A 70,638-nucleotide genomic window follows, 5' to 3' on the forward strand; every position below is an offset into this window, starting at 1 on the left:
ACATTAAAGGAGTGCTATTAGCCTATCCTCAAAACCAACCATTAAAATCACATTAATAATGTCACACCTATGGGGTATATCCATTATCAATGCTATAAGATCCTACGCATCATCAATAATTTACAAAGTCACAAATTTTATGACTTTAGGACAAAACAAAATTATTTTAAAAGTCCTTAGGGTCTTTTGGGAATTAAGGAAAAGAATCTAAGACTAAAGTGAAATTTTGAAAGGTAATCAGGGGCAAATAAGTAATTCTGGAAGAGCTTTGGGTCAAAATTGAAATTCTAAAAGTTAAGGGACTAAAATGTAATTTCCAAAAATATAAAGGGACTAATTCATAAATTCAATAAAATTTTGGGTCCAAGAAGGTAATTTAAAACTGGTTTCGAAACGTAATTAACAGAAGTTTTTTTTTGTTTGAACCAAGCCCAGATTTCATCTGGGCCCAACGCAAGGAAACCGTATCCCTAGGATCCGATTTCGTTGCGCCGCTAGCTTCTCCCCAAATTTTTTTTATGGATCTAGGCCCAAACGAAATTTGGGCCTCAGAACCATGAAACCGGATCCTAAGATCCGGTTCATGTTCCTTGCTGCAGCGTCCTTGGCTGCCGCAACCCAGAGGAGAAAGGAGGAGCTCGCCGGTGACGGTGCAGCAACCAGGACGCCGGCGAACCCCAACAGCCAGTCGGCCACCACAACGTAGGCGAGAAGCAGACGCTACTGAACGGCATCTTTCCCTGACCACGAGCTGGATCCAGAAGGAGCTGAGAAATGGGGACGTCGCCGGCAAGGGTCGCTGAACGGAAGACGACCGGTGACTGTGCAGCGTTGTGAAACTGGAGCAGATGCCACTGCCGTCACGACGCCGACGACTGCCTTCGGCGACTCCTTTCACCACACTGAAGAATCCAAAATTTTTTTTTTGAACCATGCTAATGGTTTCATCATAAATATAACAGATTTAAACTAAAAATCACATATCCAAAATCATCATTATCATATTCAATTTATCATCATCTCTTTAAGAATATTGAATTGAGATATATAGATTAATATTCATAACCAGGCTCTGATGCCACGTGTTTGAATCTGAGTATCTCAATTCATATAGACAAGTAAAGTAATGTATGCGTATCTGAAGAATCCATGAGTGCTAGAAAGATCTCGATTACCTCGAGTATAGGCAGGTATACAACTCACAGGTCCCTAGAGCTTTCAGAGAGTTCAGAGATAATGGACGTAGAAGAAAAATGAGTCGTGTGTTTGCAGTTACCGACTAATCGTCTTATATAGATCAGATTGGTAACCGCCTTATTAAATAATTAAATAATTATATTATCTATTATCTCTGACTCAGTCAGTTAAAAGATAAGAAATAACTGACGGCTACTGGGTTGTGGGTTGGGCCTCTGCCCATTGGGCTCACTTGTGTGGTCCACCTATCACGGTCCAAACAATATCATAAGGACCAATTTATTGAGCTTATTAATTAATGCTAATTCATAAATAATATTCCAACAGAAACGGTCCTCACAACCGAGTCGGGGAGACATTTAAATTCTCTAGTCACTGGGTTATACAAAAAAACGTCTATCTCACCCTGCCAAGATCCTGCTGACAAACATAGCATACCATTGCAGTGACCTGAAATGTGAAATGTAGTCGCAGTCGTAGACTTGTTTGTTCTGGGAAATAAGGTATCAATAGCAGAAGAATCTTTGCTAGAGAGGGAAAAGAGCTTGTAGTTCTTGCGGGGGAAAGCGAGACTGAGTATCACACTATTGTAGGTATGGTGTTCGATGAAATGCGAGAGGTGAGACGGTAGGAAAGCGGGACTTGTGAGGACAGATTGCCACAACTTGCAGACGCACTTGAATCGAGACAATAATTTGTAAGGAAGTCTTGAAAGTATGTCCTCCAATAATTCTCGGGGCAGACTTGAACCCTTCGCCATGGTATATCTCTCTATCTCTCTCCTCTCTCCTCTCTCGGGCCTCTGTTCTTCTTCTGTATTTTCTGGACTTGCAGGGCAGGAGAAGAATAGACTTGGTTAAAGTTTGTTTAGTAGGGTCTTGTTTTTTAAAACTTGAAAGATTAGACGCTTTTTTTATATAGTTTAGGGATTTTTTTAAAAAATATTTATGGTTTATAAATTTTATAAAAAGTAATAATTATCTTGCTTACATTAATAAAAATGATTTATTATATAGTTATTCACGATTTTAATGTGGATATATTGATTGTAAATCCTAATTATTATTGCATCTATAATATGTTGAAAGATTCTTATCTCAACAAATTATGATAAATTAGTTATCATCATATCCTCTCATAGGATACACTGTAGATCCTTGTATAATTATTTAATATGATGTTTGAATTGACATAATTGAATTTGAATTTTAAATTTCATATTTAAAATCTTATAGTTAAAATCCATGCATTTAATTGGTATAATTTTTTTTTAAATAAGAGAAATGGGTTGAAATTTGACATTAAAACAGAGCATTAAGAGTAACAAATTTACATTTTTTTTTTCAATTGGTTAGAAACTAAAACGAGCAATATGAGAAAAGAGGCTGGAGTGACAAAAACAACGACAATGAAAACACAAAGATAATGAAAGGATTGGAGTAGTTGAAACTTTAAATACAAAAGAATTTGAATTAAAAAAATTATTAATACGAATTTCATGCAACTAATTAAATAAGAGATTTTGTCCATCCAAATCCAACCGTAACATAAAAGTTTTTTAAAGTTGTATTTGCATTTTTAATATCCTCATTGGTTTTCTCTTCACTTTTCATTATTGTTGTTGTTGTAGTAGGTAAATCTGAATATCAATAATTAACTTCTAAAAATGCATTAAATTGATCAAACAAACGATGACTCCCATCTTATGTGTATATTTAATGAAGGACAAAACTGCACCTGGATTTCATTTCCTCTGGCCTGAAGACCTTTATAGTTTTCTCTATTTCGAGCCTGTATTTTGTCTGTTTTTTAGGCTCGGTTTTTATTCTCTTTTGTTATCAAAAAAGAATGAAGGACAAAACTTATTTATATATATATATATATATATATGTATGTATGTATAAGGGCTGTGCATTTTTGTTCCTTGAAAGAGTTACCTGCATTCAATAAAAAAATCTGATCTCAAACAAAATTATCTTCAATATTATAAGAAAATATGTGTACAATGTGTCCGCAATGAAAAATATTGGATATCTTAAATTATTTCAAATCATTGTAATATGCTGTCTTTTATATTGACGTTGAATATTACCTTCATATTGACTTTGAATTTAAGAATATTTTTTAAAAAAATTGCATCCACGTACTCTCATATAAAAGAATTTATTATTAAAAAAATTTATAAAATACTTTTAAATTCTGTATATTTATAATTTGATTAAAAATATTGGCAACTGGATCAACTTAGTGATTTCATCCAAGACAGCGTACGACGCAGAGCAGACGACTCAAACGGGAAAAGTAAAAGAGAAAAAAGTTACATCAGGTCAAAGGAAGGAAACTACCCCCTTTGATTGAAACGAGAGTGGCCACATAATTTACAGCTTGAGTGTTGCCAGGAACTATGGGACCCTCTACCTTGATACTCGTAATCTCTCCAGTGTCAACGTTATAAGTCTTAATCTCTCCGAAAAAAGTTTCCAAAAGAAGCTCATTACCCTTCCAGAAAACCAAGGGTTGAACGCCGACTAGAAAGGGAAAATTTGTAGTTATTTTGTGCATCTTGGTCCATGAAACCTGATCACCACCAAATCCATCCATCACCCACATGTCAATCATCGGCAAGCTCGGACTACGTTCAGGACCATAACTGTAAATCAAACATATCGATTCATTCTTCCACAATGCTAGCAGTTTATTACGATCACCAGATTTGCTGCATGCAACTTCTCGTGGCACTGACACTGTGCGGAAAACCTCGTCTCCCATGTTCAATCCTAAGATCATTGTCGTCGACGAATACTCCCAACGCCTCGAAGCCCACCAATAATAAGTCCCTCTAAAGAACAAAGCGAAACGACCGAAACGAAAATCACTAGCATTGCTCTTGCACAGTGGTGTCCATGAATCAGTGCTTAGAGAATACTCCTCCACACCATATGCAATACCCATCGAGTTTATCCTTACAACCTTGTAATCATCGATCCGAGAATCATAACCCATTCCCACAGATATAGTAAATGAAGAATGGTCCTGGATGACCGAGTTGGGAAGACATTTGAATTGTCTGGTTGCTGGGTTATACAAAACAATCTTTGTCTTTGTCCTGTAACCTACTGACAAACACAGTATCCCATTACAGTGACCTGAGATTTGGAATCTTCGGGAGCCAAACATGTCGAAACTGGGGGATGAGCTGTCGACAGCAGAGGAATCCTTGCTAGAGAGGAAGCAGAGTTTGAGGTTGTCCATGACGGAAAGCTCGGGACCAATGAATCTAGCAGTCTGGGGAAAGTGAACCTGAGGACGACGCTGTTGTTGTAGGAATGATGCTTGATGAAATCTGAGAGGTGAGGGGGTATGAAAGGAGGACGAGTGAAGAGAGAGTACCAGAACTTGGAAACGCACTTGAATCGCGACAATGATCTGTAAGGGAGCTTTAAAAGTACTTGCTCCCACATTTCCTGGGGCAAATAATATGAATCATTTTTCTCTAGGCTGCGTTCCTTCTTTTCCTTCTCCATCTTTCTGGGTAGCAAAGGGATTCCATAAACCAAAGGCCCGAACCCCTCAGTCTCAGCAAATTTTTCTGCTTCGGTTTTACGGGGAAGGGGGGCATGCACGAAAGGAATGATGGGCTTTTTATTTAAAATAAAAATAAGGAAAGATTATATTTGAAGATTCTTTTATATATATATATATATATATATTATTGACCAATTATCTTAAACTAGATAGATAGATTTGTTTCTGATCTTAATTCAACTAGATAGATAGATTTGTTTCTGATCTTAATTCAAGCGAGAGATTTTATTTTATATATATATATATATATATATAATTTTTTTATTGCTAGCTGCTGGTGAATATTTAACTTTTATACGTAACAAACTAACAATATCATTTATATATATCACCCAATTGTAATAGCGTTAATTAAAAGTGATACATTTATGATATTTTATATGTGACAAAGTAGGTTTATTTACCAATGGCTTGTTGCTCTAGTGGCAATGCCCTAGTCTGAATCATGCTTTGACATGTGTGGGTGCTTGAATTATGTTTATCTTATCACTTTCAAGAACCAAAAAAAAAAAAACTAAATTTTCATAAGATATTTACATGCTACATATCTTTCTATGGACAATTATAACTCTCGACCACAGTTTAAAAATAGTATGATACGATTATAAAAAATAAATATTTTTATCAAAAACAAGAAAATGAAATATTTAGTTATAATATTTAATATTTTATATCCTAGGTTGAAATTTTCAAAAAATAAAGAAAATTTACCCATTTAAAAATTATAGTATCAATTTTTTTATTAAAATATTTAATTGAGTTTGGGAAAGAATCATATATTTAGTTTTATATATTTAATATACTTTTATTCATTTAAATTAAAATAATATGATTTTAAAGTCTTCATAATATTAATAAAAAATATTATATAAAAAATCTACATGTTTAAAATTAACTGAAAGCAATAATTTAACTACCTTATTTTTTTCATCGAGTTTCTCCCATTAAACTACTATTGTTAAAATTTTAATTTTAAGTTGATATATAATTTAAAACTTAAACTATAAATTCATAAATAATATGGACCTTTTAAAGTAAAAGTATATTTTAAATTTTAAATAATTAAAATCAATGTATCTTTGCAGCTATCATTAATATAGCGGGCCCACATTCTAACCTTTTCCATCCGCATCTTTAGTGTCCCCTCCCTCTCTCTTTCTTTGAACCCAATTTGGGTGCTTATGGTAAAATCTGAACCGTTCAGATAATAAAAATATATAATAATTTTTTAAATCTAGATCTAGGTTTCACATTTAAAAGTTATTATATATTTTTATATTTATTAAAATAAAAATTTATAAAAATTATAAAATAATTTTAATAAATTTTTTATTTTAATATAATCTAGATTTAATTTAAAAGGTGAAATTTAATATTAAAATTTTTATAATTATTATATATCAACTATCTAAATATACTTCGCACAGTCTAAATTTAATCTCATATTAATCTGGCTTATACATAATACATTTAAATAGTCAATATATGTCAATTATAAAAATTTTAATATTAAATTAAAACTTATAAATTAAATCTAAATCATATTAAAAATAAAAAAATTATTAAAATTATTTTATAATTTTTGTATATTTTTATTTTAATAAATATAATATATAATAATGTTTTAAATTTAAATGGTTCAAATTTTATTACTGTGATGGGCACCCAAATTCATTCCCTCTGTCTTCGTCTCTCCCTCTCTTTCCTCTCTTGCTCTGGGAAGACCATGCAGAAGAAGACGTTGAAGAAATGCTATCATCTATTTCATCATGAGACTATCATCCTCCAGTCATCTCATGATGACAGTTGTGAGACTATCATTTCTATTATCAACCTCTTGAAATCACTGTACGAATCCTCCGACTTCTTCACCATCGCCACGCTCTGTCTCACCTTCCCTCCCACCCTCTACCCCATCGAACCCTCCAACGCCGACACCCTCGCTGCTACCCACCAAAACGCCTCCTCCTCCTTCTGCTTCTACCCCATCATGAGGTGCCGTCGCTTCTTGAAGACGAAACTAGAGCTTCGGTTCGTTATTGTAGCCATCGCTGTTGAACAAATAATGTACGATCAGCCGACGAAGTGCTGATACAACTCAGACCACTACTACCACTTGTCTTCCTTTTTCCAGAGGAAGTGATCATCTACGTCAGAGAGAGAGGTGAAGGAGTTTGGAGCGGTATGGCCGGAAACAAGGGGTGATCAGTCGAGATATTATTCCAAATTTGAAGCATTTCACCATGTTAAAGCATTTCTCCGTACAGTTGAAGTAATAACTTAAAAAGTTGACACTATTTTGCAGATGGGAAGGCTAGTTGATCTCTCTTTATATTTATAGGCAATTCACACTACTACTCAACGTTCATCAAGTTGAGTACAGATGCCAATTGCCCTCGAGGAAGAGAGTTTACAAGGGGATTGGAGGGAGCAATTGGAGGTCACAAGAGTAGTACTCTATTGTTTGGCATGGTGGAGCAGCTGGGAGATATGGACGCGATCCTTTCATTCAGAGGAGGCATGCACAAGTTGTTATATTGTGGTGGTGGTGGTGGATATATGCTGGATAGGGATCTCAGAAATAAAATACTCACGCAGAGTGAAATGTTAAACTTTAGTATCTTAATTCATACAAGTCAAATAAGATTGAGTAAACTGATGTTGATGTGCGTACTTAAAAAATCTATGATTATAAGTGATATCTTGATTATTTTGAATATAGACAAATGCGTAATCTACAGAATCTCCATAGTTTTGTAGAGAGTTCAGAGATAATGAAAAAAATGGAAAACTGTTGTGTGTCTAGGTTATCAATTTACCGGTCGGTTTATATGGACTAGATTAGTAACCGCTATAATAAATAAATAAATTATATTTCATTATCTTTGACTCAATAAATTAAAAGATAGTAAATGATTGATGGTTAAAGGATTATAGGTTGGACTTCTATCCATTAGGTTTACTTGTGTGGTTCACCTATCATAGCCTATACAAAATCATAAAGGCCAATATGTTTAAATTTATTAATTAATGTAAATTTATAAATAAATATTTCAACATGTAATTCATTGAAAATGGGGGGCGTCAATTCCTGTTTTGAGAAGGATTGTGTGGATTCATTTATGGTGACCAGGCCATTTCATCATCACAAATATCTTACTTCTCACTGCTTCTTTCAACGTTTTCTTCTGCCTCAGTGAGCAAGGGACGAGAGAGAGAAGGACAGAGGGACGGAGGAGAGAACCAGAGACGCAGGTAAAGGTTAAAATATAGGCCCCACTGTATTTAAAAAGTAACAATAGTTAGTTTAAGATTGACGGTGGGGTGAGAATCTATCCTCTTTAATTATGGAGGATTCAAAGTATACCAATCACAAGAAAATTATTCTTGAACTTATTCAGAGTTCCAATTGCACATTAAATTTTTAATTTTTGATGTCCCTTTTTAAAATATTTTTATTTTTTTCAACTAATTTAATAGTATTAAAAATTATAAATTCTTGGCCCCTAAAAAAAGTTAAAATTATAATAAAATTTAAAATAAAACTAAAGCACTAAAAAAAACTACTCCTGAAATTATATAAAAAAGTAAAAAAATCTTTTTGACAGATCAAATTCATCTTACCCATATTTTTTTACAAAATTAGATTTTTCCATTATTTATATAGATCACATATTTTTTGTACATAATTGGGCGAGACGTAAAATATTTGAACAATGTTATCTGTTTAGTTTTTTAAGCAAAGAAGTTACCCTTTTTTTTTTTTGAGTCAAACTCGTTTCCAGGCGAAAAAAAAGAAAATGTCAAATGGATGACCGTCTTCCTTGCGGAGCCACGTGTAACTCCGTAACGCCTCTGTTAAATTGCCATCTATTGTTCAATCTCAACCGTTGATCTTCTTCCTCATCCCTTCTTTCAACGGTCCAGATGGTAGACGCTTTTCCAATTTCAGGCGCCAGGTGCGATCGTTAACGCGCTCCACAACAGCCTAACCTTAAGCGAACAAAAATTCTTGCCGCCCAATCAGAGTCCTCCATGTGAACTTCAAACCTTTACCGTCTCCGAAGGCGTGAAATCGAAACGTCGGTGCTTCTTCTCCCTCCACAGCTCATGATATCCTGATTTCAAAATTCCACCCTCCTATCTTTCTTGCGGTTTCGAATTTTTTCTTCACATTCTGGTTATCTCGTTCGTCATTTCATATTCCTTGTCGATTCTTATTTCTTTCCCTACAAGTGCTGCTTGGAGGGGTTTAAAGTCTAAATAACCGAAGGTTTGGAGTATATGATAGGATGCAACGATTGGTTGACAATATCCTTGCTGTCACTAAAGAGTAAGGCCATATTGTTTTCAATACAATTGTAAATATTTATAATGGTAATTGAATATCTATGCGGTTGATTGATTTGATTGCAATAGGTATTGTTGACGAGACAATTCAATGCTAATTTGTTTTTTTTTGTAATATAGGGTTCTTCGCTGCGTGATTTTTCCTTTTGATGGTTTCTGTGTGGCTGCACGTGATCAATATATATTGCTGTAATTTTCTATTTGATTTGAATTTATGTGATTACGTAAGTTCTGGGTAATCGGTTGCTTAGTATCCTTTTTGACTATTCAATGGGGATCGGTTGTTTGTTGAACGGGGCTGTGCCGCTTTCTTTAACCGATTGTAGTTTTTTTTTTTTTTTTTTTGGTGGGGGGACAATACCAATATCATTTTAACTCAATGCCAATTGTTAAAAACATGAAACGATGCAATTAGTAAGCCTGGCCATGAGTAAGCGTATTTTTGTTGTTTTAGAGTTATCTTGATTTGCTGCAGTAGAGATATCGATGAAGTATTTTCATTCAGATATTGAATTAGAATTGAGAGATAGGTACTGACTTGCTATAGTTTAGTAGTAAGAACGTTGAAAGATCGCCGGATGAGTAAAGATGGCAATGGTTGCCCTTCTAGCGACACATCGGTCAACGGGTGTTGCCTCTGTAGTTTTAAATGCAAATAATTCTTAGGGGCTTGCAAAGATGAATCAAGATTTGGTTTTCCAACTAGAGTTTTTTTTGACTTTGGACTATTGAGTTTCACTTGGGGAAAGAAATCTGAACCACATCTTTACGATCAAGCGTTCCTGCAATGTCAATCCTGATTGTGAAATGACAAAAGCATGGATGTGTATCAGCTGAGTCATTTTTGCTATGGATAATAGCAATGAAATATTAAATTATGATGATTACAAGTGAAATTATCCCATGATAGCTAAAGAGAGATCCGTCTTGGCTTTTTTTTTTTTTTTGGCCGACAGATCCATCTTGGCTGAGTCATCAATTATAGATAGTTTATTTCCTCATTAGATGTGTGCAGCTAGGCATCTTCCTTTATTTAATTAATTTTGAACACTGTAAAAACAGATTTTGTTAGTTGGTGATTGTTGTTGCAAGGATTGGTTTTATATCTGAGGTAGTGATCAATCTAAAAATTTGCTTAGGCTGGAAGAAATTTGGAGTTCCATGTAATTGAGTTCGTTGGAAGTTGCACCATTCTTGCATTAATGTTTTAAAGCCACATGTTCTTTGAGTGTTTTTGTAAACTGTGTATATGCCCATGAACATCTGAACTTGTTTTCATTTTTAATGCAGGTCAGTGAAAACATTTACCTATGAGTCCTTGAACAATATTGTGAGACTGATCAATGGAGTATCAGCACTTTTATTGGCATTTTTACCTGGAAAGGCTACTATCCTTGAAGGTATTCATGGTTGGGAGCTCAGGCCAACTTTCCGAGGACCCCGATTTCCACGTTGGATGGAAAAGTGAGTTATGTTTATATTACTGTGTGAGATTTTTCTATATGAAAGATTTGCATAGTGTCATCATGCTAAGCCTAATAGAGTTGTTACTGTTAGCTTAAGCCTCAAGACAATGGGTAATAAGCTATGGTTGGGGGGAGTATTGTTAAAAGTCTCTAGTTTAGTCGTGAGGAATTTTCTTATCTTTTCTTAATGATAATTCCAATGATACATTTTCCTAGCACAGTTGATGTTCGAAGTTTCATGGGCCACATGCAGGTTGTAGGTTTAAAGGTCCAACTCTGCATGCACCTTACCATGTGAAGCTTCAGAAATAGAGAGAATGGAATTTTTTGTTGGGTTAGATTTACTGATACGAGATATGTTATTTATAAGCAATGAAAAGTACAAAAAGAGGTAGGATGAACCTAGGCATAAAATGAATCTAGACACCATACAATGCCATACACAATGCAAAATGCACCTGGGCTTCTGTACTCTTGCGCCTCTCTATGGGCTTCTTTACTTTGGCAAGGTGTATACTTCTGCTTATGGCACAAAGTTAAAGAAGAAAAAGGAAAGAAGAGAAGAGAAAAGGAAGGACAGTTAGCCCTTTTAGTTTTTGAAATAATTATAGTAGATCTATTGATGATGTTTTAAAAACATCATAGAATGAGAAAGAAATATACAATGACTAGGGAATTGGTAAACCATATGGAAAGGAGATCAGATGATTTGCATAGAATGAAGTCAAAGAAAACTAGAACATTAATCAAAGCTGAAGAATTTGTAAATTAGGAAATGAATTAATGTTAGTTGCTTTGAGTTATCTGTTTCTCACACTAATGAAGTGATTTTCAACATTCCATAAATGTGAAAATCCTCCTGGCCTTCTTTCTAGGGAAAAATTTGAAATACTCTTAAAAATTTAATTTTATATGTGATGCATATGACATATTTCTTGTAGACCTCAATGCGTAATTGCATCCAGTGACTAGTGCCTTTAACAACTATAGTTGGACCGACATGGGGCACAGTTGAAATTTGTCTTGCTTGACTAACTTGAACTTTGTATGTGTTCTTTTCATTGCACTTTCAATATAGATCTCAAACCTCCCATTTAATTTAGGAGCTTACAAGAATTATAGTCCCCTTTCATAATCTGAAGTTATACTATGATTGATGATATGAGAATTTTAACAAGAGCCTGTATTTTTCTATTCTGTTCCGTCCTTTTATTTTAGTAACTATTATCAATTATAATTATTTTCTTGCCTAATTTTTCTCATAAGTACTACATTTTCGCAATTGTTCTTATTCTTTTTTAGTTATTTGAGAATGGCAGATTAAGCAATTTGTTAATATTTTTAATGCATGCCTACTGTTACAACTTAATGTGATCCCTGTAATCTTGTAATCTATTATTGATATCATTTTCCTCTTCTTGTTTTCTATTTTTCTAGTGGTGTGTCCTCTTTTAACCAGTTCATTCATGAACTTTCTATGGATTCCGATACTTCAAACTTGGAACACTCATCTGGAGAAGGTGATGGTGCTCAATATGAACATACTGCAACTCCATTATCCCAAAGCTCGAGAGCCACTGGTGCCAATTTTACCAAGCACAATAAGCAGCGTATGACTTGGATACAGTATATCCTATTTTGGGTTTTCTTCCCTCTCAAGGTTTTGTGGAGGATTCTTCTCTTTTGGATCCGCTGTGTCATATTTTGGGTTTGCTTTCCTGTCAAGATTTTGCTGCAGATTCCATTTCATCTTTTCTGGTTCTTTCTTTCTACGGTGTCAAAAGCCCTGTCTATATCTGGAAGCCGGCGCCCTTCACGTTCATATTCAAATAAGAGCATGCAAAGCCTCAAGGACTACATTATTCATCGCACTACTGATCGGAGACGTGGAGTCATCGAGGTTGTCTTGCCATATATTAACTTCAATTATGTTTTGTTGATTTTTTTTTTTTGAACTTTGATTTCAAAAGCATGTAATTGTGTTGCTTATATAATATTTTGGTCATCCAGGATCTTCATTTAGCCATAGAAATATTTATAGAAGGTGTATTCGATGTTGTTCACAAAGCAGTGCATCTTCTTCTTTCCCCATCAGAAACTTTTAGGACATTATTCAGGTTGTTTTCATCTCATGAAAGTGATGCGAACGATGATCAAGATAGCCTTGTGGATGCCTCTGTTTCTACATCTACACAAGTGGAGAACGACCCAGAACCCACAGTGAGGAATACTAGCTTCCATCATTCTCTGAATACAGATGCTCGGACATGTCAGGATGTCATAACGGAGCTTGGGTAAAGCCACTACTACACAACTTCATTCACTTTTATTTATTTTATTTTGAAAAAGTTATCATGTTTGCTTCATCTGTTCTTTTTTTTTTTACTCATGACAGGTACCCATATGAAGCCATTCATGTAATCACTTCCGATGGATATGTTCTCCTTTTGGAAAGGATACCCAGGTAAAATAAAAAATAACATCCACAAATTTTAGGTTGTTAATCATGGTAAATTAAGGATAAAAAATTGTATGTGTAAAATATAAATATGAGGTAAAAAAATTTTGATTTTAAATTATTATATGAGTGAAACGTTGATATTTAAAATATTATGTAAGTTAATATTTATTTCATTTTACTTATAGAAGTTGTTGAGCGAGACTTTTTAGTTAACAATATTCCTAAAAACTTGGTTGATGATAAAGCACAATAGCATTGTGCGATCTATGTAGCTAACCTTACCTGGTTGGATAAGGTTAGTTGTTGTTGTTGTTGTAATATTTATTTCATTTTACATTTATGAATATTTTTGTACTTATACATATTTTTTATTGTTGGACCTCACTTCATTTGGGCAAGGATCTTTTTAGCATCTCTTGTCCCTTGGGTGTTCGAAAGTTTGGCACTTTGAGTGTGCCTATTGTCTTTGACTAACTTGAAATTAATTACCAGTCCTCTTCATTATAGAACTCACTTAACTTACAAAGTTAAATTTAATGAATGACATTTGATTACCTATGGTTAACCACAATGGAATAGGGGATATCTTGCGTGCCACTGGTTGACTCCGTTTAAATTCTGCACTATTTTTCATGTTATGAATAAAGATCAATGTTGAGTTTAGATTGAGGAGGCTTTGCCATAACTTATTGCAGTGTTTAATATCTAATGATTCCAATCTGGTGTTACAGACGAGATGCAAGGAAAGCTGTTTATCTTCAGCATGGGATTTTGGATTCATCAATGGGGTGAGTCATCCTGTTGTGTCTTTCTTCCTTAATTTTGATTTGACTACATGATTAAGCTCAGAGGCATGAGTTGTGAAAAGAGTTATATGACAAAAGGGTAAACATAACTTTTGGTCCCTGTGCTTTATTCGTTTTTTGCTTTTAGTCCCTATACTTCTTTTTCTGTGTTTTAGGTTCCTATACTTTTGTTTTTCATTATTTTTAATCCCTCTGGGAGCAAAGTATAGAGACCTTGAAAAGATCCAAAACAATGAAAAATAACAATATAGGGGCCTAAAACACTGAAAAAAATATAAGGACCAAAAGTAAAATGTGAGTAAAGTACGGGGACCAAAAGTTATGTTTACCCTATGGCAAAATTTAAATTCTTTCTTTTGGAGGACTGGTATATTTTGCTTGAATGTAGTCATTTCCTAGTAGGATAAGGTTTTTTGTTGTTGTTGTAGCTGTTTACATTAGAATGGTAAAGGTGATAGTGGTGCTACTATATGCTCATGCCATGTGGTTACTGATGCCTAGACATATGCGGACTGTCACATTCAACATGTTCCATTAAGTAGTATGAGGAAGTTACTTGTAGCATTATAAGCTTTGTCTTAGTCAATTGCTGCATGAACTTTAGTAATAATGCTGGAATGCTTGATATTCATTACCACATTGTTGATGCATCATGCATGAATAGAATTGGCATCAAACAGAATAACATGCATTCTAATTCGAGATTGTGAGATCACTAATTGATACTATGGGGGTTCTTTCTTCCATTTGATTTATGCAGTTGTTAAGTTGAAGCTCACATAATATTGTGGAAAGTGGAAACTGAATGATAAGGATAGTTTCTCTACTTCGAATCACTTGGATTTAAGTTCAAGTAGGGGGTGGCTATTTGAGACTGATCGAGGGGGATCATGCCATGTTAGAAGTGTCTTTCTGTTGTATTGCTGTTTTAGAATGCATTGGCCAGTTAAAGAGTTGCAAGGTCTTGTTTTTTAATTGCCAAGAAGTTTGTGATTTATGGAGTCACTGGCAGATCTAGAGATGGATGAGTGGGGGGCTAGTGCTTAAATGTGAAGGAAGATGAGAATCATGGGGGGAAAGCACCCCCACTCCAGATCCCCCTGGATCCACCAGTGTCTGAAGTAGGTGAGAATCCGGTGTGTCCCATTTGGAGTAAATTTTGTTGGTGTATTTTATAGGCTATGGTCAGAGTGAAGACTGAAGAGGCAAGGTCCTTTGGTGGTATGACATTTATGTGGTGGTTTGATGTGTTTGTGATGTAACACACTTGCATAGAGCTGAATAGAGGGAGAGAGTAGGGAAACCAGAAACAGAGAGGGAGAAATGAAGAAGATGAAGAACAGAATAGGGAGAGCAAGAGAGGGAGAGGCAGAAGTGCAGAGAGAGAGAGAGAAGCTATAAGAATACTCAATCACAATATTTCATTCATCAAATCTGCTATTACAAGTGCAAGCTAGCCCATTTAAACTAAGCATTCCTACCTTTTAAGGAAACTTTAACAAGGTATCAATATAAAGTTAATGAAACAGATTTCCTCTTACAAAAGTAATTGGCTATTAGCCTAGGTAGGTTTCTTACAAGCTAAAGCAAAATACAAGGATAATAAGCTGCTAGCCTAGGTTTCTTCCTATAAGAGGTTTCTTCAAAATATACTAATTCTTATATTTCATCAATTTGATTGCAGCATAATCATCATGTCTTTGAAGGGAAATTATTTTACTTACTATAGACCAGAGTTGTTTACTCAAGTGTTTTTGATGTCAGGCTCTTTCTATTAGTGCGTTTTGTTAGACATGCTGAGGGATTGATAAGCTCAATTGTATTGACGTGCTTTCGCTGTTTTACTTTTCTGGCCCTCCCCACCCCCCCACTTTTTTTTTTTTTTAGGGGGGGTAGAGGGGGTGATGTCTTTCAGCAATGTGCTGTTTACTTATCTTACCGTGGTGAATTTCTTCTTTCATTGAGAATTGAAAATCAACTTTGTTGGTGAACTCCTGGCAGTCCTCAGTTTTAAATTCATTTTTTTAAATTTACTTTATCCCCAATGATAGAGCACAATGGGGTTGTATAATCGATATAGCCAACCCCACCTAGTAAGATAAAGCTTGTTGTTATATCCCCAGTGGGTGTGATAATTGTGGCATTCTGATCAGTTAAATTTTTTTGGTCCAGTTGGATATCTAATGGGGTCGTTGGCTCTCCAGCTTTTGCAGCATATGATCAAGGTCTGTTATATTTTTTAGCATAATGTCTTTCCTCAGGGATTAAGAATACTTATTGATATTTGTTTTATTCTCAGGGTATGATGTATTTCTGGGGAACTTTCGCGGTTTGGTGTCTCGGGAACATGTTAACAAGAACATCTCCTCATATCAGTAAGTTGAAGTTCAAAAAAATTTCTTTTAATTATTTGTTCTTTTGGTGTCTAATGTAATCATATGGTTTTATATCTCCTGTATAATTTTAAATCTATTTTTGGTCTGTGCTGTGACATGATAATATTCTAACTTAATTGATGGAATGCAGATACTGGCGATACTCCATCAATGAACATGGGACTAAGGATATTCCTGCGATGGTAGAGAAAATTCATCAAGTAAAAACTGCTGAATTGAGTCTAAGTCAACCTGATATTGAGGAAGAATCTAATGGTAATCAGCCTTACAAGCTTTGTGCAATCTGCCATAGTTTAGGAGGAGCTGCTACTATAATGTATATTATTACACGTAGGATTGAAGAGAAGCCTCATAGACTTTCAAGACTGGTTTTGTTGTCACCTGCCGGATTTCATGATGATTCCAACCTAGTTTTCTCTGTGTTGGAGCATCTATTTTTTCTGGCGGCTCCAATTTTGTCTCATGTTCTGCCTGCTTTCTATATACCAACCAGATTTTTCCGCATGCTTTTAAACAAGTTAGCTCGAGATCTGCATAACCTACCTGCAGTTGGAGGATTGGTTCAAACTTTGATGAGTTATTTTGTTGGAGGAGACAGCTCAAACTGGGTTGGGGTTTTAGGATTACCTCACTACAATATGAATGATATGCCAGGAGTATCTTTCCGTGTTGCTCTCCATCTTGCACAGATGAAGCACACTGGAAGATTTAGAATGTTTGATCATGGGAGCGCGTCTGCTAATATGGAGGCATATGGTTCGCCGGAACCTTTGGATTTGGGTGAATGCTATAAGCTTGTTGATATTCCTGTTGATCTGGTTGCTGGACAGAAAGACAGAGTGATAAGACCTTCAATGGTTAAAAGGCACCATCTATTAATGAATGATGCTGGTGTGGATGTTTCATATAATGAGTTTGAATATGCCCATTTGGACTTTACCTTCTCTCACCATGAAGAACTCTTGTCATATGTTATGTCACGCTTGCTGCGTGTGAAGTCTAATCCAAAGAAAGAGAAGAAGACGGAGTAGTAGTTACTGAGTGAAATAAGCGAAAACCTGTATATTTTCATATCCCACTGAAGCAGTTGAAAGTCATTGTCTTGCAGAATTACATGGAGTTATGGACTTGCTGAAATCACAGAGGAGCCTTGTATTGTACATGTGTTCATCTTTTCCTTAATATTTTTTCCCTCGTCCCTTTGTAGGAAAAGTAGACCTTGAAGAAAATATGACTTCATTTTACATTGTAAATATTAAAAAAGAAACAGGCGCGAGGAGCTAGATTGTAGTTGTATTTGCATGTTAGTTCACTCTTGTGCCATGGCAATGATGCTTTTTTTTTTTTTTATGGGGATGGTTTGAGTTTTTTCTTAACCAATAATTTTAACCTGGTTTTTACAATTAGTTGCCAGTTGATTATATGGATCTTAATTATAATTGTTCTGGTAGGCTTCAACCTCAAAAGAAAGAGAGAGAAACATAGCCGAGGGTTAAAGTATACCCATGTATTATTCAAAAAAAAGAAAAATAAAAAGAAAACTGCGTACCTAAGGAAAAAATTTATAAGAAAAAATTGTGAAGCTTGGTCATATTTCTCTTAACAAAGATTTTATCACCTAGGGTTTTTAGCCTAATCATGAGAGAATAGGGAGAGAAGCAATAATCAACCTATTTTTTAAGGTACTGGGATCAAACATCTTTCAGCTCTCTCCGATCTTTTTAATCTCTCTATATTCTTTAATTAAAAGCCGATCACAAAAAAATTTCAGAAGGAATAAGATATATCAAAATAGATCTAACTAAATAAATAAAATGATAAGAAAAAAGTTAGCCCCTTTGGATGTTTATATAAAAGGAATAGGTTTCATCCAGAACATTTCAGCATTTGGTGGCTAGTCTTAAACGCGCAACATACAAAACTCCTTTATGATATTTTTTATCGAATTTTTTTTATAAACTTTTTATTGATTTTCGTTAAAAGCTAAAAAGTATGTTTGCTTTTTCGTTCATTAAAAAAAAAAATCCAACTAGGATTTATTATTGTAAAGATGTATCTCACTAACGCCTATAGTATCATTTTATAACAGCTTCCTCAAGTTGTTAAATGGATAATCCTAATCATGTATATCCATATCTGTTCAAACGGAAGAAGAGGCTAAGAAGTCAGCACATTTATTTCCTTTTTGATGTTTGTGATCAACATCAATTTGTCACTCCCTCTGCGTAAGAGAATAGATTTGCCCATTTAAACGGTTATTAGCATTCACAGATGTGGTATCTTATGATAACAAAGTTATAACTAGCATTCAGTCAACATCCATCTTAATATTTCTGAAACCATCATACCAAGCCATATTCAAGCCATCAAACATAGCTCAGAATTCTTCCTGAAAGGGGGCACACACTCCAATATTGCGACAGCAACCATGAAGCCATGATCCATCAGGATTATGTAATAAGCATCTTCCACCCGCTCAGCCATTGATGTCTTTTACAGCACTATCACATTTAAGCGTCACCCAGTTTGGAGGTGGTTTTTTTCTAGATAATGTTACAAGCGTCAAAGTATGCGTGCTTTTGGTTGCCTATAATATATGTTCACATTTAAATATATTTTTACCTTCATGATTGATTAGTTTTAAGACTTGGTTACTTGTTGTCAGGATAACCTGCCCATAGAATTTATCACGAGTATTTTGTAGCATACATAACCAAGGCCTACTAAAAAAAGACATTTGTTATCATTATAATTTTCTTAATTTCTTTCAAAATTTAAAATTTATTTTTAACTTAGTATTATGTAAAAATAATTGACAATTGTTGATTATATGTAATTTTCAAAAAAATTATTTTTAATTCGAATATTAGTTTTATATAGAATATATTTTAAATGATAATAATTATATTTTGTGAAAGAAAATAGTTTTATATATTTTTTAAAAAATATTTATAAAATTTTTTTGGGTCAATTGAGCCAAACTCGGCTTGAACATTTAGATATTGGGTTAGCCTGAACTATAGGAGCACATTCAGTGCTCATTAGGGGTGATGAGCACCATATGCTCATCAAGCGTGCTTATCACCCCTGAAACAATATGGACAGTCCAAATTTAATTTGGATGGTCTAGATTTAACAACCTTTTTAATTTTTTTATTTTGTGAAATAAAAATTTATAAAATTTTAAATAAATATATTTTATTATTAATATGGACCATTCATATTTAATTAGATCAGTTTAAATTTAATATTAATTTTTTATAATTTTTATAAATTGACGATACATATTTACTCTGAACTGTTTTGAATCTGATAGTATAACAAGTTAAAAATTTTAAATTTGAACAGTGCAGACTAAATCTGTATGGTTAATTTATAAAAAAATATAAAAAATTAATATTAAATTTGAACTCATCTGATTAAATATGAATGATATATGTTAATAATAAATATATTTATTTAAAATTTTATAAATTTTCATTTTAAAAAAATTAAAAAAGGTAGTTAAATCTAGACCAAAAATATTAAAAAAGGTAGTTAAATCTGGACCGTCCAGATTAAATTTGGATGGTCCAGATTGGTTCAGGGGTAATGAGCACCAAATGTGCTCCGCTTGAACTAGGTACCAGGTAAGGTAGGAGTGATGCCTGATTCGACCCTATCCGTATACAACTCTAAATACTAGCTTTCTTCAGTAAGGTAGAGGGGCTACTTTTAACTTTAAACACTAACAAGCTCTTTAATTACATACAATTTATGATTTTAATGGCCAAACAAATGTTCTCATTTTTTTATATAGATTTGTGTAACTAATAAAAGATACTCACTCTGGTTCTATTTAATAGTCATTTTCAACATATTTAACTTAAATTAAAAAATATTAATACTTATCATTTTTTTCAAAATTTTAATCAACTCTCAGCTTTATTTTCACTAAATATATATGCCTTAATAATATTTTTTACTAACATTTAATAAGAAATAAAAATAAAAAATATTTAAAAATCAATAACATTTAATGAATAAGTTAAAAAAATTATTCTCTTTTTATTTTATAAATAAGATCAAAAAAATAATTAATTAATTATTTTCTATTACATGTGATGGGCGTTCACGTTCAAATAAAAGTTTAGAACCCTTACAAATATTTTTAAGAATTGAAAGAACAAATTAATATCAATCAATATCAAATATAAAATTTATAATGCCATTTGTAAATGATAGATAATTAACTCATATCAAATTAGACACGTTATTTTCATTGCTGCAAAAATTGAATTAACATGTCTAATGTTATGAATTTTAAGAATCATGCGGATTTCCATCTTCCTTGTCTCTTCATCTTCATCTTCTCCCATAAAACTTTCACCATCATAAATGTTGATTATCCTTTATTTATCATTATCATTTGTGTAACTCTTGATATAAGTCCTTATCTATAAATAGGGCATGTCATTTGTATTATAAATATGGAAGAGAATACAAGAGAGGTTCTCCTCATTTCTATTACCTCTATTTTTTCTCCCCCTCCTTCTCATCTTCTCATTTCCATTCTCTCTATATTGGATTCATAAAATGAAAAGTAGACAAAAGATGATTGGCCAAATAGAAAAAGATAAAGGAAAAGCCGCAACATAATATAATTATATTAATTTTTAATAAGTGAAAATTATGGATATGCAGTCCAAATATTTGAAATGTTATGTGAAAACAAAGGTCTAATGATGATCAAGTATATTATTTTATGGTAGATTTTGTATATATTATTAATTTGATAGTGAAATTGAAATATAATACATTTATTGAATATTATTATACCATTTGACATGATAATCTTTGAAGGAGTTAAAATGCCAAAAGTATGAAAAATTGCCCAAAAAATTATTCAACATATATACACGTGTACATTCTTAAGCTTGTAGGAATTAAAATAGTTTAAATGTATGTATATATATTATCTTTGCAAATATGCATTGAAAATAGGTTCTGATAAAAATAATTTGAGAATAAAATTTTGATGTTTATTTTTCATTCAACTCATTGATTGAGTATTTAATATGTAATGGTTATAAAATTATTATACTAGGTTTATTTTGTCTGTGAGACTACTGAATTGATTAGTGTTGATTGGCCTGGAGTGCAACATATAGTTATCAATATTCATACATTTGGCTATTATTATATATAATACAATTTTGTTAGCAAATTTAAGTTCCTAGTGGATTAATAGATATTGAAAAAGAGATATGATAATATGAGAAAAAAATTATATCCTAAAAATATATTTTCAAGATATGACAATGCATATAGTATGATTTAACTATGAGTAAGATTTACTTAAAAAAATATTGACAACAGTCACATTTAAAAAATTAGTATATTATTTTGAAGTACAATAATTTAAAAGAGATGTTGTCATAAGGGGAAGTAAATACACTCCCTACTCTTTTTTTTTTAAACAAAGTTTTATCCCATTGGATTTTTCTAATAAGATTTTCAATGAGGCAACATTAAATATTTATAAATGAATGATGCACTCTTTTCTTTTATTAAGTTTTTGTCCCATAGGGTTTTTTAGTTGAGGTTTTTAATGAAGTATATTCTTATACAATGGACATTTAAGGAGAAGTGTTATGAATATTAAAAATTATGTGAACGTCTATCTCCCTTGTCTCTTTATCTTTATCTTCTCTCATAAAATTCTCACCATTATAAATGTTGATTATTTTTTTTTGCCATTATCATTTATGTGACCCTTAATATAAATCAATGCCTATTAACAAAACATGTTATTTATATTGTAAATATGAAAAAGAATATAAGATATGTTATAATCATTTCTATTGCCTCCTCATCTTTTCATTTTTATTCTCTCTATATTTTATTCATAACATCCAAAATTATATGTAGAAGTAAAAAAAATGATTTCCTTGGTGGATGGAAAACTTAATATTGATATTTTTTAAAAAAAAAAAAAACACATGGTGTAAAACTAATGCAAAACTTTGAAGCCGGCATATGGTTAAATTACTGAAGTGCACAATGGAGTCGGCTTTGCTCCTCCGCGTTTTCCCTCCTCCTTAGCTCCTCCGATGGGAATGGCATCCTTGTTCAATCTCGCAGCCTGTTGCGCATGTAGAGCCTCTCCTTTGTGTTCTTCCGTCCCCTACAGAGCATCTTATCATTCTCTTACCATGAGAGTGGTGCCTCCATTTCCTTCGTGCATCGCGGCATCCATACGAAGTTCTGTCGACGTCGCTTTTTCTTCCAGGTCTGTCACTGGCAATTTCTCCTGGGAAGATGTTTTCTCTATACCTCAGTCTGACTCTACCAGTGAAGATTCCTGTTCTTATCTCGAAGGATACTTTGAGAAAGTCAAGTTATGCAATCGTGGTTCTGTAAGTTCTCTGGAATTCTCCATCCTGCTATTTTCCCTTGCTTTTTGGGAGTTGGGTTTTTCACTTTTTAGTTCTGTATACGGTTATTGGACTCTCAGCGAATGGTACTCATGGTGTCTCCTATACATATTGAAACGGCTTGCAGGAAAAGCAATATGAGTTTGTCCCTTTTGTCATTGAGGACCAAATTGTTGGATTCATTCACAGTGGGTAAAATTTTTGAAACTTGCTCTGTATTAGATGCTCAGTTTTTGGTGTGATAAGTTGTTTCATGGCTGTCCTTTGGTTTGGTTATGGTGTTGGTCCTAGCTGAATCATGTCTGTGACGCTATTATTAACCGAAGTCAATTATGGTGGCGGATTTGTCCGCTATACTTTGATTTTGTTCAGATTTGCTGATCGATTGAGGGCCTCCAAGGATGTCTTTATTTTCCCTAAAGATAAGTTGTATGGTTCCCCCTTTGATGAGTATGTTTCATTAAATCCTATTCTGAAGACGCCTGAGCGGAGGACCAGTGCGGTTGGAAATGTAATTAAGTGTTTGGGAGAAGAATGGATTCCAGGTATACGGAATGAGGTACTGGTTATGAACTTATAATTTGTAAAAGTGTCCATGTTTTATCTTACTTATTTTATACGATTTTCTAATAACCATGCCTGTGCTTCTTGTCCATCTTTTATCAGTTATACCCTGTAACATCATCATTTGGTGCACCCGCTTTCTTTTCTTTAGAACGTGCTGCAGCTCCTTATTTTGGAATAAAGGTTCGGGCAAAATGCTCTGATACAGGATTACCTCATTTGCATCCTGAATTAGATTTTCTTTTATTAAGGTCATTTCCAATTTTCATAGCCATATTTGTTCATATGTCATTGTGAAACTTATCAGATTTGTCGTTTAAAATTGTTTTATTCAACTACTATCGGTACATATATCTATCGCTTAGCTCTTCTATTTACCAAATACGGCTGTACCCCAGCATGATTCATGTTTTAGTTGATTGCCCGTACCTCAGGATATCTTAAAATTACCCGCTAAAACAATATCAGCAGCAAGCATGTATTCGGATTTTAGATCAAGCAAACAGCCACTTGTGTTGTGTCCCCCCCCCCCCCCCCAAAAAAAAAAAAATAGTCACCCATGTAAGGATTTACCTCAATGCTTTTTCATGTGAGTTTAAATCATGTGTTTCTACTTGACAAAAAATTGAAGGTTCTATTTATTTATGCTAGTTAATTTCTTTATATAAGTAGATTCAATCAAATCAGTGCCCGGAAAATCATTGTCAATTTCAATAAAAAATCTTGAACTTGCATTCTTGTTTAGGAATTAAGCCGATTTTGCATCCTTAGTGCTTTGCACAATTTTGAAGATTAAATGATGATTTATTATTGACTAGTGTAATTGCATAACTTGTTTAAAAAGTGACTTCTATTTGATAGGCACTTCTATCACCCTAGCTTTATCTGATTATCACTTTTCCACTTTAATATTTTTCCTTCTCTTTTCAAAGGTTAGGCTTATGGAGTGCATATGAATGGCTATGTTGAGCAGCATGGACAGAAACATCTGTGGATAGGCAAGAGAAGTCGAGTCAAACCCACTTATCCTGGGATGCTAGATCACTTAGCTGCTGGAGGACTGGTGTGTATTACTTGCTAAGTAGGTCAATCAAAAATGAAAAAATCTGTGATCGGCAAACATCTGTTTGTATTCAAGGGAATTGGTGCTATATAAGGAAGTTCGTTTGTCTTTGCTATGGTTGGAAATGAAAAGAGTAATTTACAACAGCAAAAAGACCCAAAAAAAAAAAAGTCAGCTCTTACCATTAATTCTTTGTCAAGTGTTTCGTGAAGTCTCCTTTTTAGTTCATAAATCTTTAGGATTCTAATTAGCCATTAATATTTGATCACAGCCTCATGGGATTGATTGCCAAGAGAATCTTGCAAAGGAGTGTGAAGAGGAAGCAGGAATACCCAGATCCATCTCTAACGGGTAAGTTTATTACAGCCACATTACCCTCCCTCTGGCCTTATTTTCTTTTAAACAGTGAACTTTCTTCATCCTTTTTGTGCTTCCTGTTCTATGTTTAGCATATTTATGAGATCTGTACTTATATTTGGTAAGCTATAACAGCCATCAATCAAGAACTGAAAAGAAGTTCTTGTTGTCTAATCCTGTAGATTCCTTTTCTCACAGAGCCATACCAGTTGGAGCTGTTTCCTATATGGACATAGATGGATACAGATATAAGAGAGATGTTCTGTTCTGTTATGATTTGAAGCTTCCTGAAAGTTTTGAGCCAAAAAATGAAGGTATTTAATTTAACTGGTTGTGTTCTTCAATGATGCTTTGTGACTGTGTTATTGTACGCAAGAGGAGGCCCCATCTCCTGTATGGAATCTTTATGAGTTTTTACTGACTTTATATCATATCAGATGGAGAAGTGGATAGCTTTAAGCTGATACCTATAACGCAAATTGCAGAAGTCATACGCAAGACACAGTTCTTCAAGCCAAATTGCTCTCTCGTAATCATTGACTTCTTGTTTCGACATGGGTATTTCTTGCGCTTAACTTTATCTATATTCAATTTTTCCTATCTATTATCTATTAAATATTGTTAGATAAAAAAAAATGGATACATGCACCCAAATTTCAGTCCAGGCAGTAAATAATCAGACCCATTTCTTTGTGTCACTAGCGTTATTGCAGAGGATCCGAACTACGAAAGCTTTAAAATTTATATAAAGCGGTAATTTTAAAACACACACACACACACACACACACACGCAAGGTGGTATTGAGAGACATTTTATTCGTCCATTATCAAATACTTAATGCTAGTTCAGGAAACACTGGTTTGGATTTGTTTTTTTCTGCGATTCCTGAATTATACTTTATGATGTGTCAAGTAGATTATTAGTTGCGAATTATAGTCGTGTTATTTTTCCACAGATGTACAAAACTATGGTTTATTTTTGCAGGTACATCAATCCCGAACGTCTTGGATATCTTGATCTCCTAAGAAGCCTAAGAGCTGGAGATTGTTCATAACAATGAACCAAGACTGCTTATTCCTAGGGCTGCACAAAAGACTGGACAGCACTGGACTTCACCCTAACTCGAAGTCCGGTCTCCTTCATGAAAAAGACTGGGATAGGCAACCCGTAGTCCAGTCTTGTCCAGTGATAACCCGAAGATTAACAGGACCGGACTTGGTCCATAGGACTGGGAGACTGGTCCTGTCAGTCCAGTACTCACTTAGCTTTTTTTCCCTCTTTTTATTCTATGAGAGGCAATAATCCATTCCAACATAATAAACTCAATTAAGATAGTAAAAATACTTATAATAATAATAAATCCATAATAATTTCTAACAATAAGAAAAAAATATTTTTGTTATAGTCTAAATTATTTAAATTTATAAACTTTAATAAAAACAGTACTCAAAAAATTCAACAACACTATATTACAATAACAATTTAGAAACAAATTTAATAAATCTTTATGCAATCATCTCCTTAGCATCAATTACACTTTAAACATTTGTCAAAAATAAATTAATTATAATTATAATAAAAAAAATTAATAGGACTGGACTGGACCAAGTGGTCCGGATGCCTGGTCTCTTGTCCAGTCCAACCCGAAAAAATAGTCTGGTCTTTTTAGTCCTTTTGGTCCTGAAGGACCAGTGACTATACAGACCGAACAAGACTGAGACCATCTCGGGTTGGACTGGACCAGACAGGACTGGGAGACTTTTGCACAGCCCTGTTTATTCCCCATATTGTTCCTTTTGTATCAAGCATTTCTATGTTCAGTTCGTCAGAGCTGTAGATATTTGTGTGGAACGACCTCAAAAAGGTTGGTGACAGACTTACAAGAAAGGAGACCATGAAAGAAAGTTTCTATAATTTATTTAAATGATATTATACACAAAAACTTATGTCGTTTCGTACAATTTTATCGCTATCTTCCTCTTTCATGTCACTCTTCCATTCCTGGCAAGTGGCAAGCCCGCTTTCTTTCACACACGACACCCTCGCACACTTGCTTTTATTTTTCTCTCACTTGCATGCAAGCACTTCACTCTGCACACACTTCCGTGTTTCTCTCTCTCTCTCTTTCTCTCTCGGCACGCTCTACAACATCCTGAGCCACCCATTTATACTTGCATATGTCGATCATGTAATTTCCTCAAATCTTCACGGCCTTTCTTCTTTCACCGCCTAGGAGTAATTGCAATATTGTTTTTGGTTTCTGGCAAGGAAAAGTCAAGTCACATCTAGAATCTTGGAAAACAAGGCGTTGATGGTTAGAGTCATGTCCCTTGTGTTGTTGTTTATATATCTTAAGCGTCTTTTTGGTTCGAACGGGAAATAGTTTTTCCGAGTCAACAAGCTAAGATCTAGTTGTATTAGATGACGATTGTAGTGAGCCACTATTTCAATCTTGCCAATGTGTGTGGTTGATAGCTTAGCATTATTAGCAATAATCATCATTCTCTTTTCTTTATATATTCTGTAGTCTTTTGTAATTTCTTTGGGTATCTAGTAATGTGATTGGAGCAAAGCTAGAATCTTCTATCCAATCATTTTTATAATTAATTAATTTATCACATACTGTAATAAGGCTTATCTCTTTTGCTTTTGTGCAAGGTAAAAGAAAGATGAGTTGAGATTCAACGTAAAAATAAAAGATTAGGAGTGATGAGTTTATTTAACCAATGAAAGATAAATACGAGAGATGAGAGTAAAAGTGAGAACAATAAATGATAATAAAATATGAATTTGAATTTAGATCAAATATAAATTCATGGGCTTGTATATATATATATATATATAGAGAGAGAGAGAGAGAGGATTATGTTCAAATTCAAAAAGTTTTGGTAACTTACAAGTATTCTTCTATTAAAAAAGATTTTATTTAAAATACTATTGGGTATTAAATGTGAGCATATCTTTTAATAAAAATTTAAATATTGATTTGTTATATTGCAAGAAATTAGTCTATTATATTAAATTTAACTCTCATAAGTTTGAATTCAAATTTTGATGTATCAAATATAGTTTTTAGTGACTTGTAGTTAAATGGACTTTTGACGTTGGCAAACAGGCTATTATCACTCAACGTGCAGCCCGTTGAAACAGTTCATCCAGCTACAGCCCACATGGTCTATTTAGATTAGCAGTGTAAAAATGTCCTCGAAGTATACTTCCTCCATTTGTTGACAAAGACAATATTGCCTGCAACTGCAAATGGGCACTAAATTATAAATTAGGGGTGTTCAATCTTGTACATGTTTTGGTCAACCTGCTTCCATCCAGTTATATTAAGATGAGTCTTTCACAGCTCAAAAAGGAAAAAAAAAAAAAAGAAAAGAAAAGAAAAGGCAGGGCAAGAATTTACAACATAGGATGAAAAAAAGGTTTAGGACAAGATATAGGATTATCTTCGATACATCCCATCCTATCTCGTCCCAAATATTATATTTATATATATATATATATAAAATATATATTAAATATCTTAATTGTATTAATATAATTTGTTTTTATATTAATTATATTAGTAATAAGTTATATTAATTATAATTTTAATATTTGCAATTCCTATTCAAAACTAAAAGTCCTGGATGCCGATAATTTTAATGACACAAAACAAGTAGTACAAGGTAATTTCTCTCTTTATAATATATTAATTACATTGATATAATTTATTCTTATATCTATTTATTTAATAATTTTTATTTATATTATATTTTTTATTTTATCTTTTGAAAAGTCAATAGTTTTAAATATTTCAAGAACAATAACTCTTGTAGCTCGAAGATTAATTGTAATTATTGTCATAATGCATTATGTCTTATATATATTTAATTTTAAATTATTTACCTACAATTATGATCAATATGATTTAATAATTAATTTTAAATTATTTTGATTTATATACCTATATTTTTTGAGTGTAAACTTAACAAGTTATGTTATTTAATTTAATATTTTAATAAATATTGTTATTCATGATTTATGTTGCCCGATTTATCATGATGTCTCAATCTCATCCTGATTTTATCTCAATTCGTAATGACATGAGATGAGTCACATCACTAAAATTCGGTCTGACCTTTTTTCCGCACGAACACCCCTGCTGAAAATCCCGTTCTTCAGTTAACATGCAAATCAGCTATTTATATCACACTTCTTCAGATATACGCTTGGGCGGAGCATATAAGACAGAGCAACTGAACCTGCTCCGCTGCACGACACAAGCACCAATAACACAGCTCCCTGCATTGCGTAGTTATCAAGTTCACATGCGTGTAGCATCTCAACAAAACAATCACAAGGCCCTACAAATTCACCAATCCTTACGTAAGGATCAATCAGTATATTCCACAAAAATTCTCTCAAACATATCCTATGCCTAAATCTAGACAATTCACAAATACGAACCTCAGATTCAAACCCCAATTTCAAAATGTGCTCTCATGGTCGTTTCCAGTCCAGACGATTCGCAAATATCAAAATCAGATTCATGCCTAAGTCTTAACATGTCTTCATGTTACTTGTTTCCATTCAAACAACTAAAACATATACGCACAGGGCTTTGAAAAAAAATGGGTATGTAGTTTATCAGGATTCAGGAATGACGCTCTCTTCTTCCTTCATGGCATTGCATAACTCCATGAGCGTGCGCTTGGGAACGACTTTCGGCCTTCGGGTACAGGCTCTTATAAGATAAATTGTACAATAGACGAAGAAGAATTGTGAGTGGGTACTGGGAATGCAATGCAGCAATTGAGAATTTAATCAAAGGGCTGAATTGTGAGTGGCACAGTCCTGGGACCCAGTGACCAAACCAACGGCACGAATTATTTGTACAGGATAGGAGGATAACAACCTCCATCTCCGTGCATTAAACATAACGGATTCGGTATTGAATCCGTTCACAAATTATCAGATATGAAATTGGTTGATTGATTACTCAAGTGAAGTGCTGCAGCCAGTCGAAATGGCATCCTTGTGCAATTTAGCTACTACCACTTGCAGTTGCAGAATATCTTCGTCTTCCTCCGTCTTCCCCTCCAGAGCCTCTTATCCTTTACTCCTTAGAATGACATCTCCATTTCCTTCACGCCCCAATGCTTCCATTCGAAGTTCCATCAAGTTCGATATTTCTTCTGGGTCGATCACTGGCGATTTCTCATGGGACGATGTCTTTTCTATACCTCAATCAGATGCTGTCACGGAAAAAACCTCTTCTTATCTACAAGGCTACTTCGAGAAAGTCCAATTATGCAACCGTGGTTCCGTAAGTCATCAGGATTTCTTATCTCTGCTATTGTCCCTTGCCTTGTAGAAATTGGGTTCTTGGTTATGTTAGTTGCATATCAGTAGCTTGATATTAACGTTCTCTCTACTCGAATTTTACATTGATTGGACTCCAGGCGAATAATACTCATGGCGTTTGTTATAACACTGAATCGGTTTTTAGGAAAGGCAACATGAGTTCCTTCCATTTGTCATTGAGGACCAAATTGTTGGATTCATTCACAATGGGTAAAAAGTTTTCAGCCTCAATCTCTCTGAGATGCTCATTTGTTCTAAAAATTAGCTATTTCATGGATGTCATTGGTGTGGTCATGGTGTCGGTCCTAGCTGAATCATGTCTGTAACGCCACTGTTCACCAAAGTCAATTCTGATGGCGGATTTGTTATCTAAACTTCTTGTGCAGATTTGCTGATCAATTGAGGATCTTCAGGGATGTGTTCATTTTACCTAAAGATAAATTATACGGTTACCCCTTTGATGAGTATGTTTCATTAGATCCAACACTGAAGACGCCTGAGCAGAGGACCAGTGCGGTTGGGAATGTAATTAAATGTTTGGGAGAAGAATGGATTCCAGGCATAAGGAATGAGGTACTGGTTGTGATATGTAAAGATGTCCATGTTTTGTCATTTATATTCTCTACGATTTTTTTTTTTTTTTGACACCATCAACGATTTTCTGTTACCCATAACATAAGTGTGCTTCTTGTCCATATTTTGTCAGCTATATCCTGTAAGATCATCATTTGGTGCATCCACTTTCTTGTTGTTAGAACGTGCCGCAGCTCCATATTTTGGAACAAAGGTTCGAGCAAAATGCTCTCATACAGAATTCCTTCATTTACATCCTGATTTAGATTCTCTTTTATTATGCTCATTGCTAAATTTTGTAGCCATGGTCATATGTCATGCTGTTAGATCGGTCAAGGGACAAGTAGTTTTAAGTGGTTTTATTCTAATATTGAGACTAAACATGTTTACCGCACATTTAATCTATTTGCTCAATAATGCTGCATCCTGTCATCAGTATCAATGTTCTAGTCGATCCCCCATGAATCACCTGGTCCTAGCATACCTTGAAAATTACCTGCTAAACCTAAAATCATTGCTGTAGCCTTTTGGCAGCATTAGCAGAAAGGATATAGTAGGTTTCTAAATGAAATAAACTGTCACCCATGGGTGTATTACAGAGTAAAGAAAGAACTGTCTCCAGGGCTTTTATGTGTGGTTTAAACCGTGTGTTTCTGCATAACAAAGAAAATGAAGGTTCTGTTTATGCATGCTAATTAGTTAATTTATAGTGACTTCAAACAAACCAATGCCAGTAAAATAAATGTCAAATTCAATAAAAAGCCTAGATTTTTTTTCTTTTTGTTAGGAACTAAACCAAATTCACATTCAGTGTTATGCGTAATTTTCGAGATTAAATTATATATCTTCAAACAAGTCTAGTTTAACCATGGTATTGAAACCCAGACTGGACTGGCCGAGTCAACTCGAAAACTGGTGACCCCGTCCCTTGTCCGGTCTAAGTTTACTCCTAAACTGGTGAGGGAATGAACCGGTGTAACCCGGTCAATCCGAATTCAACTCGGTTAACCCGGTGGGTTGACTGGGTTAACCGGGTTTTTTTTTTTGAGGGATTTTTTTTTCATTTTTGATTTTTCAGAGTGCTGAGTTCAGAAATAAGATAACAAAAAAAAGTGAAACTAAAGTCAAAAAATAAAAAATTAGAGGTAGAGCACGTTAAGTCTAATTCAGATTTTCAGACAGCATTTAGTTCGGCCTTTCATCTATGTCTCTCCTCTCTCGCCCTAATCTAATCAGCGTCTCTTCTCTAGCTTAGTCTCCGTCTCTTCTCCAGGCTCCAACTCTATCTCCGTCTCTTTTCCAACTCTATCTCTGTCTCTGCTTTCTCCATCTCTTCTCCAACTTAGTCTCTGACTCTCCGTCTCTTTTTCAACTCAATCTTCGTCTCTTCTCCAGCTCTATCTCTATCTCTTCTCTAGACTTTTGAGATTGAAGAGTTGTAATTGTAATGATAGATATTTAAAGTATTGTATTTTATTACTGTTAGATTTTTGAGTGGTTGGATTTAGTTGATGTTTTTATAATTAATGTCTTTTTATTTAAATTGTATTATTTTAATCATGACCAGTTTGCCACCGGTTCAACCCTAATTGAACCACTAACCTGTGACCCAGTGTCATGACCGATCCGGTTTTACGTATCTTGAGTGTAACCTTTTCCTTTTTGAAGTTTAGGTATATGGAGTCCAAATGAATGGCTATGTTGAGCAGAATGGACAGAAACATCTGTGGGTAGGCAAGAGAAGTCGGGTGAAAACCACTTATCCTGGAATGCTAGATGAGCTTGCTGCTGGAGGACTGGTATGTAGTTACTCGCTAAGTAGGTCAATCAAAAATGAAATCATATGATGAGCAAATATCTGAACATCCCTATTCACGGGATTCGGTTCCATATTGGGAAGTTAGTTTGTCTTTACGATGGTCTGGAATGACGAGAGTTAATCATGCACAGCATCAAAATAAAAACAAAAAAAAAATATATATATATACATACATACATATACATATGGCTAATGCCATTAATTCATTATCAAGTGTTTCCTCATGTTCATATAAGTCAGGTTTCTAATTAGCCATTAATATATAATCACAGCCTCATGGGATTGATTGTCGGGAGAATCTTGTTAAAGAATGTGAAGAGGAAGCAGGAATACCCAGATCCATCTCCACTGCGTAAGTTTATAAAAGCCACATTACCCTCCGTCAGGGCCAGATTTTCTTCTAAAATGACGAGCTTTATGCATCCTTTTTGTGCCTTCTTTTCTATGTTCAGGATATACATCAGGTCCTTATATTTATCCTTTGGAACAACTATTAAGGAGTATGAAAAAATAAATAAATAAATAAAATAAAGGAACATTACTTTTTCTCTAATGTTTGTAGATTGCCTTTCTCACAGAGCCACATCAGTTGGAGCTGTTTCCTATATGGACATAGATGGATACAGATACAAGAGAGATGTTCTGTTTTGTTACGATTTGAATCTTCCTGCAAGTTTTGAACCAAAAAATAAAGGTATTTATTTAAGTAGTTTTGTTCTTCAATGATACTTTGTGGCCGTGTTATTATTCCCAACTGGTCTCGTGCCTTCAGAGAATCTTTGTTTGTTATGACTGATTTTATGATATCAGATGGAGAAGTGGACAGCTTCAAGCTGATTCCTGTCAAGCAAGCTGCAGAAGTTATACGTCAGACACAGTTCTTCAAGCCAAATTGTGCTCTTGTAATCATTGACTTCTTGTTTCGACATGGGTATTTATTTCGCTTAACTTTCTCTACAAACACGTTTTCCTATCTATTAATTTTCCCTGCATTGTAAAACCAAGATCTCTCTACAGCTTGCACTGTTATAGTACTACTTTTGTAACCTATTTTGATTATCGTGTTTTTTCTTTTTCCTTTTTTTATTTGCTGACTGTACTCTCTTACTTTTGGATTGTGCTTTTTACCTGGGAAATTCTAGTTTCATATAAATTGATACACATACATTAAATGATTAGATATTCAGGAAACTCAAGGTCGGGTTGTTTCTGTGATTCCCAATAGAAAATTATAAGTCTCAATTATACTGGTTCGGTTCTTTTTCAGGTACATCAGCCCCGAATCTCATGGATATCTCAATCTCCTACGAAGCTTAAGAGTTGGAGATTGTTCATGACAATGCAGCCAGATTACAAGATCAGCCGTCCTAGTACCACCTGTAACTAGCATTTTTACGTGCAGTCTCAGGTTTTATTAATAATAATTAATCCGCTTAGAGTCACTGCGGTTAAACTTTAAGATTGTACTGGTCAATAATGTCTTTTAAAACGTCAGCTTTATATCATTTAAAACCTTCCATATTACAATCATTTGCCAGAGCTGCACATGTAGGATGACACCATATTCTGCCTATTTGCTGACGTATGTAAAATCCGATGTTTGTTGAATATAACGGAAGAGTGAGGCTTCCTCCTAAATTATTACACTTAACTCCCCAGTAAAAGCTCTGTGGTTTCTACTTGGGGTTCTGCAGGAAAGTAATCATCGACTCTACCACTGTAAATGGGGAACAACACGCACCTGCTTATTTGCTGTCTTAATCTAAAATACCATGTTTGATGAATCGGTAGGTAAGTAAAACTTCCTTCTAAGCCACACTGAGCTCCCCAATTTCTGGTCCTAATGGTACAAAGACAGATTCCACTTCACGCTGCTCAACTTCCTCCAAGCTTGATGGTTTCCACTTGGGATTCTGCAGAAAAATAAGCATTGATCCCACCACTGTAAATAGAGAATAATACATACCAAATATTGAAAAATAATCATTTTCTGGGTTAAAGAGGAAAAATAAGAAAATGACGAGGACTGTTCGTACTAATCCAAATACTGGAACTAGTTGTAGATGAAACCAAGTGTAGTTACTAGTTACTTGGCATAAGTGGATTCTTCAACCCTGTACCACTACTACCAAGCTTCTGAAGAGCAAACTAAGCACATAGCATAGACATAAATTTACATTATTGAACCAATACCCCGAGTACCCCAGCAGGCAAAAAGCGTAATTTTTTGTAGCACAAACAATTGTATTTCAAATATAAACTCCACCTATATTTCAAAATACAGACATGGTTTTTCCATCAAATTTTTAAAAAAATAAAGGTATGAGAAAAAGAGAGAACCTGATCCTTGTCTACGAGTAAAGCTCTGACACCTTCCGCAAAGTCATGTCGCAGTGAAGATTTCAAGGCAATGCGATATTCAGTTTTCATTACACCAGATAGCTGAATTTGCCCAGATGCAGGTGTAATACACACAGTACACTAATAAGTTCGAAAACATGGAAGCAATAAAAGCTATCAAAATACAATGGATTCAGAAAATTACAGGCTTACCGTGGATAATTCATTGTTAGTTTTTCCCTTGGCAGAGACAACTCTAGAGAAGTAGTTTTGTGTCAAGCAAAGTGAAAAAGGAGCACCTTTTCCAAGACCTTCAAGGGCTTCATTAGCCCACTCCACAACTAGCAAGGTAAAATGCAAATAAATATAACAAAAAATTAATCAGGCAACCCACAACTCTGAACATCCGCAAGAAGGTCAATAAGCATACCAGTAGGATCAGTGCTAGATTGGTGTTTTTCCAGGTCTTTAATTGTCTCTACAACCGATTTATTTACTCCAAAAGATGAAACAATCTGAGGTAAAAGCGACTTCAAATGTGCTTCAGACTCAGGAGTAGACTCATATTTTGCCAGAAGAACTCTGATGTCCTGACGCGGATCATGTGAACTACATGATCAACGGATTTGGTAAGATCAGTATCCTTAAGATTGGTGATTTGCATGTATGAATTCTGACTAATCAATATTTCATAACGAGCCGACTGATTTAAGCATCATTTGTATTAGATATGGCTGTATATTCGAGTTACTTTACTTGCATAAAATGGTGCCAAATAATAGGCTGCGTGTGCATGCACCTTCCTATTTGTGTGGGCGCTTTTATTTGTCTAGCTTACAGTGGTTACACAATCATAGGCCACGTATGCGCACTGGGCGTGTGTGTGACTTCTAATCATTTTCAAACAAAAAAGAATAGTTATATATTTTTGAGCGCGTGCGCGCGAGGGGGTGAGCGTGCATGTGTATGCGTTCATATGGGTGTCACAGAGACATACAAGATCGTTTTTAAAAGGGCCTCCTTCAGCGGACCTAATTTTTTAGATGGTACATAATGAGTTCCAAGGCCAACATATATTGCATCTGAAGGAGTGGAAATCCTTTTTCCGGTTAACCCAAGAAAAGCACCTGCAATGCGTAAGATTTTCAAATTAACCTCTGGATTAGAAATCATTGGAAGAAGTGAAACAGCCTGTGAACTATATCTAACAAAACTGATCAGAAGTATAAATGAAAACTCTAAGTGAAGACTATGACCAGATGCTTCTAAATGTACATGTATTTTGAGGGCAAATGGTGACGGACAAGTAGTGCACAAGAGGAGAAACAGAAGATGATATTTTGACCACCGTTATGATCCTTATAAGTTCATCTAATAAAAGAAATTGAAAGAGGAATTCAGTATTCTAAAATCTAAAATACTATAAAGTAAAAAACATACCAACAGATCCTTCTCCTGGACTTTGTGCTGCTATATACGAAAAGCCTACATCTGGAAACAAACCAATTCCATTTTCTGGCATTGCAAGAACGGTCCTCTGAAAAGTGTCATAAGCAAGATCTGCAATGTTACAAGTTTAGGATATACCTATAATTAAACAAGCGACCATCATAAAGTGAACAAACCTCTGTTACAACACGATAGCGGCCATGACCAGATAGTCCAATTCCAAAACCCATTGTGATTCCATCCATGAGACTTATATATGGTTTCTTGTACTGAGAAATTTTGCATATCAAAGAATACTCAGCAGAGAAAATCTGAAATGTAGCAGAATAGGGCCATTATTTGTCATAGTACATCAACAAATGATGCAAAAAAACATGAGGCTAGATAGCAGATTTAACATATGGCCGACAACACATGATAAGAAATAAAATGTAACTTGATTGATACAAATAAATTTGTTTAGAATCATCCAAATTGCATTTGCAATTCTCGTTTTAACCACAAACACCATAAGCCAGCAAAAATTAGCACTCTTCCAAAGGACCATAGTTCTATTCTTTCCCCCAAAAACCATATAGCTAACAACCAATCTAGTTCAGATGTACAAACCAATACTCAGTAAAGAGGCCAAATATGCATATTTATACTCAAATCTTTTAAACTTGATGTCCAAAATATCAACTATCATACTTAGTACTTTAACAATTCTTTTATAATGTTAAAGATATTAGACATAGAGTTTAAGAACAAAACAGCTAAGGCTAGCTTTCACGAGTAAAACATGGTACTTTACTAAAGTAGCAATCTTCATACTTGTTATGAAGAACATGAATGGTCTACAACTAAAAAATGATATGTATTCATATTGCACGTCTTTAACAAATAGTAAAGGTTATGTGAATCTAAAGACATGACTATAAGGACACAATTGGACCTCAATCATATCTGATAGCTGGTTTTTTATTGTTATCTGCTTCACATCGCCACCTGCAGATAAACTAAGATCTCAGTTTTTAACTAGTGGAAGATAATTATTTGAAAGAACTTATGGCAATGAACTAGTCTAGCATCAGAAGAAGTTGTTTACTCTTGACAGAGACTCGCAAGTCACAACCAAAAAGCAATAATTCACATATGTGCACATTGGAATTTGAGAAGCGCATATTAATAGTATAACACAGTGGAGGAGAAACAAGTACTATAATGAAAACTTCTTGACTAAAGGGGTTCTTTTGTCATTTTGAATATCAGTAACAACCCCTTTGATATCTATTCCTGCGTTCACCATCGATGTGTCTCTCAAAATATTACCTAACACTCAGATTCAAATAGTCCCGAATCTAAACGAGATTCCCTGCAAAAAAAACCTATATACATTATGCATATGCTAGAAACTTGTTAACATTAAAAAAAATGGCTGACAAAGATAAAGGAATTATGTGATTCTTCATAACTGAATCATACCTGCAGAAAAGGCACGAGATGAGCTGCTATCAATTAAAACACATTTGACACTTGGATCCGATTCCCACTCGTCCAAATAACTTTTATACTTTATGTCCATATCTGCACCACATATTTCCAAGAAAAACCGCTTACCCACCAAGAAAAAGTCAACTTTAGTAGAATGGAAAGAAAGAATTCATAGACCTTTATTTTTCCCTGACATCTAAACAGTCAACAAATCTGCACTCAAAATCCCCAATCTCCAAGTGGTTATAACTAATATAAGTTTTACTTTCTACACTGCGCGAGCTCCCCATGACACTGTACTGTAATTGAATTAAAACAAAACCACCAGAAGCACACCTCCAGATACATTTCGCTACTAAACACAAAAAAGATACTCAAGAAACTGGAAGGCTTCTGGTTAGCGAAAGCACACAATGAAAAGTGCTAAAAAAAAAAAAAAACCTAGGTTCATGGCGTTGAGAGCTTTGGGGCGATTAAGGGTGATCACGGCGACGCCGTTGGGATGAACGTTGCCCTTGACGAACTCCTCGACAGTGGCCATCGGTGCAGTAGCTCTGGTAGACAGCAAAAGTTTGTTAGATTTGCAGAGAGAGAGGCTGAGGGAACTCAGAAAACGAGGAGCTCCACCTCCACCTACTAGCAATACGCTGAGCATGCTTTTTCTGTTGACCGTGTGGCAGGGTGATAACTGAAAAGTAAACTCGATGTTTTCAGTTTTCTGACCGTTCGGCCTTCATCGATTGCGTCTCCGTACAATTTTGTGCAACCTCCAAGTTGATCGTGGTAATAATAATTAATACTAAAATTTAAATTGCCAAAAATTACTAAAATTCAAAATTTATATTTAGATGAACTTTCCTTCAAGTGTTTTTTTTTTGGATTATTTTAAATTTTATCTCCAGATTAGTATAAAAAAGCATTTCTACTTGATTTAGTAATTTTTGTCATTTTATTCAAAGAGTGGGGTTGTACGTTTATTATTTTATTAAAAAATAAATTATGTTATCTCATACTAAGTGGTTTTTAACCGACATATTATACAATATAAAAAAAATAATTTTTAAAATTTATCACATTAAGAATGATTTCTTCAATATATTAATAGTCTTTTTCCAAAGCTTGTTTTTGACAAGAGTGATTTATGAACTTCATCTGTATCATACAATTTCTATAATAATTTAATAATCATTTCAATGAAAATAATAAATAATAATTGTTATGAATATAATTAAGGAATTATCATGAGGTGTATTAAATTAAAAATTATTAATAATAAATAAATAATTATTAGGCTTTATGAAAATTAATAATAAATGATTAAATTATATGAATAAAAAGTAAAAATTAATTCATCTCATAAATAGTGACTATATATTATATTTGTCACCAATTTATTGAAAGGAAGTCATAGCTTTTATTCAATAAGTTACTTTATTCTTTTTTTTTATCAAAATAAGTTACTTTAGTTTATCCAAGATAATATTTGAATCAATTTTCATTACTTTTACAATATTTGGCTCAAAATGTTACATCAGTTGGACCATGAAAAACCCATCCATTTGCAAATATACACACAAACTCTTTTGTATAATCCATTCTACTTTCTAAATATTACATTATACAATTAACATCCCAATAAAATTAAATTATAAAAATAAATTAACTTGACTAATTTCTTAAATATTTATAAATTAATTATCTAACTTTTATATTTAGGACCAAATGAAGGATTACTTATATGTAATAATTTTTTTATGTGTATTTAATCTTTTTATATGTAATAATTTTTTTTATTAATAAATTAACTATAAACACACACACATATTATATAATCTATATAATATGTGTGTGTGTGTTTGTTTGTTGTCTAACCCCCCCTAGACTAAAAAGGTATAGAAATCTGCCATGTTTATAATTATGTATGTTTTTTCACATATTAATTGTTATAAAAATGTATAATTTTTTTATATTGTTTATTTGATAAGCTTTTTCTATACTATTTATATTTGTTATGAGTAATATTATGGATATATAATTTCACTTTTGAAATTTTTGTATATTATTTATTTGATAAGGTTTTCCTATAATATTTATATCTGTCATGATTAATATTGTGGATATATAATTCCATGTATAATTTTATAGATATATTTGTTATGATTAATATTATATGCAATTTATTTTCTCAGATTTTTAATGTAATAAACTTACATAAAAAATTAATTAGTATAAATATTAAAAATAAAGAAATACATAGAAGATTGTATATTAATTTTAAAAATTGGACTCCATTTACATTTATGTTGATTATTCTATAAAAAAAATTAACTACATGTCTACATCTACAATTAAGAAAAACTTAAAATACAAAACATTAATGATTAAATATTAAGATTTTACTCAAAAAAATTAACTTTAATATAAAAGTTGAAAAAAAATATTAAGAAAATGTACTTTAATTAGATAGATAGTCATGCTTTAAGCATATCAAAAGGAAGAAAATACATTTCAAACTTTGATCACAATACTAACACCACCAACTAGAATAGAGAAATGAAATGAAAAGAATGAACTTTAAAATTTGAATAAGAAAGAAATGAGAGAGCATGGGGGATGAAGCAAACAGGAAATGAAGCAGGAATGAAAAGTGTATGAATAAAATATTAGAACACTAGGCAAATAGTGTAAATAACATTATATTCAATCTTGCTAATGTAAGAATGAAATAAGAAGAGCAAAAATTACCTCTGAAGAGATTGGAGAAGCTTTGCACTATTTGACCTCAATTTTGCTATCACATCTTCATGTTTTTAACCTCTTATATAACCAGTAAAATACACATGCATATGAATTTTTAAGTCCCACACGTGAAAAGCAAAAGCTGAGGGTTTTTGAATAATGAATTGACAAAGCAATCACAAGGGGTAAAGAAGGTAGGAACTAGGAATAAAATGTTGATAGCAATAATAAACTAAAATTGTTAGAGTAGTGAATGATTTCACTTTTAATAAAATAAAAAAAATAGCTTTTAACTCAAATCATTTTAGGTGAGAATGATTTTTTCATAATCTCAAACTCATTTTTCATATGAACGATTTTTTGTGTGATATTTTGGTAAATACTATTCAAATTGTACCATTTGGGTAATTTCTTTTACAGTATGTAATATTTTGGTAAAAAAGCTGCCAAATTATATCAAATGCTCCTATTGTTTCAAAAATAGCGCGGGACAGAACCAACTCTGTTGACAGTAACAAGAAATATCAAATATATATCAGCGTAAAAAAGTTAGTAGTTTGCTGAAATAAAAGCTCCTTGCTACTGTACAGTGACATGGTAAGGGAAAAAAATAATCATCAATTTCAGGAGAGAATAAATGTATGTATTGATAAAATTTGTAATTATCATGACTCAAAAAAGGCTAGAAGTGATAGTCACTTGCTAGGCATGTCTACGGAGGGACTCAATCTAGGCGTACCTACCCGTTGCGGATCATTACCTCTTAGCAGGCTGCTCAACTTGACATCTTCATCATCCAAGGAAAAGGATCATGGAGGCTTTCTGTGAATGTTATCATACAGTAATTGTTTTTATATAATCAAATTAATGGAAAAGGCTTATATGCTTTATCTTATATACTTAAAATACTCTTTTTCATTCAAATTATGGCATATCAATTTTCTTTTCCATAATTTAATTTGTACCTAGATATTGTTATTAATATTTTTAACTTTTTTCAATTTAAAAATCCACTTTTCTCTGATTTAATTAGATAAAAGTACATTAAGTATATAAGCTCAGACGCCTAACTTTTCTCTAAATTAAAAGGGCGAATTAACTGATGTACCAGTAAAATTAAGACATCATCAATATCAAGAATATTTATATACCATATATAATGCGACACATTTGACATCTCAGGTTGTACATGAAAATTCACTCTGGTTGCTTTTTTAAAGCTTCTATGAATTTTTTTTTCTTTATTTGGCGAGAGAAGAACCATAGCATATATAAGCTAGCTAGATAGCGATCATGTGTCTTCTTGCACAAGTTATTCATGGTATTCAAAAGATACATGGAAGAGAAGTGAGTTTGCTCTACTCAGAGTAAAGCAAAAAAAAAAAAAAAAGGCAAAGATATTATCAAGCCAACTTATATATTACAGAATAATACTGTCAAATCAAACTCTACCAATGGCAATAAACATAATGAGAAGGGGAGAAAGTTGAAGGCCTCTTGAAGTACCATGACAGGAAAGAACCCGGCCGATGATTTCAATAGCTAGAACATCACAATTGACCCGTTGGTTGAGGAATGTCTACTAGTCGTTCTATTGTCTGCAGTTGATCATAAGGAGCAATCTGCATTCACAGCAGAAATAATAAATGATAATTAGAGGGCACAGTTATATAACACTAAATAACTAAATCGATGACAAATTAGCAGTCCATTATGTGAAACTAGCTCATGAAGAAGCTGCATATAAAATGTGGAAGATAGTTTTGACATTTTAGGCACCCATCTATTTCTATTTAGGTAAACTTCTAGCATGGATCCCTGGCATAGCAATATCTAAAACATCATATCTAATTTAGAGCATCGGATAATGTGGCAAGTTGTATCAAATACGAGTGTCAAACATTTGTCAGATACGGCCAAAACTCCTTTCTTTCATGTTTCAGTGCTTTGGAGGTGCATTTCACTGCTTGCATGAAGCGGGACACTCAAACACAAACATGTGTCCAAATGAAAAGTTGTCAAATAAAATAAGTCCTAAACAACGACCCCGTTCAGAATAGACATTCTGTCTTTTAACCAGCCAGAATAGACATATTCAATGTGATGGGAAGATATTTGCATAGCTTAATTGTGAGACGACACAGAAACAGTATAAGTTACTACAAAACTAAGTCACTTCTGGCACAATCGCATTAACACGTCATATCATGTCACCTGGCTAAATCCATCAAGCCAAGTTATAGAAACAGCATAATTTCCCATGGGCCGGATTTCCCCTGGTTCAATATCTTCAGGAACATCAGCATACTGCAATTTCTGCTCCCCTGTCCATTCATCCTGTTCAAATAAGATCAGCCGCTGGTGAGATAGAGGCCATAACATGTAGTGCATGCAAAAAAATAAAAGACCACATGCTGTAAAAGATCATGAATGAACGATTTATGTCAAACACGGATGACCAATCAAGGGTACAACTTATTTTAAGTCTTTCTATATTTCTGATGAAGCAGACATGAAAAGGCACAAGTCAATTCGTCGTTAAAATTTTGTTTTATGACAGGTGACATGTAGTTCCACAATTACTCCCACAGGATTGCTCCATTGTCACCTATACTAAAGATATATGCCTTGGGAGGAGTAACACATAACTCACATTGCTGTAGTGGAAACAAATAAAAGTGCAACCACCAAAATGTCATGTACAGCCTAGATTAAATGACATATTTCATTTTGGATCTTTTAAAAAAATTGAAACTTTGCTCTTAAAATATCATCTTACCACACTCTGAGCAGAGCGATCATTCCGTCTGACTGTTGCTGGATGTAAAAAAAATTCTTCATCTGAATCTGGTACCTTCACTTTAATTGCCTTGATTGATTTATCATAGGTGACAGCTGTTGAAACTGAGTTGAAAGCAAAATGTTTTTCAATAAAAGAAAAGCTAAATTGAGTGAGTTAAATAAACTGCAATTTCGCATTCATATGACACAATAAGGTATTTCATGTTTAGGATGTTCTTCTAGTAGTCCTGAGCCATGTTAAGCTAAGAGCACCTTTCAGCAAACTTCAAATTTATGAACTTAAGAAAAGGTTTAAAAAATCTGAATTATTGAGTTCATTTACAAGTCAAGCTTCTATCTTTACATACTGAACTTCAGTATTTACAAGTGGATGGGACTCATAAGTAATTAATTAATTTATCTGGGACCTATATGTAATTCTCCCTTTTCAGAATTGTCATGTACACAAATAAATAGCGAAACAGTTTTCCACCTAATCACCAAAGATATCACAGTTACGTGCATACATGAAGAACGAGATAAAAAATTTTATCAGAAAAGAACTAGCTAATACTGATTTACTGGAATCTTCCAAAATATCAACAGCCACATACAGCATTACCTTGTTGGCGAATTTTGGCACACTGTTGCACAACACATACTCCTAGATTCTGGAAAGTTTTAGAAACTTCACCAAGAGGATCAGCAACAACTTCAGGCATCCCACTATCTCCAGAAGCAGATAGCTGTGATAATTAGGTCTGTAAATACTCAAAATAAACTCGACTCCTGTCTCATTTTCGTTTTGCATTTTTCATAATGTAAAGAACTTAAAGAATGACATAAACAAGAGAGTTTGTGAAAATGACTATACAATTCATGTTTAATGCAAACCAATGCTATGCAAGAATTCAAAAGTCTTCAACCAAAACTGCACGTACTTTTGGCAGTATAACAGTTTCAGATAAATGTCAAACCCAACCCCTGATTCTACCAAAAATATATTCAACAAATATAATATTTTTTTTTCTTTAAGACGTGCCAAAAAAATAAAGAAAGAAATAGGTATTAATTGGGCTGAGGTAACGTGATGGGTTAATTTACACAATATAAAAAGTATAAGCAGAGCACAACAATTTCAAAACTAAAAGCCAGGCATGAGACATACAGTTGGCCTAATGGGAAGATCAAATAGATGAGGTATTCCAAACTGCTGGACGACCTGCAAGTATGACCAAAGCATGGTCACTAGTAATACACTGGAACTTGTCTTGCATTAAATAGCATAAACAGGTGTATGTTTTCCCCCATAAAGTTTAATGAAGAATATCCATGCCTGAGAACCTGAACCTCTACCAAACGGGTAATATCGTTTTCCATCAGCATCAAAGTGACACATGTTCTCAACAACAGCAACGCATGGCACCTTATGCATAAACAAATAAGAAACATACGTCAAATATCAATAGTGGACAGTAAGTCAAATATAAATTATTCTAAAGATATGATTAGAAAGTAAATTGATATATGCCCATTTTTGGAAAATTTGGAAAAAAGTTGAAGGATTAAAATATATATATATATATATATATACACAAAAGTTACAAGACTATGAGATTTAAAAAAAAAAAAGATAAGATAAGCCATTGTAATGTTAATGTCATTCAATTGCACAATAGCCACCTTAAGTTTTGAAAACATGCGAACTCCTTTTGCAACATCAATGAATGCTAGCTTTTGAGGAGTAGTGACAATTACAGCAGCAGTTAATGGAACTACCTGAAGAAATAATGGACCCATTTCAAATTCATGAGAATATATCAGAGAAAAACTTTGGGGATATAGGATTCATGGGCAGCCAGAATGTATTTCACAACAACAAAATAAAAGAATGAGAAGTGTGAAAAATGGATATTATTCTAATCCATAAAACCAAGGGAGAAGGACAAAAGCAGGACCTGGCATAAAGTCAGTTGAATATCTCCAGTTCCAGGAGGCATGTCAATAACAAGGTAATCCAGCTCGCCCCTAAATTGAACAAGTCAAGGCTACATATCAAGGAGAACCAATAAAATTATGAATCTAATTTCAGAAGAGGAGAATAAATGAAGGTTATCTATTAAGAAAAGGCCATTTAATCTTCAATCTAAATTCTGGAGTGGGTCAAAAGTCAACTTGAAATATACAGACATGTCTTTTATAAGTCAACACAACATTTTATATAATGGCAAGGACCGTTTAACTCTAATAGTATCCTATTTTCCCCTTTTAAATCCTAAATAAATTATATTCTCATAGCAGCATACCACTCAGTAGTAGTCAAAAGTTGGTTAATAACTCCTGAAACCATTGGACCACGCATTATTGCACGTCCTTGTCCAGCAAAGCCAAAAGAGACCAACTTGACTCCCAAGTAATCAGTTGGAATTATGGTCCTCTTTTCTGGGTTCTACAGCAACACTTGAAGCAATTAGTTTGCAGCACTTCACTCAACTACAAGTAAAAAATAATAATAATAATAATTCATTTTTTCATATATTACCATTTCTAACAGTCGATTTTCAGGAGAGACCATTGTTGGTAAACTTGGACCATAAACGTCAGCATCAAATATACCAACTCTAGCTCCCATACTAGCCAGAGTATATGCTAGATTTACAGCAACAGTTGATTTTCCCACACCACCCTGCAAGTTTTGGTACATAGAATTCATGATGAGAAATTCAATTTGGGACCATAAATTGACTCACATTTCTAACAAGAAGTCATCAAGATTAAAATTCCAGTTGAAACAGAATAGCCGGTATTCTGGTATCAGAACCATCACATTTAAAAGAAAATTAAAATGTGAACGGGTGTTTTTTTCCTGATGGTACAGAAGAGCTTTGAATAGTTTGTATCCCTTTGAGGAATAAAAACAATTCTAAAAGCAATATTTCCCAGCTTTACAAGAGGAAAAATACACAAGATCTTGAAAAGCAGTTTAAAACAATCAGATCTGCAAATCATGAAAGAAAATGGTCAACCTTACAACTAGAGACAGCCACAATATTTGAAATTGTCTGTAGACCAGCTGGAAGTTGCCCTGCAAATATAGGTTTGGCTGGTTGTGCTGACATTGTGACTTTAACATTTTTTACCCACGGGAGCATTGCCACCACCTCATTTGCCTTCTGCTCAAACTGTCATTCATGTATATTCATTTACAGTCTCTTCATCACATCAGACCTCAAACATCATGCTCAAAGAAGGGGAAATGGGATTTGGAAATGCTGCTAAGATTTCATAAAATACGTTGGTGAAAATGATAGCAGTGCTACGTGAATCAAAATAAATAATAATCTATGATATGATATATCAAAATGGAAGGGATATTTTATTTTATTGTCATTGCTATGAAATGAATCTAACTAAGTCTACCACTCTAACCTACATTAGCTGTTGCTCAAACAATAGTAATTTTGTGATTTACCATGTCCTTGATTGGACATGCTGGTGTAGTGAGCTCTAGCCGAAATGACACCTGAGATTCAAAGTAAGAAAAAAAAAAAACTTTTGGTAAGAACAGTGTTAATTACATGGGCATTGCAGAAAATTTCAGGTCCATGCTTTTAAGACCTCTCCTAGAGTTTCTTCAATCTGAAGATCTTTCACAAATCCACAAGTTACAATATCTGTTCCAAAGTCAGGATCAATGATCTCAGACAGGGCTTTCAAAACATCATCCTCAGCTGTTCCAGTTGATACTGCTGAAGTTCCAGCTACATATTTTACAAGAAAACCATATGAACTTGAGGTGGCAAGAATATCAACCACTGCAAACTCTAGGAAAAACTATAACTTTTTCAAATGATAAATTATGAGTATCAGTTGTCTAGTTGGCTAAAACAACTAGTTAGGGCATCTTTCTTTTTCAAAACAAGCTGTTCTGCAGGGGGGAAATCTTTGACATTGTCCAATACATGAAGATGTATTATCATCCTTAAACAAAACCTTGAGTCGTTAGGCTAAACCTTGAATCTGTATTCCATACAACTGCCTCGCCAGACTGGCATATAACTTTCATCCTAAACAATCTCAAAAAATGTCCATGTAATGTAGAATGTTACTTGTCTTAAACCATATTAGCATTCAAAAAAAGGCTTTTGTGCTCAAACAAGAGTCTGGAATAGCAAATAATTCTCCTGACAGCAGAGAATGAGGTCACTAAACTCACTCTGAAGCCTGATCGGACCCCAAACTCTTATGTGATTAGCTGGATGCAAATATCCATTTGGGCAACATTAACAACTTGCAAATATGGTGATCATGATGGTTTTGAAAAAAATCTTTCCTGCCAAGGTGACAGATAGATGAAAAGTGAGAATATTTCGAGACGCAGATAGTTAAGGCAATTTTGGCAGCTGTCCCCTGTTGAAAGCAATACATTTCAAAGAGGCCCAAGCACACCATTGGGCGTACTAGACTAAAAGAATTGAAAAGATGAAATCTGTAACTTCAAACTTTTAATAGGCACTGAAAGAAGAACCCACAATTCCAAGTAGAAAATGTTATCATTTCAACGCAAACTCCAGAAGTGCCAAAATCTTCCCGTCGAGAAACTCTTTTAAAATGATAAAAAATCTCTCAGGTGCCGGGTATGCTCTAGAAAATGCAAAGTGAATTACCAATTACCATTGAAGGCGGAATCAATTATTTAGATTTTTATAAAGTATGATAACAAACTTTTTTATTTCCTCATCAGTTTCCCCACCAGCACTTCACTCTTAAAAAGGCAACCTGCCCATTGGACCCGAATCTGAAGATTTGGGAACAATAAACAAACCTAAGATTTGATCGAGCAGTATCGACATAAATATATACAAACTCAGGAAAACACAAGAAACAACACTGTATTTCTTTAGAGCACCTTTGCAATTAAGATATTGAATAGCTTTAGGCATTAGCAATATGTTATGCTCCAAAAGCCCTTATGCGTATTGCCAATAAGCTTCGCCGACAATCAAAGAGTGAGGTTATAGTTTCAGGTAAGGCCATAGTTGTTACTGCCTCGACTACTGGTAAAACTACCTTTTGCCTTTCACCGAAAAAGTGATAGGCAAATTACCTTCAACAGAAGCAGCTCTAGCTTCACTACAGCTCAAAATGACCCTTTTATAAGACGTCCATATAGAATTTGGCCCCCTTCTAAGCTGAAAGAACGAATTGATGGCAAATAAAGAAGACTTCACCGTAAGCAGTCCTGCAAGAAGAATCCAAATCCCAGAAAGATATGTTTGTGAGATAAAGATTGGACAGTAGGAATCTGAAGCAGTTCAAGTAGAATTCACCTCTTAGGTGTGCATTTGAGCTTTGCAAGGAAAGGTGCGGTGAGGACGGAGCATGGAGCAGTTGCATTATCGTGAGAGAAAAGAGGAAGACTAGAAGGAAACCAGAGGTGAACGACAGTTTGCGAACCTCATCTTTCATTTGTTATTATTATTTAAAAATTTAATTCATTTGCGGGGCCAGAATAACGGGAGCACATTCGGTGCTTATCACCGATCACCCCTAATCAATCTGAATTTAATCCAGACAGATTAAATTATTTTTTCATTTTTTATTTTTTAAAATAAAATTTTGTAAAATTTTAAATGAATATATTTATTATTAACATATAACATTCATATTTAATTAAATGAGTCTAAATTTAATATAACTTTTTTATAAATTAATCATACAGATTTAGTTTATACTGTTCAGATTTAAAATTTTTAACTTATTATAATGTCAGATTCAAAACAATTCAAAATAAATTTGTATCATTAATTTATAAAAATTATAAAAAAATTAATATTAAATTTTGATTGATCTAATTAAATATAGATGGTCATGTTAATAATAATATATTTATTTAAAATTTTATAAATTTTTATTTAAAAAAAAGTAGTTTAATCTGGACCATTCAGATTGGTTGGGGGTGATCCCTGAATGTGCTCCCGAGAATAACCAATTTAAAACCATGACTTTTGACTTTTGGGATGTATTTTTGCACTTTTAAAATGTAAGATGTTGTTTGAAAAATTTATGATTGGGCAAAATGACTTTTTAAATGTGCAATGAGAAAGTGATTAGAAGTAGATTTGAGCACTTAACTTTTTGGAGCTTTTTAAATTGATTTTTTGATGTTGAGTTTTTGAATTTACTATACTGCCCTTATTCCCATATAATACTTATTGCATGTTCTGTTTTATTAGTATTTGAATTTAGTGCAATAGCCACAAGGCCAAATAAATTATATGAGGAGGCAATTTTATTAACCTTTTGTAGATGAAACAGAGAGAGAATAATGTTTTAATTCTATTTATAAAGTATGTCATTTAATATTAATGTCTGTTGAATTATTTATTACATAAAATTTTTTATGTTAAACTTTATATTTTTTATTTTTATTATTTAACATATTAAATTTTATGTTATTTTAAATTTTTTCACATTTTTAAACATTTTTAATATATTATATTTATATAATAAAAATTATAAATTATCATAAATTAATATTCTTTTTTATCATTATATATCTAAAAGTACATTTCAAAAGCATAAATCATCATTAATTCAAATAACTTGCAGTTTATTAAACTAACTTTTAAAAAAATATATCCAAACATAAATTTTGTTACAACAACTGACTGTTACTAAACTAACTTTCACCAAATGTACTTTTACCAAATAAACTTTTAATAAATTGAAAACCAAACACATACTTATTTTAAGTAAATAGAAATTTTTGTTCATGAACAACACTGCATTTAAAAGATATATGTATAAGAAAAGAGGCCCCACTCCCTACGTAAATTTTTTTTGAATACAAGGCCACGGCAAACTATGCAGAAACACTAAATCCTAGTCATATCTAAAGTTAGAAGGCTTTTATAGTCATTCAATAGTTCATTTAAAATCATAACATTAAAGTTCTCCAAATAAGATCTACAGGCCAAGAAATAAATGCAACTATTTTTTTCTCTATACATGTGATCAAATGTGACCATCCAATCTCTCATAATGAGGTCTCTGATATTTTAGATTGTGTTGAATAAAGGATGACCTCCAGAATAGCTATAATTAATGAGGGACAGCACCTCCATTAAGTCTGAGTAGACATTAACATTGCTAAATTTCTCATTCTAGCAAAGGTTGAGGTCTTTGTAGATTCCCATAAGCTTTGCAACTGTGTTAGGATGATAACCGAGAAATTTATATAAGCCTTTAATCCAATTACCCTTATTATCTCTAATAATACCTCCACAAGTGGCAGTGCCATGTATGTTAACTGAGCCATCAGTGTCGAGTCTAACCGTCTAAGTTCAGGGGGTTTTATTTGACTTCATGTCTAAAGTCTCCTTTGTTCAAGTGGTTTAATTTGGAGAGAAGCTTTAGGTCATTATTGATTTATTGAGTGCTAGAAAAAGCCATTTCAATTTCTTGAATCTCATCTTCAAAGAAGAGTTTTTTGCATCTAGCTTTTTAAATGTTCCAGAAAGCTTAGGCAAAAAGTCTTTGCTAGAGTGTTCTTCTAGTGTTTCGACTATCAACTTTGTTTCGTGCATTCCATATTATTCAATCCTGCAAACCAAGAGAGAAGAAGGTGTAAAGTTTTGTAAGATTAACCAATTTATTCCATACCTTTTTGGCTTCTTCACAATCTCTCAAAATATGAATGGAAGAGTCAGAATAGTTACAACCAAAAGAGCGGGAACATTGTTGCAGAGGATTCCCATTAGTCTACATATAGTCATTTTGCAGTCAATTCCAGGAAGCCTTCTAAAGGAAGTATCTAATTTTTTTATATGTGGGCCAGTTCCAAATTTTTGACCAAATATTAGGATGATTTTGGTCCTTATAAGTCTCCATCGCTCTATAAGCAGATTTGATAGAAAGGTTGCCATCAAAGGAAGTTCTCCAAAAAAGAACATCATCTTCATTATGTTGATTAAGAGGTTGAACAAGCAAGATCTATTTAATCACATCAAGATGAAGATACCAACTTAAAATATTAACATTCCATCCTCATATATCGTCGCTAAAGTCAGAAACTCTAGCATGAAGAATGGAATCAGCATTATAAAAGGCATAATTAATTAAAGGATCAGGAAACAGAGACCATTAGTCATACTAAAATGATATTTGGTCTCCTTTATCAACTTTCCAACCAACATGAATCACAAATTTATCCCAAACTATACAAATGTTATTCCAAGTATAAGAGTAAGAGTTAGGTTTAACAATTATCGGGATTATGGGTTTGCTGCATTTATATTTATCACGAAGAACCCGCACTCAGAGATAATTAGGTCAAGTGATGAAGCCCCAACAAAGCTTTATGACAAAAGCAAAATTTTGATTTTTTAGCTTTTTAAGGTTAAGACTTTTGTCTTTTTTCTCAGTGGTGATGCAGTCCTGTGAACACCGTATTTTGTCCAAACATTTTTTAAATTTAACAAAAACAAAAATAAGTAACCAAAAAAAATATAAAAATATAAAAATAAAATTTAATCCTTTTAGGATTATATTTTCAAAACAAAAAATTTAATTTAATTGATAGGGCTTAATTTTATCTTTTTTTATTAGGATTTTATTTCTTTTAGTTCATTAAAATAATCAAAAAAATCTTGTTTAAATTTTTAAAATCTCTCCCAAATTATCTCAATCATCCAAAATATTGAAAGTTAACTTTTGAGAGCTAACTTTTCTCTCTTTAAATCTTAATTTTCATTATATATATACATCTATGTGTGTGTGTGTTTTAAAAAAAAATAAAAAAAGGCTTATCACAAGCCTTATGCGGTTCACATACACTCACTTTCAACACAAAAAAAAGGACAATCGCACGACCACATAGCTAAAAAGGAAATGCAGAAGAACACCAAAGGCAAACTTAGGAAAGATCAGACGTGAAAAATGCTTAGTCATGCAGAGAAAAGTGGAGAAACACAGCACACACACACGTAAAGAAAAGGAGTCAGAGACGTATGCAGAAAAAGAAACACATGCATGTATAAAGAAGCAAAGAAAAGCAAATGCTGGACATGCACGCGAGTGAAAACAGAAACTGGGGTTCAGAAACAGAGAAAAGGAGAAAGAAATAGAGAAGACGTGCACGGCAAGAGGAGGAGCCTGAGCTTCAACAATAAAGGGATCTTTCACACAAAGTCTGGAGGAGATACGAAGAAGAAACACTAGAGATGAGAAAAGTTGGAGAGGAGATAGAAAAATGAAAAGAAAACAGAGGCAAGAGAGAAGGAGAAAAGAGCACGAGAAGCTTGGATAGAGACCGAGAGAAGGCACCGAGAGACGAGTTTTTCTAAAAAAAGAAGGAGGGAGAAACAGATACGGAGAGACAGAGAGAAGAGAATGTCTGGAAAGGAAGGAACACCAAAGACAGAAAAATGAAGAAAAAAATAGAGCGTAAATAGAGTTCTGAACGGAGTATGAAAATGGAAAGGAAACAGACGAGAAACAGAGCACGAGACTAAGAGAGGAAGGCTTGAACAGAAACTGGCAAAAAAAAAACAAAGCAGCAAGAGACAAAAAAGAAGGAAAATAGACACAGCATGAAGCAGAGAGAGACTGAGAGTGAAAGAGAAGGATCAGCTGGGAACAAGATCCAACAGGAGAAAGAGACTGAGAATGAAAGGAATTGACAGTATGCACACAAGCAAGCTGAATGAGAGAGAGAGCACAGAGAAAGGAAAAGAAACGAGAGAGAGAGAGAGAGAGATCAAAAGCTGGAGGAGAATACAAAGGAAAAACAGAGACTGAAAACTGGAACCAAGAGAGTAAGAAAAAAAACGCATAAATAATAGCATGCATGCACACGTGGGTTTTTGGACTGAACAAGATCATCATTTTCTTCTTCCCTCAATCACACAAGTTCTGGATGTTTTACAAAAAAAAAACAACCAGAAACATGTTCAAAGCTTGAGGTTGAGGCGATGGAAGTATTGCCTTGAGAGGAAGAAGAATGCAAACACAAGCTATTCAGGTAATATTTAAATCATATCATCTCCCTTAATATGGATTCATTGATGAACATATATATATATATATATATTGATAGATATTATGAGTATGGATTGATCCACATATATGTTTAGGCATTAAAAAATTTTAAGAATTAAATATTTTTATGTTGAATTTAAAACATACTTGAGAGGTGTCTAACGAAAAAAAAGAGAAAGAGAGAGAGGGAGAGCTTGTGAAAATATTATTGATAATTTGTAAGGTTGATTGTGGTTTGGAGCCTTGTCTTTCGTGGTTATGATCTTGCTAAAAGTTTATGCCAAATATAGATTTTTTAGAATATATCTCCAAGTCAAAAGAATAGTGAACTGTCAAAATAGTTTATTTCTCTATTTTTTCCATTGCCTTTATTGCATGAATTGTTTAGCCAACCATAATATTATGCACCGACTACAAATGTAAATATTTCAATTATCTATTTATCATGTGAGATTTTAAAAACCTCCGTAGGCATTTAGAATGATTTCATACCATGTAAATCAATAAGATTTTACAGGTATGAAGATCAATTTTGTAGGTATTTATATGGGTTCCAAAAACCCATTATTAAAATTAATTCTCTCTTTATAATAAATATTTAAGTCTCATGTGAGATTTTAAGAATATTTATAGAGACTTAAATTAATCACAATATCGTGTAGGATAATAAATCCTCACAGATATTGTGATTCACAATTTATATGGTAAATAAATAAATAAATTTTGTAAATGAAATAATAAACATTTTTATATATAATATTAATTAATTAAATTAATAAATTTAAATTATAATCACATTTCTTTAATTAAATCTTTTGGTCATGTGAGATTTTTGAAACTCCGTAGACCTTAGGGATAATCATACTACTGCGTGAGTCAATGAGACTTCGCAAGCATAACGATTAAGACTTTTATATTTAAAAATATGTGTTGTATAATTACGCATTAAAATATATTTAAAGTGAATATTATTTAATCATTTTATCGTGTGAGACCTTGTATCTCTGCAGATATTTAGGATAATCTCGTATTGTGTAAATTAATAAGATTTCGCAGATATGAGAGTAAAACTTATATGTTAATATGGGTTCAAAAGGCCCATCGTTAAATTTAACCCTCTTATTATAACCCAAATTAATAATTTATTTAAATCTCATGTGAGATTTCAAGAATTTTTGTAGAGATTTAAATTAATAACTCTCCTTTTATAATCCAAATTATAAATTTATTTAAGTTTCATGTGAGATTTCAAGAATCTTCGTAAAGACTTAATTTAATCACATTATCGTGTGGGATAATAAGTCCTCGCAAATATAGTGATTCTCAATCTCTATAGTAAATAAGTGATTTTTGTAAATAATCATATAATGCACAATTTAAGAAAATTAATTAACCAAATTAATGTATTTAAATTGTAACCACATTTACTGATTATATTTTTTAATCATGTGAGATTTTTTAATCTCCGTAAGCTTTTAAGATCATTGTATTATCGTATGAGTCAATAAGATTCTGTAGATATAACGATTAAGTTATATATATATATATATACACACACATATATATTATATAATTAATTAAATTAAATCAATTAATTAAATTTAATTCCTTTATCGTGTGAGATTTTGGAATCTCCGCAGATATTTAAGATAATCATATTACCATACAAGCTAATAAAGCTTTGCAGGTATGATGATTAAAATTCTTTAAAAACATGTACATACATGCTTAAATAAATTATTACTAGCATTTAAAAATAAATAAATTAAATTGCTAAATTCTTTTATCGTGTGAGATTTTGGAATCTCCGCAGATATTTAAAACAACTGCATTACCGTATGAACCAATAAGGCTCTGCAGGTATAATAGTTAAAATTCTCAATCATAAAACATAAAGGAAAATCATTTTAAACCATTTTATTTTTTTATTCTAAAAATTTAAAAATTGAGAAAATGATGAAAATTAAATCATTTTTTTGCAATTTAAGACACACATATCAAAATTTCAAAAATTATTTTATTTGTAAAATGATGAATTATTTCTAATTAATTTCTATTCAAAAAAATATTTTCACCAACTAACTTTTAAGCCCGAACTACGTGGACTTTGATCCCCATCACAAGGTACGTAGGCCTCAGAGTCAAATTTTAAGTCAAGTCCGTCTTCCCTCATAAATAAATAAATATTTCTCACCTAATTCTTATCATTTTTATCAAACACATAAATATAAAAAGGATAATTAAAATAATTATAAAACCATATTAATAGAGCACAACAAACTTCAGGTAACCGTTCTAACGAACAGATGTTGTGGGGTGCCTAATACCTTCCCCACACTCAACCGACTCCCGAACTTATTCTCTAATTTCGGAGATCACCCTTATCCTCCCTTTTATCGGTTTCCCAAGATTTCCCTCAAAATCTTAGTGACAACTCCTCGTTCGATCCAATCCCCGTCGAGAACGCTGGGACCTCCGCTCGCGCGCCATCCGCGTCGCATTTTTCCGGGTGCAACAAGTCCTAAGAAATAAGATGAGGGTTTCTACAACCATCTGACGAATCCCAAGGAAAATTTCTAGCGATTTTCTATAATTCAAAAAGAACATTATCTAGTAGAAGCATAGTTTGCATGATATAGTTGAGAAGGACCAAAAGAATAAATTTGATAAGTACATATTTCCTAGCCATATTCAAATAACGGCTTTTTTATCTCAACAATCTTGAGTTCGTCTTGTCGAGAAGGGGAGAAAAGGTAATTTTAGAAGCCTTTTTATGAATGATAGGAATTCTAAGATATTTGCTAAGATTGCTAGTAAGGGGAATCCCTAACTCATCACTAATTTGCATAGCTCTATTAATGTTGACATTCTTTGAGCAAAAGAGTTTTGATTTATAAGTATTTATCTTCTGACCAAAAGCAATGCAAAAATCAATAAGACATTGTTGCATAATCATAGCTTGAGAAAGAGAGCACTCTACAAAAAGCAATAGATCATCAGCGAAAAATAAGTGAGAGATAAGAGGCCTATTAGTAGTTAATCTAATTAGCATCCATTCATTATTACCAATGCTACTGTTAATGTAGTGACTTAAATATTCAATACAAAGCATAAAAAGATGAGCATAAAGAGGATCTAAAAACCAAGAGACCAAATTGTAAGATCTCCCTTACCAAAACACATTTAACTCCAAATTATGACAAGCTAGGGTTTAACCTTCAAAGAATTTCCAAATTGTAAAATTTTATAAAGGAAATTTCTCAAATTCTTTCCAAGAAATTCTAATTTCAACAATCTAAATCTCAAACATTATTTAATAAGTTCATATCAAAGTTTTGAAAGTAATGTGAAAGCTTGAAAATCAATTAGGATCTAAAATCATGAGTTTTAAAACTCAAAAATAGATTTTGTGTAGAAATTGACACGTGTGCTGCAGCTTACGACATATGCATCGTGGCATGAGGCGCCATGCACCGCGGCGCATTGCACGAATTTGATAGCATCAGTGTTATCATTTGACAGCATAAGAAGCGAACTTCTGACACATCCTAAATCTCCATCCGACGTCTGATTAAGGTGGTTTCGGTGTCTACAAGGAGCTTTCTCCTAACTCTAGCTAATGATATTGGTTTCCCACTCAAACTCATTTTTTTATAAAAAGTTAAACACCAAAACCTATTTTGACTTCTTTTTTACAAAATTTCACAAATGGGTATCCCAACTCATCCACTCATGCCAATAGCTCACACCAACCACTGACCACTCTCAATGGACTCTCATTGACCTGTGCAACGCACTACACACAATCAAAAACACTCATATCATAAAATCACTACTCAACCCTATTTTTTACAAAACACAAAAGGGGAGAAAATGTTGCACAAAATTATTAGTTTCATCCCAAATCTTTCAAAATACATATGTTTCTACTTGCATAAATATTTTGGCCCTATCTATGGGTTTGCAACCAAAACTCACTAACCCAGGGCACAAAATACATAAGTTATACACAAAATTATATAAGTCATGCATAAATCATATCAAATGATCCTAATTGATAATTACATCAACAAATACGCATGAAAGTAACAAAAATAGGCATAAAGAAGATTATTCCACAACCCTAGGCCTTTATGTGTTTTCTTTGATTCGGATCCAATGAGCTAGATCCTAAAAATATTGAGAATTAAGGGATGAGTACAACCACTCAATAATCAAGTTTCACTTAACCTATACAGTTGCATATCAATTGTAAATATATATAAATAGACAAATAAGCACAGATATCACGAATAACACTCGACCATGGTTCACAAAACTAACAACCATGTGGCTGGGCTTGCCACAACACACTTTTCTATGATATTACACAAAGCACAACACGAGGTCGTAAAAATAACAATCATGCGCTCTTAACACATGTCGGACTACAAAATTAACAATTATGTGGTCAGACTTATATGCATAATCATATGCTAACTTTATACCCTCGTGTTACCTCTGACACGAAATCAGTAGCTATCACGTGACTATGTCCTTCACGGGCTAACCCAGCGTTTCACTTGTGAGGAGTTATCCAGCCAGGGTTATCTCACTCACTTATGTAATTCAATTTCTCACAATACTAACAATCATGAGGTGTCATATTCCTAATCTAATCTCATGAATCGATAGAGACTAGTTAGGTTTGAATTCATCCTAAAACAAGTGGGATAGTCCCGAATCAACTATGGGATAACAGCTACCTCTCGATTCTAACAGTTGGTGTCAAGGCAAGTTCTTGATTCCAACGGTCAATGCTAGTACCACATGGATTTAAATCAATCTACTCCTCTCCCTAAGTGAACTCCTGCCAATGATCATGCTATGCACATTTCTCATATAATATGCATTTTAAACAATCAATTCATCGCACATGAACTCACATAAACTCAAATATTCTATAAACTCAACACATAATACATCACAATTCTCCACCCATAATAACAAATCACAATCAATTTCATAAAACACAAAAGGTGGCATAATCAAGGTTTTCTTTTCAAAACCATTTTGCAAGTCAAACACATTGCCAATATGCGTCATTAATTTAAATCATAAATCATATTTCACAAACACAATTAACATTCAACTATGAAGATTATGTTTTCCCCAGTTACATCAAACCTATAAGAGGTCAAAAGTTTATCCCTCACTATACTAACTTTTCAAAGCTTCAACAAGCTCAAATGGTAACAAATGAACCATACTATAATCATACCATAAGAATATCATCATTGTCTCAATTTTGAAAATTTATCAACGCATAACTCCACACACTCTATTATATCAACCCATAGTCACTACCCATTCATACCCAATGGGCTCATTAGGTTCCATTAATGTACATTATCATTAATAACACCTCAAACCATCATTAATGCATATAAACCTTTCTCAACTACCTCATAAATATTAATTTTTAAATATTAAATGCTCCAATGAACCAACCACTTTTACAATCATCAATGTGGTGTTTCAATATCTTAAACAACTCCCATTATACTTATTTTAACCAATAAAATCGGACCCATAATCCTATGGACTAAAAATCCATCTTCCAACTCAAACCTTACCATAGATCATCATAAATGAGGGAGAGAAAGGAAGAAAAAGGCTTAGATTACCTACCTTAGGTATTTGGGAGCTTTAAAATGTCAATAATGAAAACCAATGCTGTGCCCTAACAGAGCCTAAGTCGAACTCTTTATTTTCCTCTCCTTCTCTTCTTCTGTTTTAGCACGCAGAACGAACTAGATATATCTAATTTTTGCCCATACGTCACGGCACATGATGCCCTCCGCACGACTCATGGCACAAAAGAGCCCGTTGCATTCAAATCTATCTCTATGGGCCACGGCATATGGCACAAAGGACAATTCTTCATTTTTTCTTCCCTTTTCTTTACCTGGGTAGTCCACCATCGATCTGAACCCACTTCTAGGGCTGAAATCAGAATAATTATGCCAAGTTAAGCCCCTCTGGCTACACATCTCATTAACTCACTAATTACTCTCATTAGGTTAATGTACCAAGATTAAATTTTTTTTGAATGTTATAGGATCCCTCTAACGAATGCCTTGAGAAGGCATGAATTTCATAGTAGGTTCTCCATTCTAAAAGACCCGCATACGAACAGTAAAGATGGCAACTTGGATTAATTTTTTGAATTGGCTATTTATTCCAACAAAGCTAAGCATCATCAATGAAATTTTAAGATAGCCTGTCAAAAGCCTTCTCAAGATCCACCTTGAGAGCTATAAAACATTTTTTCCTAGTCTTATTTCTCATAGAGTAAATGATTTCTTATGCAATATTGATATTGTCACTACTCTGTCGCCCTTGTATGAAGCTGCATTGATTATCACTGATTAAGTGGTTCATACATGTACGAAGATGATTGGAGAGAATTTTAGTAATGATTTTGTAGCTAGCATTGCAAAAAGATATTGGTTGAAAGTCTTTCATGCAAGAAGGATGATCATTCTTAGGAATCAAAGTGATGAATGTGTCATTAACCTCCCTAATGATTTTTGATTCTCTGAAAACCTTTTTGACAAATTTGATAATACTATGTTTCAGATAGTTTCAATAAGTATGAATGAATCCCGCATTGATACCATTAGGACTTGGAGCTTTGAAGGCTCCAATATCAAAAGCTACATTTTTCATTTCATCATCATCCACATCTTTATGTAAAGTAAGAATTTGGATGTTAAAGAGAGACAGGGAGCTCCTTTTGGTATTGAGCTTGGGTTTGGCATTGTCATCTTCTTTGAAGAGGTTGTCAAAATAGTCAACAGCCATGATTTTTAGGTTCTTTTGATCCAAAACCTAAGTACCATTAACATCTCTGAGTGATGAAATTTGATTTCTTTTTCATCGAATAACAGAAGTAGCATGAAAAAATTTGGTATTTTGATCGTCCTATTTTAACCATTTACACATAAACTTTTGAAATCAAGTCAGTTTTTATTGGAGAAAGGCTTGATTATAATTGTCCTAGAGGAATTTTTCCAATTTTCTAAAAATGTAATTGTCTCTAAAGTTTCTATTCTTGTCTATACCTTGCAAACAACATAAAATTCTTTTCTTTTTTGAAGATATATTGCCAATTTTCTCTTTCTTCAAAGTGGGAGCAGAGGATACAAATTTAGAAACCCCTTCAATCCAGTCATTAGTTATCCAAGATTGTTTGACCAAAGAATGAAAAGTATCATCAAGCATCCAAGCAGTATGTCGTTGAAAAAGTACCATGTGGTGATCTTGCTAAACCTTCTTATCGAGTTGGATTCTTATTAGTCGATGATCAAAACCATATTTAAAAATATGAAAAGAAATATTGGATATCTTTACATTTTAAAAAGAATAATATTACTCTAGAAATGTGAAAAATGAAGCAATCTCACCCTTTTCCAAGGTTTGACTAACGAAGAGTTGAAAACTCAAATGACACAACACCAGGCAAGACACGAGGCAAAGAAGCTTCACGTCTGGTCTTCTTCGTCCAGATTCTCCTCTATCTCAAATCTCAGACACAACAAAAATCAGAGGAAATCATAGAAAACGCCAAGGCAAAAATTTCAACATTGTGATGTGGGATTTAATCACCAACGATAAAAATCAGAACAAAAATCCCTTCGATTCAATCATTTCCAAATCTCGGGAAAAATTCAAAGCAAAGTATAAGGGAAGAGTCAATAACAGCAAGCTAAGGAATCCAGACTTAGCTAGCTCTTCAATGGCCAGAAGAAAACCCGACGGCACCCCTAGGAAACATGATCCTTTCAGGATCATCCATGAACGCATTTCTCAACTACAACGATGAAGAAAACAAGTTGGGACTAGTGTAATTACTATAATTATTACCCCTAAAGTATCATGACGATGCTGACACCATCGAGCTGAAGCTACAGAGCAAGATGTTGAGGGAAGTAAAATTGGTGAGAATGGTCATAGGCGACGATCACGACGGGTTTTGCTTGTTGGAGCAGCCACTCAAGGGTCTTGCAGTCGGAGTTATGGCCAAGCTCCCTAATCAATGGACAGCTGAAACACTCTAGTAGCGCAGGCTGCCAGCATGCAGATATGACGAGCCCGACTTTCCACCTTCGTGTGCTTGCCCTTACTGGATGTGCGCTTTGGAGGTGGCTTGGAATTATCAACAAGTTGGAGGTGAAGGTGAATCACTGAATCGGTGATGCCATGACAATGAAAGTGAAGTCGAAGACTAAAACCATGTCACATTTCATCGCTGCCAGCTGCTTCACCAAACAACCACTTCTCCCACATCTCCTGCATTCGTTGTGTTTTCAAGAATCATCATCATCATCATCAACAAATCGTGGATTAGATGGCTCCAGTGACATGTTGAATTAAAAATGGGTCTAGGGACACGTGGCAAACATCTATTTGCTCCTTTAACGATGTAGGGCAAAATTATTCCACTTCTAACACAAGCAACGTTGCTCTCTCTAAAGGTAAGAATACCCAATACTTCTTTCAGAAAACTTTTAAGATATTTTTACCTTTAATCCAAGAAAGAAAATGAGTCCCATACACACTACTTTATTTGTCACCCTCCAAAATCGCAAGAACTTCACAATCAAAACTCACACAAACATATGAGCTATAACATAAGAGCTGTAAAGCTTGTATGGTTTTGGAAGCCACGAAAACATTATTTGCTTCTACTAAAACCATGATCTTGATGGTTTCCAACATGAAAGTAAACATACACGTAAGAAACTTGAGGAGTTGGGCAAAGAGAAGGCTTAATACTCTCCTCTTGCACGGGCTCTTGCTATGATCTACATCATCTGCTCCACTTGCCTGAGCAGAGTCAGATTAAAACCTTGGAACAAGCAACATTTTTTGGAGCAGATGAGGCAGATCTTCTTTTGAATAGGATTTTTTTTTTTTTTGGAGGGGGTATATAGAAGAATGGCAGGGATGCATAAAATCAGAGATAATTTGATCTGACTTCAAATGAAAGTAACATAAATGCTAAAATCTTCAATGACTAAATTCATAGCTGACAATAATTGCAGTAACTTGGAAAGAGTGAAATATCTTCAGAAATTTCACATCCAGGGGCTCTCCCTCTCACTAAAAATGAGTTGCTGTCTCTGTAATCATCAATGCATATCCATTTGGCCAGACAAACTGTCTGCAATTAAAATGAATCACTTTGCTGGTGATTAATTTAAAAAAAAAAATGCCTGTACATCGTAGGCAGAAACAATCAGAGGGAGACTTCTGGGTTTCTGGCTGTAAAATGGCAGGCTTGGAGGTAAATAGCAATCTTGTATAATGAACAAGATTCTACGCTCATAATTTAATGCCAAAGCTTACCACAGAATCCATTTCTTGGCCTCTTGTTAGATATAATATCAGAAAAAGAGTCAACCAGCTGTCCAGCCAAACTACCTGGGTCGTCAATCAAAGTTTGAATATAGGTATTGACCACCCTACGTTCTTGCTCTGTTGACCTCAAACTAAACCATGTTAGCAATTTCAACCGAAATTCCTGCTTAATGTGGCCCTCACATTCTAGCCAGCGAATCACTTTCACGCAATACTCAAAGTTCTCATCCAGGGAACAAGATCCTTCAGAAATGCGTAAAGGAGATCCATTTATCAAAGTGCTGTCACAATCATGAGTCTCTTCATTTGTGCTTGCTACTCTTTTCCTGCATGCAGCATCCACACGAGAGTCAACAGCCGGCACTTCTCCGGTGGGCCTGTGGGCCCATGTCTGTGAGTCACCACTTCCATGGGATCTTGCTAAGCCAATCTTCTCAATGTCGTGAGAAGCAGCATCGTCATCAGCCCCAATAGCCTGCTGCAAAGTGCAACCGTTATCTTCATCCCTAGAAGACTCAAAAGGTGGTGTTAATTCTTCATTTAAATCAGGAACTGAGACAACATTTAAATCAAGGCCTCTTGACACTTTAGGCAATGTCTCTTCTGAATATTTTGGCCCAACCATTTCACTTCCTCCACAGCAATTTTTCACATCAGCACAGCAAAATCCCTCAAAACAACCTTGTTCTTGAGCCCAAGCAAGGCGCAGCACTTTCCCAAGGTCTCGAACCTTAAATCCAGAGTCTGCCATTGAAGGATTGGGCTCCCTTTTGGGGTCAGAAGAAGTGCCTCCAGTTTTATGGTTCTCTTTATTATGATTCAAAGAAGCTAACGAAGAAGGATTTTTTCTAATTATTTCAATGCTCTTAGTGAAACATTTGGCCTCAGAATGACCCCGATCACATGTATCTGTGTAAGAGACAATCCGAAATGTATATTCTGTGCAAGGTTGGAGATTTGATATCAGAATCCTCCTCTGAGATTTCGGGAAAACACAAACAGGATCCTTAGTGTGCAATTCCTCCCCACTCTTGTAATACCAGAGCTTGAAACCTTTGATGTCCTCGGAAGATGAATTAGACATTTCAATCAAAATGATTTTGACCGCAGAAGCTGTCACTTCTTCAAAAACAAACTTGCAGGCAGCAGGGAGTGAACCCTCTGTGTAATTAAACAAAACCATCATATACCAACGAAATGAAACTTGATTGAAAAGCAAGATGAACTAAAGAAACCAAAAAGTATTAGTTTTAACCTCTGGAGTCTGGATTTACATTCGAAACAGAGGCCAGCCACTCGTCAGCTTTCTCAACAGCAAGGGAGCACAATTTCTGCACATCACTGGCAATAGAGAGTCTGCTGACAATGCCCCGTGCCATCTTGGCAGAAACACCATTAACTGGACCCACTTCTGTTTCCAGTTTAGCCTTCGCCTCTTGCACAATCTCATGCAGTTCTTTAAACCTCGAAGTCCCATCTAGAAGCCTGTAGCTCAAATATATTCTATAACAGAGCACATCTACACGTCGAGCATCTTTTGCTATACTTAGCTGCTTTTTCCAACACCTGCCGTTATGGAACAGAAGTCACCAAAATAATCAAGACAGGTCTTAAAATTATGTTACCAGCATACAAGTTACAAATGGTAAAATGCATTATATTTTATGTATCCCAATTTCATATTTCATTATCAAACAAAAACACAGCAAGGCCATAGTGAAGTTCAATTCCATGCACAAGAGCCCCTAGAGATGGAAAACTGCAATTGTTGCATGCCTGATTTTCACCTGCAAGCTTAGTTGCGTAAATGATGGAGAGAGGAGCATATATTACAGGTAAAATCTTTCAAAATTCATGGTAAATTTAGAATGCATGCCAAGGAGTGGTTTGTTCCTGCAATTTAAATCAATTTACTCAAGAACTCATTAAATCTCTACTTTCATTCTGTTTTTTTTTTTTTTTATGGTCAGATGGAAGCATATATGCACAACTCAGAAGGTAAAGAATATTGCTTACCCAAGTATCCCTGTAACTTTACCACAAGTTGCACAACAATAGCCACCATCTAGTTGCATCAATTGCCCATGATCAACAACTCCGACTTTTTCATGTTGAATCGCACACTCAATATGGCAAGATAACCCACAGGAATCACCCTTAGTAGATTCAGACGTGCAGACCAACCAAAGACTAGGATCCTTGTTATCATCAAAAAGGTGACAGATACAGCAAGAGCACCTTCTACAAAATGTGTCATCTGTAGAAAGAACAGCTCTACAAGCAGAATTTTTACAGATCCAGGAGTTTGTATGCCCAAAATCCGAAGACTGGTCAGGCGTTGGCAGGAGTCTCGTGGGATTTTCTCCCTTTCTATGCTGCTTTTTAGAGGACTGGTTACCGCTAGAAACCTTTTTTGAGTCCTGTTTCTTGATTATCTTACTTGACTTACTTTCAGTCACCCTGCTTTTTGATGAAATATTCTTTTTGTCTTTGTCAAAGCATGTCCGAAGAAGTTCCTTTTTCGGACCAGATTTTAGGAACTCTTGCAGGAGTTCTGGACTTCTTGAGGCATCATCTGAATGGCCATTTTTCTCCGGCGTGCTTTGCACACTGGAAGAAAGGCTTTGAAGACCAGAAACTGCACAGCAATAACCAAACGGAAAATAAGTCTCGGCAGCAACAATAGAAAGTTCATAATAAAACCCATGTTCACAGGCATACATGATAGGCTGAAGAGAAGTAGCAAAGATTGAAAATTATCCGCACATCAACGATGCATGGTAAATGACTTCATTGAGTTCAGGTCCCACCAAACAAAAATGCATCTAAGAGTAATATTTGCAGAACTCATTTAAAATTTCTTTTTCCATAAATTACTCATAATGCAAGCAGACCAAGGTAACTAAAAAAGGTACTGCAACAGTGTTTAACTTAGATTTCCAATATCCGTGCATTAGTTATATTGCCATTCCTGGCAAACACTATCTCTAACACCAGTATTATATGCTTGACTTGATTTTCAAAACACTAAAATAAACAATTAAAAAAACGTCAGTGGGACTTTGTTAGCCTCATATCATAAACACATACACAGACATAAGAGATAGGAAAGCTGCAAATCCAAAAAGCTAACTAAGCGAGGTCATTTGTCCACTTTGGCATAATTTATGCATCAAGAGGCATAGATCTATCCATCTAATGGGTAAATCCAGCTCCATTCATCTATAAGGAATATCTTGCGGAAATCCACAAGAATTTAGTACACAAACTAAAACATCTGCATGATACAAAGCATTTTTTGCAAAGGATTGCATGTAAATAAATGCAGCGAGAATACAGGCACACATGGTTGAACAACGGCAATGCAAAAGAGGCTCCAGAGCACACCCCAATTGAATTACACAGAGCTTAACATAAAACAGGCAAATTATACGTTATCATAAAGAAGGGCATACACAAGTTGTCAACCATCTTTGACAGGTTAAAATTTTACGGAAAACGATCTTCAGAAAACACAGCCATGGTCAAATTTTCTCATTAAAAGACAGCATTCAAACCTCAGGAAGAGGGGATAAACAAGGCAACAAAAATAAACATGCACGCAAAAAGGCTGTTCCAAAGCAATCCAAACAACCAAAAGATAAATAGAGGAAGAATACTTGGGAAACTGAGACCAAGAAATCAATAACTCAAAACACTGGATGCTTTGGTGATTGAAAGATAAAGGAAGTGAAGAAATGTATTGAGAATGGCAAGCTATATCCGTAAAGTTCATCTAAACATGTAACATATTGCGGTTCACCTAGCAATAATTTTTTCATCTGAAACCACCAATGTTCAGAAGCAACCCATGTAAATTGATAATGCCAGTCAGAATCTACAATCTACAACTTATATTTAAAAGGGAAACCATATATCTCCTTTATCCATTTGATTTATGCTAAATCCGCAACAAAAGCATAAATTAGTGCTTCACATTAGAAAAAAGGAATGTTATTAAGTGATCAATCCACGACAAAAATGCTAAATATTAAGAGATCAAAACAATAAAAGGGATATTATTGAGGAATATTTCAAGCAAAAGAGGAATAGATTGCCCATGACACTGAACGAAACAGAAATATTATTTGAAAGTAAAATATAAGTAACACAACTCAAAAAATATTTTATTGATAAATAGCTCAGATAGGTTTTGTAGACAGACTGTGTCCACTACTTGAATTGTTTTTAAAAACCACTTTAATATGAAGTTTCTTATGCAGCATAATTCATGATATTCATACTATTTGACATAATTCCAAATAGAAAAGAAGAATAACAGGGAATGCGATCCAATATTACCCACAGCCACATGCACAAAAGTCCTACTAAACTGAAAAACCTCACAAAAGTGCAAGAATAACAGAGTACAGGCTATCAATCATATATGGTCAGTAATTATCATTATCTTATACCATACACGAAATTTTAATCAATATTGCATTCGTTTTTGACTCTAAAGAAATATTGAGACAACATATTTGGTCTCAACTTTCAAGCATATAGGGTATTTTAACAATAAAAATGCTTCAAAACATGATCTCACTATTTTCATTAGGACCAAAACAGGTTAAACTTTCAGACCAACAAAAGACAAAAGAAACATCAATTTAGCATGCAGCCAAAGGACCACCTTATTTCCAAAGTCTTAAATACATAAGATATAAACAAAAAGCTCTAGGTCCTTGATCTATCACATTAAAATCAAGATCAAGAGCTACAAGAGAAGAATGCCAACATTAGGGGAAAGGCCTTGTAAAGTATAGACTTTTCAATACTTATGCTTTGCAGTACAACCAAAATTGGACAAAACTTTAAAGCAACTAGGGCACAACACGTATTAAAATTGTTAGAATGAATTTTATCAACAGCAAAAAACTAGTAATACTGCATATTTATTGGACAAGCTATACGCAGACCAGAGAAATTTGAGATCATACTTCCATATCCGTAGAGTCCAATTTCAACTATATTCTGAATCCAAAAAAATAGATAAATAAAATATGCATTAATCGAGTTAATGCTCGGCATTACATATACAATAAAAAGGAAAATAGTGTTGTAACTATTGAAAGTGCAGGCTTGAAACTGAGCTCAACAACATACCTTTAGCAAGGAACTTTTCTTCTAAATCCATTCACAAAAGCTAAACCCTAAGCTGAATGGCCCTTTTCTGACAAAAGAAGAGAAATAATATCAAAAGTCTGTCATAAGCAGGTAGATCAATGTGGTGTCTTGTATGGGTTATAACCTAGCTTGATTTCCAAGGAATAGAATAAGTAAACCAGTTAGTGGATTCTAAAGGTTATACAGCAAAGAAAAGGAAACTTTTTAACCAATTTTAAGAGTTACTAGCTTGAGATAGAAATTAGGATTCCTAAAATCAAGCAATAACTATCATCAATGTTAAAGCTGAACATCTGTTCTGGATTGTCTCCACAATTTCCCCACGTCAAAGAAAAAGAAGTAAAGATTTTTCACGGATGCCATAGCAATCTAAATACTCGGATACAGAATGTGTTTCAAGAACTCGATACAATAGGCCAAAGGGAGTGACAAGTAATAGCACAATGTGGGATATAAAAACTGATAAAGATTTATTCCAACTACATTATAATCACAGATTCATAAAAACTTTCAAACAAATGATACTCCCCAAGAAAAATCACTTCCTCCCTTTATGCAGCCTACAATGTTTCATCGAAATCAAAAATATTAAGCAAAATGTGTAACAAGAGGACAGAATATTCCGAACTTAAAAGAAAAAATTGAAGAAGAAAATCATGCCTTTTTTATATAGAAGAAAATTATAAAATGGAAAACAACGTAATATACAGAAACATACAACAAACATAACATAGAGAGACAAGTAGAACCAGAATAAAATCGCAAATATCATGATGCGTGGTTTTTCCTATATGCATTGTGCACATTAACGAGTAGGGAACCAAGGGAGTTTTTTGAAAGCATATATAAACAATTTCAATACAGAAAATAAAAGAGAAGAAAAGCTCAGATTTTTACAAAATTATCAATGGAAAAGAAGTATAATTTGATAATAGAAAACAAACCAGTAATATAAACAAAGCTACGAAAAACATGGACGAATCTGCGGAGAAAAAGAGTCGAAAATACGCGAAAAGAATGAGTATTTTTCAGAAAAGCAAAGCGAAGTCGAGAAAGGGATCTGCAGGAAGCACCTGAAGCGAATGATGACGAATCAAGGGTTTTCGCGGAGCAAAGCTAAGAAATTTGCTCCGAAAGAGCATGAATCCAAACAGGAAATTCTTCCTTGTTAGTTGGTTCAAAGAGGGAGAGAGAGGAATTTGTACAAGTCGTTCACGTTTTGGAGAGGTGAGAGAGCAGAAGGGAACTCACGCGCGGATGGAGAGCGTGCGACAACATGTGTTAGTTTGAAAGGCAGGGTTTAGTTTTGCTGCACGGCTTTTTGGCACCCTCCTCCCTCTATCGACCCACCCTACTTGGTTTTAAATAACTTGAATGGACAGAATTACCCCCACAGGGTCAAAAGTGAATTACAAGATTTTATCTCAAAAAAAAAAAAAACCGAAGAATTACTTTAACAGACTGGTATGTAATTCTCAAAAAAAAAAAATTACAAGAATTTATTTTGGTCAAATACATTCTACTATTCAAAATAAAAGTGCCCTCACGTATTCTCAGATTTTTTTTCTGATGCGAAGTATAAATTGCATTTGGTAATAACGTGGTTACAAAAATTTTTTCCTAATCTAATTTCATTTATAATAACTAAAATGAGAGATTTAGTTTATTTGCCGTCTATTTTTAAAAAAGATAATGGTGAAAACAAAAAAGTATTATACTCATTCTGTTTCCAGTTATAGAACCATTTTTTCCCTCCAATAAATATTCCTATAGAAATGAAGGGATTTTTTTTAACAAATTAAATTACTTAATATACATTTAATTCCCTGTGAAGAAAGCTAAGTTCAACTTATATTTTATATAGGAGGGAATATTAATTTTGGAAATGAAGTCGATTATATATATACACACACTCTTAAAAATAATAAATATTATCAAGTAGTAATTACAATGGCATCATAATTCATAAACAATTAAACATTGAACTAAAAATCTAGCACCAAATTATTTTTTTTATAATTGCAACTCCTTCCATGAAAAAATATAAGTCATTTTTTAAATGATTGGATGTTTAAAAAAGTAAAGTATTTTTAATATTTCAATATGTAATCATTATATTTTTTCAAAAGGACCCCTAATAAATAAATTACTTTATATTTATTTTAAAATAAAATATTCTATTAAATAAATAAATATAGAAAGACTGTTTTATTATTTAAATTAAAAAATAAAAAAATTACAGTCCATGATCGAGGTTATTATTTACTTTTGAAAAACTACCAATAAATGTTAAAGCTTTGCAATAACTTTCTTAAAAGATAGACTGAAATACAGTGAGGAATCTCATAGAATTTAATTCCAAGGCATTTTAATAAAATTCTAAATCGAACCAAATGATTTTAACTTTTAAGTAGGAAATTTTTTATATTTATTCACAAAATTATATGATTTCGATAAATTTGGATAATAGATGGCCTGGCTTATACGAAGAAGATTGGGAATTGACACGTGTTAGGAGGAGGAAGGATTTCATTGTTCTTTTTCAAGGGCAATAACGTCCGAGAGAAATTGTTGGAGTTTATGAAGTGGAAAAGGGAAATAAGAAGAATAAAAAAAAAAACCGTGACTAGCTAGGTCTGCTCCTGCTGAAAAAGTACATAAAGTGGCGATTCCTCGTGTCATTGGTCCGTATGCGCTCCACCGTATTTACTGCGCGTGATTCTTACCGTTGCCCAAAAAAATTGCTCATTTATTTTTGTTTTTATTTGTGCGCCTCTTTCCATCGTACTATTATGATCTATGATGGTGAAAAAAAGAGCCTCGGGAACGTTTCCTTTA

The 70,638-nt window shown here is 33.7% G+C and overlaps 7 protein-coding genes across 17 annotated transcripts; 3 read left to right on the forward strand and 4 right to left on the reverse strand.

The window, feature by feature from the left end:
* Window positions 1–3,519: 3,519 nt before the first annotated feature.
* Window positions 3,520–4,449, reverse strand: LOC129301382 (F-box/kelch-repeat protein At3g06240-like). Its single transcript, XM_054939964.1, has one exon. It carries the CDS (start codon window positions 4,447–4,449, stop codon window positions 3,520–3,522), a length of 930 nt encoding a protein of 309 aa, XP_054795939.1.
* Window positions 4,450–8,784: 4,335 nt separating this feature from the next.
* On the forward strand, window positions 8,785–17,573 carry LOC129322308 (uncharacterized). 2 transcript variants are annotated; one of them, XM_054968568.1, is made up of 10 exons: window positions 8,785–9,115; window positions 9,253–9,321; window positions 10,423–10,596; window positions 12,036–12,498; window positions 12,609–12,892; window positions 12,994–13,062; window positions 13,791–13,847; window positions 16,038–16,090; window positions 16,165–16,240; window positions 16,392–17,573. In XM_054968568.1, the coding sequence occupies exons 1-10, from the start codon at window positions 9,075–9,077 to the stop codon at window positions 17,290–17,292; spliced, it is 2,187 nt and encodes a 728-aa protein (XP_054824543.1). In that variant the 5' UTR covers window positions 8,785–9,074; the 3' UTR covers window positions 17,293–17,573. The 2 variants fall into 2 exon arrangements, with proteins under 2 accessions (XP_054824543.1, XP_054824551.1); XM_054968576.1 differs by lacking the exon at window positions 9,253–9,321 and having other exon boundaries at window positions 8,786–9,115.
* Window positions 17,574–22,291: 4,718 nt separating this feature from the next.
* Window positions 22,292–27,179, forward strand: LOC129302315 (nudix hydrolase 20, chloroplastic-like). 2 transcript variants are annotated; one of them, XM_054941096.1, is made up of 10 exons: window positions 22,292–22,659; window positions 22,805–22,869; window positions 23,050–23,236; window positions 23,344–23,424; window positions 24,179–24,304; window positions 24,576–24,655; window positions 24,860–24,975; window positions 25,099–25,219; window positions 25,647–25,733; window positions 26,438–27,179. In XM_054941096.1, exons 1-9 carry the CDS (start codon window positions 22,354–22,356, stop codon window positions 25,714–25,716), a joined length of 1,152 nt encoding a protein of 383 aa, XP_054797071.1. In that variant the 5' UTR covers window positions 22,292–22,353; the 3' UTR covers window positions 25,717–25,733; window positions 26,438–27,179. The 2 variants fall into 2 exon arrangements, with proteins under 2 accessions (XP_054797071.1, XP_054797079.1); XM_054941104.1 differs by lacking the exon at window positions 23,344–23,424.
* A 2,107-nt stretch (window positions 27,180–29,286) lies between these two features.
* Window positions 29,287–34,057, forward strand: LOC129314151 (nudix hydrolase 20, chloroplastic-like). 2 transcript variants are annotated; one of them, XM_054957523.1, is made up of 9 exons: window positions 29,287–29,976; window positions 30,160–30,224; window positions 30,401–30,587; window positions 30,721–30,801; window positions 32,261–32,386; window positions 32,679–32,758; window positions 32,985–33,100; window positions 33,217–33,337; window positions 33,674–34,057. In XM_054957523.1, the coding sequence occupies exons 1-9, from the start codon at window positions 29,677–29,679 to the stop codon at window positions 33,741–33,743; spliced, it is 1,146 nt and encodes a 381-aa protein (XP_054813498.1). In that variant the 5' UTR covers window positions 29,287–29,676; the 3' UTR covers window positions 33,744–34,057. The 2 variants fall into 2 exon arrangements, with proteins under 2 accessions (XP_054813498.1, XP_054813504.1); XM_054957529.1 differs by lacking the exon at window positions 30,160–30,224 and having other exon boundaries at window positions 29,675–29,976.
* LOC129314110 (3-hydroxyisobutyryl-CoA hydrolase-like protein 3, mitochondrial) lies at window positions 33,066–38,446 on the reverse strand. Of its 7 annotated transcripts, none has more exons than XR_008594058.1 (11): window positions 38,110–38,390; window positions 37,660–37,761; window positions 37,130–37,182; window positions 36,372–36,506; window positions 36,187–36,283; window positions 35,744–35,873; window positions 35,177–35,355; window positions 34,960–35,087; window positions 34,747–34,848; window positions 34,148–34,319; window positions 33,066–33,258 (listed from the first exon to the last, which is right to left on the reverse strand). XR_008594058.1 is itself a non-coding variant. In XM_054957493.1 (11 exons), the coding sequence occupies exons 2-11, from the start codon at window positions 38,207–38,209 to the stop codon at window positions 34,215–34,217; spliced, it is 1,131 nt and encodes a 376-aa protein (XP_054813468.1). In that variant the 5' UTR covers window positions 38,210–38,222; window positions 38,306–38,446; the 3' UTR covers window positions 33,881–34,214. The 7 variants fall into 7 exon arrangements, 6 of the variants coding, with proteins under 6 accessions (XP_054813468.1, XP_054813489.1, XP_054813470.1 ...); XM_054957493.1 differs by lacking the exon at window positions 33,066–33,258 and having other exon boundaries at window positions 33,881–34,319; window positions 38,110–38,222; window positions 38,306–38,446; XM_054957514.1 differs by lacking the exons at window positions 33,066–33,258; window positions 37,130–37,182 and adding exons at window position 37,283; window positions 37,407–37,470 and having other exon boundaries at window positions 33,881–34,319; window positions 38,110–38,393.
* A 3,246-nt stretch (window positions 38,447–41,692) lies between these two features.
* On the reverse strand, window positions 41,693–48,673 carry LOC129287956 (fe-S cluster assembly factor HCF101, chloroplastic). 2 transcript variants are annotated; one of them, XM_054924253.1, is made up of 15 exons: window positions 48,519–48,673; window positions 48,296–48,430; window positions 46,807–46,949; window positions 46,661–46,711; window positions 46,215–46,370; window positions 45,731–45,874; window positions 45,495–45,637; window positions 45,147–45,216; window positions 44,872–44,967; window positions 44,525–44,614; window positions 44,357–44,410; window positions 43,811–43,934; window positions 43,187–43,311; window positions 42,622–42,744; window positions 41,693–42,029 (listed from the first exon to the last, which is right to left on the reverse strand). In XM_054924253.1, exons 1-15 carry the CDS (start codon window positions 48,655–48,657, stop codon window positions 41,958–41,960), a joined length of 1,665 nt encoding a protein of 554 aa, XP_054780228.1. In that variant the 5' UTR covers window positions 48,658–48,673; the 3' UTR covers window positions 41,693–41,957. The 2 variants fall into 2 exon arrangements, with proteins under 2 accessions (XP_054780228.1, XP_054780236.1); XM_054924261.1 differs by lacking the exon at window positions 44,872–44,967.
* A 13,548-nt stretch (window positions 48,674–62,221) lies between these two features.
* LOC129319363 (VIN3-like protein 1) lies at window positions 62,222–69,067 on the reverse strand. The gene is made up of 5 exons (XM_054964413.1): window positions 68,874–69,067; window positions 67,780–67,846; window positions 64,651–65,272; window positions 63,890–64,200; window positions 62,222–63,795 (listed from the first exon to the last, which is right to left on the reverse strand). The coding sequence occupies exons 2-5, from the start codon at window positions 67,808–67,810 to the stop codon at window positions 62,606–62,608; spliced, it is 2,154 nt and encodes a 717-aa protein (XP_054820388.1). The 5' UTR covers window positions 67,811–67,846; window positions 68,874–69,067; the 3' UTR covers window positions 62,222–62,605.
* Window positions 69,068–70,638: the final 1,571 nt, after the last annotated feature.

The sequence above is a fragment of the Prosopis cineraria genome, unplaced genomic scaffold (genome assembly GCF_029017545.1).
Source record: "Prosopis cineraria cultivar Desert tree isolate PC_DT_omini unplaced genomic scaffold, ASM2901754v1 PC1, whole genome shotgun sequence".
NCBI lineage: Eukaryota > Viridiplantae > Streptophyta > Magnoliopsida > Fabales > Fabaceae > Prosopis > Prosopis cineraria.

Coding starts and splice junctions, on each gene's coding strand:
- LOC129301382 (XM_054939964.1), bottom strand. CDS start 4,449: ATGGACAACCTCAAACTCTGCTTCCTCTCTAGCAAGGATTCCTCTGCT.
- LOC129322308 (XM_054968568.1), top strand. CDS start 9,075: ATGCAACGATTGGTTGACAATATCCTTGCTGTCACTAAAGA. Junction 13,063..13,790: donor CTTTTGGAAAGGATACCCAG/GTAAAATAAAAA, acceptor CTGGTGTTACAG/ACGAGATGCAAGGAAAGCTG. Junction 16,241..16,391: donor AAGAACATCTCCTCATATCA/GTAAGTTGAAGT, acceptor GATGGAATGCAG/ATACTGGCGATACTCCATCA.
- LOC129302315 (XM_054941096.1), top strand. CDS start 22,354: ATGGGAATGGCATCCTTGTTCAATCTCGCAGCCTGTTGCGCATGTAGA. Junction 23,237..23,343: donor TTCCAGGTATACGGAATGAG/GTACTGGTTATG, acceptor ATCTTTTATCAG/TTATACCCTGTAACATCATC. Junction 24,976..25,098: donor TTTTGAGCCAAAAAATGAAG/GTATTTAATTTA, acceptor ATATCATATCAG/ATGGAGAAGTGGATAGCTTT.
- LOC129314151 (XM_054957523.1), top strand. CDS start 29,677: ATGGCATCCTTGTGCAATTTAGCTACTACCACTTGCAGTTGCAGAATA. Junction 29,977..30,159: donor AATTATGCAACCGTGGTTCC/GTAAGTCATCAG, acceptor ATCGGTTTTTAG/GAAAGGCAACATGAGTTCCT. Junction 33,101..33,216: donor TTTTGAACCAAAAAATAAAG/GTATTTATTTAA, acceptor TTATGATATCAG/ATGGAGAAGTGGACAGCTTC.
- LOC129314110 (XM_054957514.1), bottom strand. CDS start 38,323: ATGCTCAGCGTATTGCTAGTAGGTGGAGGTGGAGCTCCTCGTTTTCTG. Junction 37,471..37,659: donor ATCTCGTGCCTTTTCTGCAG/GTATGATTCAGT, acceptor TGGTGAACGCAG/GAATAGATATCAAAGGGGTT. Junction 36,284..36,371: donor GCTATCGTGTTGTAACAGAG/GTTTGTTCACTT, acceptor GACACTTTTCAG/AGGACCGTTCTTGCAATGCC.
- LOC129287956 (XM_054924253.1), bottom strand. CDS start 48,657: ATGAAAGATGAGGTTCGCAAACTGTCGTTCACCTCTGGTTTCCTTCTA. Junction 46,371..46,660: donor CATGTCCAATCAAGGACATG/GTAAATCACAAA, acceptor CATGAATGACAG/TTTGAGCAGAAGGCAAATGA. Junction 44,968..45,146: donor TTCAACTGACTTTATGCCAG/GTCCTGCTTTTG, acceptor TTATTTCTTCAG/GTAGTTCCATTAACTGCTGC.
- LOC129319363 (XM_054964413.1), bottom strand. CDS start 67,810: ATGGATTTAGAAGAAAAGTTCCTTGCTAAAG. Junction 64,201..64,650: donor AAAGTTACAGGGATACTTGG/GTAAGCAATATT, acceptor CCATAACGGCAG/GTGTTGGAAAAAGCAGCTAA. Junction 63,796..63,889: donor TGTAAATCCAGACTCCAGAG/GTTAAAACTAAT, acceptor TTAATTACACAG/AGGGTTCACTCCCTGCTGCC.